Source organism: Phragmites australis, chromosome 17, assembly GCF_958298935.1.
Source record: "Phragmites australis chromosome 17, lpPhrAust1.1, whole genome shotgun sequence".
Classification (NCBI taxonomy): domain Eukaryota; kingdom Viridiplantae; phylum Streptophyta; class Magnoliopsida; order Poales; family Poaceae; genus Phragmites; species Phragmites australis.
This window is the reverse complement of record NC_084937.1, coordinates 17376603-17448466: the sequence shown is the minus strand read 5'-3', so window position 1 is coordinate 17448466 and position 71864 is coordinate 17376603. Positions and strand designations below refer to the sequence as shown.

Sequence of the window (71864 nt, the reverse complement as noted above, 5' to 3'; positions counted from 1 at the left end):
TTACTGCACGCAGGGTTAGCACGTTAACAAGAGTGCAAATTGCCACATGCAAACGATTGGTGATGCTTCCTGGCTAATTAGCAACTAAGCATCCGCATGCACAGAAAAACAGTGCCGCTAATCATACAGACAAAGGGCTCCTTTCCGGAAGCCCATGTTGCACATCAAGCCTGCACGGGACATGCACATGCATGCATCTGGATGACGCTCGGTGAAGTTCACAGCAGCTTCTGAGTTCACAGCAGCTTCGGAGCTCACCCTGCTGCTTGGACCGTGCTTCGCGACAACGGCAGCACCCGTGCTTGGACGGAAGGCGCATCCGCGCGCCCGAGCTTGGTCCGCGCGTTCGACTGGCCGAAGGCCTCCGCACGACGGAAGGTTCGTCCGTTCGAAGGCCCACGCTCGTGAGGGCGAAAATCGAGCCCACACGTCCGAAGGCCCGTGTGACCGCGCGCGGCGCGGGCGCTTGGATCGTAGTCATCCTGGAGTTATCCGAAGGCCTATGCGCGGGGACAAACCCCACGTGTCTGCATCTGATGGCTACTGCAAATTTCTTCATACTGCAGATTGCCTCTGGGACGAAGGGTGCCCTGTATGAAAGGTAATTTGTACTAAGGGTGTTCTAGTACGAAGACCATGCTGGTATAAAAGCCTGTTTATATGAAGGTCCTGCCTGTATAAAGGTCTTGTCCATACAAAGTTCCTATTTAGTATATGAAGGATGCATCTTGTACTAAGGCATCCTCCGTACAAGGTCAGCCTCCTTATACGAAGACTCCCAGCGGGACCTGTCTGATTTTAAGACCTCCTCACTTTTTAGAATTAGATCTCTATGGATAACGCCAACTGTTAGAACTATTTCCCGCTATAATACCGAAGGAGTTCTATCGAGGTAAAGAGAGGAGTGGAGATGAGAGGAATCCGTCCCCCTCTTGACCTCCTAGCATTACTACATAAATAGATTTATATGTCGGCATATCACTACCGATTTCTTACGAGCTGACGGTAATGAAATATCACTGCCGATTCGTATCATGGACTGGTACTAAAAGACCATTCGAAAAGAACCAACAGTGAAAATTAACTATCACTACCAGCTCTAGCTACGAGCTGGCAGTGAAACCTTGACTATCATTGTCGGTTCATGTTATGAGCCGGCAGTGATAGTCAAGGTTCACTGCTGGCTCGTGGGTAGAGCCCGTAGTAATAGTGGATGATAGTTTATTTTAAAAAATTCATAATTTTTTCATACGAAGTCGGACGGGGATAAACTTTATATCAAAACTATAGCCCTCGACGAGATCTACAACTTTGTAGTTAAATTTTTTTTCATTTGATATCATTTAGATATCCAAGTAATGATTTGAAGTTTCAGATAGAAGATATCAAAAGGATTGCATATGCTAATTGTATCACTATTAGTTCGGTAGTGGGATGGTAATAACGTATCACGCGAGCTGAGAGATTCCGAGTTCGAGTACCATGAACCGCACGTGCGCGTATTTCGTTCAAAAAATCGCGTGACTTGTGACTTGCGCGGGCGTGCGGTTCCTCCGGTAAAAAAAATTATTTTTTTAATTTTTTCAACCCTAAAAAGATCGATTCGACGTCCGACTATCATTGTCTGCTGAAGCCTTTAACCGACAGTGATAGTCGACTATCACTACCGGCTGAAACCTTTAGCCGGTAATGATAAACCTTCACTACCGGTCCTCGGACCAACAGTGATAGTCGGGAACTATCACTGTTCGTTACCCACTACCGGTTCTAAAACCGGCAGTAAAACCCTTTTATGGACCGGCAGTGAAGGATTTTTTTTATAGTGTGGGTCATTTATATAGGTAACAGAGAGAGGTGAAACTTTCTCTCCAACTTTTGTTGAGACACAAATATTACATGAAAGCCTTTGAGCCTTTACATGGGTTCCTTTATGTGTCTGGACCATTCCCCAATAGTAGGAATTTTATAGAAATCGTATAGAAAATTTATAAGAATCAATTCAATTTTGTGAAAAAAACATAGGATTTCCAAAAAACTCTCACGTTCAAAGAAGACCTAAGTGTTGGAGAATCTCCAGGGATGAATCAAGCTCGGAAGCCCTGCGTTCCTCCCGGGCAAAGCAAATCAAAACTGGCCGTTGAGAATGGCGGAGATGGCAAGGATGCTTCGTCCACCCGACATTTGATTGTTTATTTTACTCTCGGTCTCGGAGTACAGATTAAGAACTGGTCGTATATGCACGCAAGCTCCCCTCGTGATTGCTGGAAATTTTAGCTAGGGATCGGATACAGTCATGCGAATAAAAAAATTACTCTAGGCTATGCGAATATATGATTTATTTATATTAAAATTCGTATTGAACGAGTATAAGTGAAAAAGATATACGATCGAGATAGATCGTATGTGTATAAGTATTGTATTTCTAACCGTTGTACGCATGAGTTTGCACGGCAAGATGAAACAAAACTCGCAGACGATTTGACCAGCAAAAATGCTCAAAATGTAAACAAAATCAAGCAATTCTTTTCTTCTTTTTTTATGATGATGAGGGGGCCAGCACCTCTCTCCCTATGCCCCTGACGTTCGATGAACCATTCAGCCTTTTGAGGATCTGCTCTCTTTGATACTTTATCAACATGATTAATGGATAGTAAAAATACATATATATTTCATTTCATGCCTTTTGTAACTATGATTAGAAAAACGAAATTGCAAAATTTGGGAAATAACGAGAATTTGTGACATTCTTATCCTCGACAGGCGAGTCTAGTTTCGAGTTCCGGGTTGCTCTAGTTCATCGAATCACTAGGGCGCAAGAAAGCCAGCTAGCCTCACCGACTCACGGGGTGGAGGTGAAGCATGGTTTGTTGGAGGCGGCATGGGGTTTAGTACAAGGAGATGGGGAATGATCTGGGCAGTTCATGTCCAATCTAAAGGTCAAATAATAAACCAATGTTTTAGGGATAAAGCATATTCAAACGTTGCCTAATCATTCCCTTGTTTTCCTTCTATTATTATGCGTGCATAAAGATCTTTTTCTCGGCGCATTGCCCAAAAAAAAAACAAGTGTGTATTAGGCTGTAGACAGCATGAAAAGCTATAACAAAACATGCAAATTGTTCGGAGACTTTCCTATGTGTTATGTGGATTGTGTGGAAAGCTGGAGCTTTGATTAATTCAGCTATTGCCAATTCAGAGCTGAAAGCACCAATCCGCGTTACGAAAAGGCAATCAGAAAACAAAAAGTTGAATAATATAGGGAAACGGACATATCGGTTGCCAAATGACTCGAGGAAGCGAATAATTAAACACCTAGACCGTATCGATATCCAAAATTTCGTACATTCCTTCTTACTAACTACTAGTAAATTAACTTGCAAGTTCCGCGTAGTGTTGGAGAGAGTTCGGCACGAGTGGTAGTATGTTACACATCTTCAAACTAACAAAGCGGCCATGCAGATGGTCAAGTCTATACACGTGCAAGAGGTCAAGAGTATATTTAGAATTCGTTTGTTAGGTTTCAGATTATTTTAGCAATATTTTGGTTACACTTTATCTTTAAAAATATTTCTCTAGTTAATCAAAATTATTTTATGTAATTATTTGACTAGCTGGATAGATTCCGATTCTCGAGAAAGTATAACAATTGTAAATAAAAATGAAGTAATTCAGAAACAGAAGAAGCCATATTTTACATGTTTCTCCCTCACAATGTAAAAAACGAAACCGTTTCTCCCATTTTCGATTTTAATCATTTGACAAAAGCACCGTTTAGCAGAGCTTTTATTGATTCTGATTAGAATTCAAAAGTTTCTTACTGCCAAACGCATCCAATAGTTACAGGTTAGCTATCGCACGATTGGATAGGTGAAATTTATGTCGCTAACAACTTCTTTTTTTATGATGATGAGGGGGGGCAGAACCCCTCTCCATATGCCCCTGACGTTCCAGGATGAACCATTCAGCCTTTTGAGGATCTGCTCTCTTTGATACTTCATCAACATGATTAATGGATAGTAAAAATACATATATATTTCGTTTCATGCCTTTTGTAACTATGGTTAGAAAAACGAAATTGCAAAATTTGGGAAATAACGAGAATTTGTGACATTCTTATCCTCGACAGGCGAGTCTAGTTTCGAGTTCCGGGTTGCTCTAGTTCATCGAATCACCAGGGCGCAAGAAAGCCAGCTAGCCTCGCCGACTCACGGGGTGGAGATGAAGCTTGGTTTGTTGGAGGCGGCATGGGGGTAGTACAAAGAGATGGGGAATGATCTGGGCAGTTCATGTCCAATCTAAAGGTCAAATAATAAACCAATGTTTTAGGGATAAAGCATATTCAAACGTTGCCTAATCATTCCATTGTTTTCCTTCTATTATTATGCGTGCATAAAGATCTTTTTCTCGGCGCATTGCCAAAAAAAAAGAAGTGTGTATTAGGCTGTAGACAGCATGAAAAGCTATAACAAAACATGCAAATTGTTCGGAGACTTTCCTATGTGTTGGATTGTGTGGAAAGCTGGAGCTTTGATTAATTCAGCTATTGCCAATTCAGAGCTGAAAGCACCAATCCGCGTTACGAAAAGGCAATCAGAAAACAAAAGGTTGAATAATGTAGGGAAACGGACATATCGGTTGCCAAATGACTCGAGGTCGCGAGTAATTAAACACCTAGACCGTATCGATATCCAAAATTTCGTACATTCCTTCTTACTAACTACTAGTAAATTAACTTGCAAGTTCCGCGTAATGTTGGAGAGAGTTCGGCACGAGTGGTAGTATGTTACACATCTTCAAACTAACAAAGCGGCCATGCAGATGGTCAAGTCTATATACGTACAAGAGGTCAAGAGTATATATATTTAGAATTCGTTTGTTAGGTTTCAGATTATTTTAGAAATATTTTGGTTACACTTTATCTTTAAAAATATTTCTCTAGTTAATCAGAATTATTTTATGTAATTATTTGACTAGTTGGATAGATTCTGATTCTCGAGAGGGTATAACAATTGTAAATAAAAATGAAGTAATTCAGAAACAGAAGAAGCCATATTTTACATGTTTCTCACCTCGCAATGTAAAAAAGGAAAACGTTTCTCCCATTTTCGATTTTAATTATTTGACAAAAGCACCGTTTAGCAGAGCTTTCATTGATTCTGATTAGAATTCAAAAGTTTCTTACTGCCAAACGCATCCAATAGTTACAGGTTAGCTATCGCACGATTGAATAGGTGAAATTTATGTCGCTAACAACTTCCAGGTTTGAGCCAGTACTACGTTCAACTTAATCTGAATTTACGTCTTAGCCCTGAACTTAACCTACGTACCAACATCCCTCAGAGATGAAGCATATATTCAGCTCGCTTTGCATGCACGAAGAATTAACTGACGATCTGACGCTAAAAAACTATACTGATGAGAAGTGCTGCAACGGACACGGTTGAGAGGCGAAAGTGGATCACAGAAACATGTACGGTGGTCAGCATGAATTGGCATTCTCACGCTAGGTGAGTAGACATGGTGAATCGAGTTTTAGTTTCTCATTTGGCAAAAAATTTCGATGTCTGGTGCATTTTGTAACCAACCGTGATACATACATACAGTAAGCTGAGAAATATATTCATATGTGACTAAATAGTATCCGAATCCCCAATGTAACATCGAAATAGCTTCACTTACTTGAATGCCATTGCTTTCCACAACTTTACCTATATTTGCCACATTGAAGATTTGGCCACAATACGACATTTATTACATGTGCACATATAGCTTTCATTTAAACCACATATTTTAAAAGATATAGATAGACAAATTTTCATAAGATGGATCGAAACTTTGTCCAAAACATCAAAGTATTTGTGACATGCATGCATTTACTGCAAATGGTCAAGTTTTCTAAAAGTTGAATGCAAACATTTTAGGTGGTATGAGTACTTGTTTCAAATGATGTGAAGCTTCAACACCCACCAGAGCAGTAGAATAGTATGGAACATACCGTTAATTAGTTACCATATATGGTCCCTCTTTTTTTTCATGTTTAATTGCTTTTAATCTGTACGTGTTAGCTGCTGAACTGCCGTAATACTACCGTTGCATGCAAGCAAAAACCGGTACTACACAGTGCAAGAAGAAATTCGAACAATTTACGCAAATGTAGGGTTAATTCACTAGCCCAAACGTGCGGCAACATCTTAATCGTACGTGAGCTCAATCCTGCAACACGCCAGGGAAGAAGACAAAAGTCCATTGCTTTTGCTTCCATTATTATCCATGTATAAATTAAGCTGTTATTCTCATCGGGGCATTGTGAAAAAAAAGATTGAATACGCGGTGCAGACACACAGCACCGAAGCTTAAGGCCTCATTTGGTAGAGTTCTGGTGGAATCAACTCCCAGCGCTGCTAAACGGGTTGATCGAGGAGTGATTCCGCGCGAAAATTATTTCCCGTTTTGTATAGCGAGATAGGAGCTAAGAAAATTAGTTTCCACTGATTTCCGACTGATTCTCCTCGATTTCAACACAATATTCTCTCAGGAATCACTTCCACCATTAACATACCAAATGATTTTACAAATAGAATCACTTCCACCACAGAATCATTTTCACTCTACTTTCAACACAAAATCACTCTCACCACAGAATCAGAGCTCTACCAAACAGCCCCTAAAGAATAAATACATGGGAATCAATTAAAAACAAGTCCGATTATCTGGAAAGGGTGTACTTTGATCAATTCAGCAACTTATAAAGTCGAAAGCGCGTCGAGAAAAGGCAACGCGGAAATGAAATTTGTGCTAGTGGCAGAAGGAAGCATCGAGGCAGGAATAAGCTTCCGAATCCTTATTTCCTCACCTCTTTGTTTAATAAATTCCAAGAGTGAGGACAAGATGGTTGAAGGAGCGGTTGGGTCTCTTTTGCAGTTTGCACGTGTGTGCATGTAGCTAGACTGACCTATTAATCCGACAGTCAAACAACGCGAGATCGCAATTAAGCCCTGATCTGCAGGATGGTAATATAGAGCACACGCGTTCTGAAGGGAATTAACGTTCCGTTTGGAGCAAGCACGGTTGCATAGATTTTTTTTTTTCACAGCTGCAACAGGCGGATATTGGCGGAGCTAGAGGTGTTCCGGGCATGCCGGACACCTTTAAAAATTCTATATGCCACCAGTAAGTACTTTAATATTAAATAAAAATTGATATAGTATTAGTCTAATTATATATTATCAGCTATGCTGCATATTATTAGTCAAACTGCATGTACGGTCAAAGTCTATATGCATGCATACACTTTAGCAGCTGCAGACTTGCGAGAGTAATGAAGTAGGTGTGGGTTGATTTATTCTGTTCCCATCAACTTTCAGCTAGGAGGTCACATTGTGTTACCTAATCTGAACCTCTGAAACTGACGTGTCAGCAACCCTTAACGCGTACTCCCAGCTTAGCTAGACGCACGACCCTCTTTAATTTCCTACCAATAACCGGCTCAGGGAGAGACATAGCACTAATTTGAGCTCATTGACTAGTTTTTAGGGTGTGCAATGACCCTTTCAATCCTACAATAGATGATGATTTCCTGGCAATGAGAGATGAAGCACTTGAGCGGCAGCAAGAACTTAGCCATCTCTGACGCCGCAAAAGGCAAGAAAGGAAGCCAGAACTCCGCATGCTGACTAAAGCCAGCCGGTGGCCGTCAACATGCATATTTGCCACTTTTCACGGTGACAGAAGGTTTAGTCGCTCGTTTCCCGGTGAGACAGGGCACAAGTGCAACGTAATTGCACAAGTGCGAGACCGGGAAATTAGTTTGTATTTTCGAAATACATACTTCCAATTTAATTTATAATTAATCTTAATATAACTAAAATTTACGCGTTAGAGGGAGAATATATATATCCGAAGTACAGAATGTTTTCTATATATGTAACTCCTATTTAACACCCAACTCGTTAAATAGGGATTTTTCCGTTCGTCGGTTTTTCAGTTTCAAAATGAGTGTTTTCTTGTTTTGTAATAAAGATATTGTGGTCGTCAGTTTTCCTATTTTATAATATTTGATTTCTTATTTTATATTAAGGATTTTTCTATTTTTAGTTTTAATATTTTATAATGTGTGATTTCTGGTTTTGTAAAACTATTTAACATGCTGCACGTTAAATATTATTCCATGCGCCACGCTCGGACTAATTAGAACCCACGAGAGCGATCAAACGTGCCCGCATGCAAAAAAAAAACAGGAAATAGTCTATTAAGAAACTGAAAAACATCTATTAAAAAACCAAAAGACCGAAAAACACACGTTATAAAATAGAAAAACACAAATTTTAAACAGCAAAACACATATTAAGAAACTGAAAAGCCAGAAACACATGTTATAAACAGGAAAACACGCATTATAAAACAGGAATGCTAAAAAACACATGTTATAAAGCAGAAAAACACATTATAAAACAGAAAAACACATATTATAAAATAAGAAAATACATGTTATAAAACAAAAAAACTTATATCAGAGTGACCAAACAAGTCCGTGGGTGGGAAACGCACGAAATTTTCATATCATAATCAGAAAATCCTTATTATAAAACTGAAAAACAAATATTATAAAATAGAAAAAATAGAAATTAAATATTATAAAATAGAAAAACACCTATTAAGAAATCAGAAAATACATATTCCTCAATCAAAAAATATCTATTGGCTTGAATAGAAAACATGGATTTGTGTGACCAGAAAACATATGTCGGCATAACCAGAAAATATATGTTGGCATGACCAGAAATATATGTTACAAAGAATGAAACCAAAATTTGCACATGTTGATTTATTTAACAATATTGCACCATACATGGAGTATATAGACAATAACAGCCTATGAAATTTTCTCTCTAAACAAGGAAGTTAATCACATATTTAGGAAAGCAATCATCTATAGATCCAGCCAGGAGTATGTACTCTCAGCTTGATTCATAGTTGATCCTGTTATAACTAAAGTATAAACTAATATCTAAGATGTACATACTACTTTCTGATATGTATGTACTATTTTCTGAGATGTATATTGTAACATCCCGAGTTTTAGCATTTAGATTATAGCAAAATTCACTCCTTTTAAAAAATCTAATTATTTAAAACAACTTAAAAGCAAGGAAATATATATTTGAATATATATATATATATATATATATATACTTGTATGTATATATTCAAATATATTATTTTGGCTAATTATTCAAAGAGTACCAAATTAATTTCTAAATTAACCTCTGCAATAATTTGAAGCATATGCATTTTGGTTTAATTGTTTTTATGGTTCTTTGAGTGGAAATTTGAATTTAAATGTCTCTCAAATTCAAATATATTCTTAGATTCAATTTAGCTGAATTCCAAATTAATTCAAATCTTTTGAATTCAAATCCTCCCCTAAGTTCCAGAGATTTAAATCCAAACCCTAATTCAAATACTTCTGTTTGAATTAATGCCAAATCCAAATTCAAGTCTAAACTCAAAAACTTCCATTTGAATTTACCCAAATCAACTCCAAAACCTTTTATTCTTCTCAGGCTGCCTCACTCTCTCCTTTTCTCCCTACGCAGCCCACTTGCGTGACCTAGCCAGCCCGGCGTCACCTCTCTGCTCCCTGCGCACGTGGGCTGCCAACACGCACCTCCGGCCCAGCTCCCGCACTCGCTCGGCCCAGCACACACGTGCGCATGTCAACTCACCACAGCGCACACATCCACTCGCGCTTGCCCTCACTATCGTGTGGACCCCACCGCCTGGCATCTTCTCCCTCCTCCAGCTCGCCTCGCCGCTCACTGCTGCTAGTCACACCACCACTTTCCTCGCATTCAAAGCTGATGACATTCGCGCCCCCCTCTCTCTTGCTCTCCCTGCTCTCAGCGCGCGTGTGCCAAAACCTGACGTGCCGCGACTTTGGCGTCCACCGTACACAATGGCCGGTGTCCGTGCTGACACCACTGCACATTTTTCAGTGGGCGCCACCCCACCACTGCACTGTTCAACCAGGGGCGCGAGTCGCACCATCTCATCGCCCGTCTCTCTCCCGTCTACTTCTCCTTCTCCTTTCCCCATCTGTCAAGGCTAGAAATATTTGCGGATATGCAACAACTGAACTTGCACATAGCGTAAGGACAAGTTCATACTCTAGTGGCAAATCCAACACTAAAGGATAAAATCCGCAAAGCCTAGTTAGAGGACCAGGAAATTCAAAAAATCAAGAAGAATTTCATATTAGATAACGCACCACGGTTCAAAACGGATCCACAAGAAATTATGTGGTAAAAGGATCGATTATGTGTACCGAATCAGGAGAATCTTAGGTAATTAATCATGGATGAAGCACACAACTCACTCTATTCTATTCATCCCGGATGTACCAAGATGTTCACAGATCTAATAACCAAATATTAGTGGTCAGGAATGAAGGTTGACATAGCAGGATTTGTCGCTCGATGTGACACTTGTCAAAGAGTCAAGGAAGAGCACCTGTCGGAGAGTGAACTCCTGTCGCAGGGATCCCGAGAGACCCCTTTTTAGAGATTCGGCCGGGGGGATGATCCTAGAAAAGCTTGCACGGGAAATGAGCGGAAAAGGAAATAAAATGCGATGGCTTGCGGGGACACCGGGTTTTTGGACAGGTTCGGGCCGCGCGGAGGCGTAACACCCTACTCCTGTATGAGTGTTATATCTATCCTTGAAGGAGATCCTTCAAGGGTATATCTGGTTCTCGAGGGAGAGCTGTTTACAAAGAGCAGGAGGCTCTTATGTTCTAGCTAGCTGGTTTCTTGATTGTCTTGTGATCGGGGGTGGTGATTTCTTGTTCTTCGACTGACCTCTTGTTTTTCTCTTGTCCTCCTCTTTTTCGTTGTTCGTCTCTCCGTCCTCTCTAGCGTCCTCCTTCCTTTCCTTTTATAGATGCGCCGACCTCGACATATCCTGAATGGGAAAGAGGGGATGCCAATGCCCAGGTGCCACGGAGAAAGGCCTAATCATCTCATTTTGGCGAAGTGACAGGGGCGGTGGAGGAAGGCGGCGCGCATTCGACCACTAGCCGCTGCGGAAGCTTCGGGGTGCCACAAAAAAAAAGGCCCACCGGACAGCCTCAGAGGTGCCCGGTGCGCCCACTCTGTCTTGTTCTCCTGCCAGGGCAGGGTGGCAGGCCGAGTGCTTCGATTCTGGTAACGTTATCCCGAGGTGCGCAAGTGGAAACGGGACGGGACCCGTGCATTTAATGAACCCACGCCCCCCAGCCAGGGCATGGCCGGGTCTGACACTGGGGCGTGGGCAGCCGAGAATGTCAGGATGTCAGAATGCCAGGCCACGCGCGCCTATTAAATGCGGCATCGGGCCCTTGACTGGATGATACTCTGGCGACGGGGCCCTTTGAGTCTTTGAACGATCTTGCGCGAACCTTCTGGGGACCGAGTCCCCGGGGGCTGCCACGTGCAGCCCCGAGCACTATTTCCCGAGCATCTTGGGGGGACCTTCGGGGCACCGAGTCCTCGGGGGCTGCCACGTGCAGCCCCGAGCACCCTCTCCCGAGTACTTCAGTGAGACCTTCGGGGCACCGAGTCCTCGCGGGCTGCCACGTGCAGCCCCGAGCACCCTCTCCCGAGTACTTGAGTGAGACCTTCGGGGCACCGAGTCCTCGCGGGCTGCCACGTGCAGCCCCGAGCACCCTCTCCCGAGCACTTTAGAGGGACCTTCGGGGCACCGAGTCCTCGGGGGCTGCCACGCGTAGCCCCGAGCACCCTCTCCCGAGTACTTGAGTGAGACCTTCGGGGCACCGAGTCCTCGCGGGCTGCCACGTGCAGCCCCGAGCACCCTCTCCCGAGTACTTGAGTGAGACCTTCGGGGCACCGAGTCCTCGCGGGCTGCCACGTGCAGCCCCGAGCACCCTCTCCCGAGCACTTTAGAGGGACCTTCGGGGCACCGAGTCCTCGGGGGCTGCCACGCGCAGCCCCGAGCACCCTCTCCCGAGTCTCTGCTTTTACCTTGCAGGGTGGTGATATGTGGTGGGCGGCCGGTTTGGCCTCGGGACTTAGGGACCCCTGGTTCTAAATACACCGACAGTAGCCCCCGGGCCCGTTTGGCAGCCGATGGGACAGAGACTGCGAATGGGCCCTTCGTCGCGACCGAGGTCAAGGCGGGCCGAATGCCACGCGGCAAGCTTTCCGGAGGTGGCCCCTGCGGTTTCTAGACATCAAGCAGACCCCAACGGGCAAATGAGTGGACGCGTGTCCATACAACTTCCGAGGGGTGTGATAATCATACGGGCGGCCCGTGCGGTTGCCGCGCAGATCGAGGAAAATACGCCTGGCAAAATGCTGACATCGCGCGATACGAAGGGCGACGGCCCCGCGCGGCAAGTGCTGGAGCTGCAGCAAGTCTGCGAGCGCCTTGAGACCCTGCCTTGGGCAGTCCAGGAGCTCGCCGCCCGGGAGGGGCGCGGCCTGGCTCATGCCGTGGCCGAGCATGTCTTGGCCTGCTATCGAAGCAGGGACCCGAACTTCCCGCTGGAGCCGGCGCGGGAGGGAGTGGTCGAGGCTGAGGAGGAGGCCGCCCGGGCAGCGGTTAGCAGTACCGCCTCTGTGGTGGCGGCCGGCTTCAGGCGGGAGGTGCCGCCACCGCCAGCCCCCGGGGACGACTCAGAGGACTCAGCCGACGCATCTGCCGCAGACTAGGCCGTCGGCACCCTTATCTCTTTTGTTGTAGATGTAGGAGTGAACATGAGGAGTGAACTTTTTAGAAAAAGCTTTGTCTAGGTCTTGTGAATATGACGGCAGCTTTTCCTTGGGCTCGCAACTCCAATTTCTTTGTATGCTTGATGCTTCCTCCGGCGCTCTGCCTGGAAGTCCCGAGGAGTACTCAGTCGGGCCGCTCCCGACCTTCCCATCCCCGAGAAACGAAATAGTCGTGGTCGCTGGTGTTGGCGCAGCCAGCCTTCAAGCTCTCGCGAGTCCGTACTGCCTAGCTTAAGAAACAAAGACACAGACTCCCTGCTCGGGAGATAGAACGGCCCTGCCCGGAACACGCCGTGCCCAGCGAACACCTTTTCACTTTGCGACCACTCAGCTGGTAGAAGGGAGACGCGTGCGGGCGAGAATGTGACCAAAAGTCCTCGCGGTCCGGTGGTGCCCGGGCTCAAAATGGGCCGGACCGAGCACTGACAGCCCGCCCTCAAGGCCTGAGCTCCGGACTACTCGAGCAGCTCGAGTGATAGGATTACCCAGGGCACCTGAGGACTCGGTAGTGCTCGGGGTCCTTAAAAGCGGACCGAACACCACGACCACCACGAAGGGCTTCGGTCAGACGTTACCGTACGCACGGTACTCCTTTCTACGAACCGCTCTGCCGTTCTGGAAAAAGCCGACACGTGGCAGGGTTTTTGCGTGCCAAGAGACCACCTCGCCGAGCAGATTAAAGCGCAAGAGCCCCCGAGAATGACTCGGGAACATAAATTTACTTAAAGCAGACTTGTCTGAACATAACCACTCACCGGACGGCCGTCGGCCTTCCGGCCAGCCGACCCAGAAGGGGTTGATTCCGAGCTCGGGGGCCCGGGGACTTGATCCTTTCAACGGGGCGCCCGAGCGCCCAGAGTCATACGAGGCTCCTAGGGTCGGGTGATCTCGACCACCCAAGCCTAGGCGGTAGGACCACCCGAAGACCCTTGGGGCCGACCAGAGGCCGGGGCATTGAAGCCCTCGCGGCCGAACTGCTTGTGATTGCCGACCTGTGACTTAAGAGAGATAATATAGAATTTCTTTGTCTGGTGCGCTCTGTTAGTGCGGTACTTGCCATAGACTGCTCTCGTTTTTTCGACCTGAGACCTCTCGAATACCCGAACCGGCAGACAAAGGCGGACAGAGGCGTAACCTAGAGGTCCTATGGTTCGGTGGCGCCCGGGTATGACAGGCCAGACCGAGCACCGACAGCCCGCTCCGAGGGCCTGAGCTCCGGCCTACTCGAGCAGCTCGAGTGATGGGATTACTCAGAGCGCCCCGAAACTCGGTTAGTGCCCGGGAGCCCGTCACGACACCGAACACCACAGCCTACCACGTCGGACGTAAGTCAGCGGCGACTGCTCGCATGTATACCGATTGGGATTCTTTTGTCAACGGAAAAAAAAAATGAGAGAGCGAACTTTTTCTCGCACAACCGAGCACCTCACCAGACAGATTAAACATAGGGAATCCAGAGATATAATTTGACATAGTGATTGCTTTATTAAAATACTGAATGTACGATATTTACAAGGTTGGGTGACAGTAATTTACCACACTGGGCGAAGCCTCCAAACTGCTCGGGCGGGGAGAAGCCCCCGGCCTTATCAACCTGAACCGCGAGCTTGACCGTCTACGGGTAGAAGCGTCGAGAGTGACCCGGGCATCCTCGTGGCCCCTGCGCTCGTCGAGGCGCAAACGGAGGTCCCGGGCCTCCGACACGTCCGGGGGGATGACGCTCCGCCTGGAGACCTCCCGGCCCGTGCGGGTGTTGCCTGCTGAGGAGCCGACTCTGGCGGCACCGCGCTGAAAAGTGGCGCGAGGACTCTCGACCTGTACCTGGCGGCGAGCGGTGCCGACCAAAGCGGCGATGTCTTGCATCCACCGGCCTTCCGGAGTGTTTGGCGTGGCCTGAATGGGAGGGTGCCTGAGGAGGGCTTGCGCTGCAAGCAAGGCGCTCCCTGGGCTGGCCTCACTAAAAGCGAGCCTGCGCCGGGGCGGCGCCCGACGTGATCCAGAGGCAGGCCTAGCGGCCGGGGCCCTGACCATCTGCTGGGGGTCAGAGAGCACGCCGGCAGCGGCGGCGCTGATGGGCCCAGCGCCCTGATCCCCTTGGGCGGGAAAAACCTCTTGGCCGTGGGGCGGCGTTCCGTTACTGGAAGTGGAGCCGGAACACTGGAGACGATGCCCACCGGCCATCTTTTCCTGTGGAGAAAAAAGGGAAACAAACAATCTAGGGATATTCCCCCCTACCTGGCGCGCCAGCTGTCGGAGAGTGAACTCCTGTCGCAGGGATCCCGAGAGACCCCTTTTTAGAGATTCGGCCGGGGGGATGATCCTAGAAAAGCTTGCACGGGAAATGAGCGGAAAAGGAAATAAAATGCGATGGCTTGCGGGGACACCGGGTTTTTGGACAGGTTCGGGCCGCGCGGAGGCGTAACACCCTACTCCTGTATGAGTGTTATATCTATCCTTGAAGGAGATCCTTCAAGGGTATATCTGGTTCTCGAGGGAGAGCTGTTTACAAAGAGCAGGAGGCTCTTATGTTCTAGCTAGCTGGTTTCTTGATTGTCTTGTGATCGGGGGTGGTGATTTCTTGTTCTTCGACTGACCTCTTGTTTTTCTCTTGTCCTCCTCTTTTTCGTTGTTCGTCTCTCCGTCCTCTCTAGCGTCCTCCTTCCTTTCCTTTTATAGATGCGCCGACCTCGACATATCCTGAATGGGAAAGAGGGGATGCCAATGCCCAGGTGCCACGGAGAAAGGCCTAATCATCTCATTTTGGCGAAGTGACAGGGGCGGTGGAGGAAGGCGGCGCGCATTCGACCACTAGCCGCTGCGGAAGCTTCGGGGTGCCACAAAAAAAAGGCCCACCGGACAGCCTCAGAGGTGCCCGGTGCGCCCACTCTGTCTTGTTCTCCTGCCAGGGCAGGGTGGCAGGCCGAGTGCTTCGATTCTGGTAACGTTATCCCGAGGTGCGCAAGTGGAAACGGGACGGGACCCGTGCATTTAATGAACCCACGCCCCCCAGCCAGGGCATGGCCGGGTCTGACACTGGGGCGTGGGCAGCCGAGAATGTCAGGATGTCAGAATGCCAGGCCACGCGCGCCTATTAAATGCGGCATCGGGCCCTTGACTGGATGATACTCTGGCGACGGGGCCCTTTGAGTCTTTGAACGATCTTGCGCGAACCTTCTGGGGACCGAGTCCCCGGGGGCTGCCACGTGCAGCCCCGAGCACTATTTCCCGAGCATCTTGGGGGGACCTTCGGGGCACCGAGTCCTCGGGGGCTGCCACGTGCAGCCCCGAGCACCCTCTCCCGAGTACTTCAGTGAGACCTTCGGGGCACCGAGTCCTCGCGGGCTGCCACGTGCAGCCCCGAGCACCCTCTCCCGAGTACTTGAGTGAGACCTTCGGGGCACCGAGTCCTCGCGGGCTGCCACGTGCAGCCCCGAGCACCCTCTCCCGAGCACTTTAGAGGGACCTTCGGGGCACCGAGTCCTCGGGGGCTGCCACGCGCAGCCCCGAGCACCCTCTCCCGAGTACTTGAGTGAGACCTTCGGGGCACCGAGTCCTCGCGGGCTGCCACGTGCAGCCCCGAGCACCCTCTCCCGAGTACTTGAGTGAGACCTTCGGGGCACCGAGTCCTCGCGGGCTGCCACGTGCAGCCCCGAGCACCCTCTCCCGAGCACTTTAGAGGGACCTTCGGGGCACCGAGTCCTCGGGGGCTGCCACGCGCAGCCCCGAGCACCCTCTCCCGAGTCTCTGCTTTTACCTTGCAGGGTGGTGATATGTGGTGGGCGGCCGGTTTGGCCTCGGGACTTAGGGACCCCTGGTTCTAAATACACCGACAGCACCAAAGACCTGCAGGATTACTGCAACCATTACAGATCCCAACATGGAAGTGGGATGAAATTGGTATGAATTTCATAGTTGGACTACCCAGAACTCAGAAAGGTAACAACTTCATTTAGGTCATAGTGGACCGCCTGACTAAAGTAGACCACTTCATATCTGTTAAAACAAACTACAGTGGAGACAAATTGATAGACCTATATATTGACAATATTTTGAGACTACACAAATTCCCTAGTAGGATCATCTCCGATCCAGGACCCCAATTCATAGCAAGGTTTTGGAAAATCCTACACACTGCCTTGGGAACTAAACTAGAATTTAGTTCTGCGTACCACCCACAGACTGATGGTCAGACTAAAAGAGTAAACCAAATTCTAGAGACGCAGAAGAACAAGTTGCCAAGATCAGAGAATCTGAGAGCAGCTCAGAGTAGGCATAAAGGTCATGCCGATACCCGAAGGAGGAACTGGACCTTCGAAATTGAGACTACATCTACCTTAAGGTGTCCCCAATAAGAGGCACCCGGTGATTTCAAGTTCATGGGAAATTGGCACCCAGATATGTGGGACCTTACAAGATACTCAACAAAATTGGAGCAGTGGCATAAAAGTTAGTACTACCAGAAGAAATATCCAATATGCACAATGTCTTCCATGTATCACAATTAAAGAAATGTTTGAGAGTACCAAAGGAATAGGTTCCCCTAGAAATCATGGATTTGCAGCAAGATCTTCAGTATCAGGAGAGACCTATCAAAATCTTAGATGTGGCAACTTGTCAGACCATAAGGACAGCAGTCAAGTTCTGTCGAGTACAATGGAGGAATAATACAGAGGCAGAAGCTATGTGGGAACACAAAGAGGATCTGATGAAGGTTTTCCCCACCTCTTCGAAGAGCCTTCTGAATCTCGAAGTCGGTATTCCGTTTAAATAGGGTAGGTTTGTAACATCCCGAGTTTTAGTATTTAGATTATAGAAAATTAACTCTTTTTAAAAATTATAATTATTTAAAACAACTTAAAAAGCTAGGAAATATATATTTGAATATATATATACTTGTATATGTGTATTCAAATATATTATTTTCGCTAAGTATTCCAAAGAGCACCAAATTAATTTCTAAATTAACCCCTGCAATAATTTTAAGCATATAAATTTTGGTTTAAATTTTTTATGGTTCTCTGAGTGGATATTTGAATTTGAATGTCTATCAAATTCAAATATATTCTTAGAATCCATTCATTTGAATTCAAATTAATTCAAATTTTTTGAATTCAAATCCCCTAAGTTCCAATGATTCAAATCAAAACCCTAATTCAAATACTTTTTTGAATTAATGCCAAATCCAAATTCAACTCTAAATTCAAATACTTCCATTTGAATTTACTCAAATCAACTCCACAACCTTTTATTCTTCTCGGACCACCTCTCTCTGTCCTTTTCTTTATGCGCAACCCGCTTGCTCGACCCAGCCAACCCGACGTCACCTCTCCGCTCCCCGTGCGCACAGGCTGCCACGATACACCTTCAACCCAGCCCCCGCACTCGCACAGCCCAGCACACATGCGTGCATGTCAGCCCTCTACAACACACACGCCCACTCGCGCTCGCCCTCACTGCTGCATGGACCCCACCTCCCAGCGTTTTCTCCCTCCTTCAGCTCACCTCAACGTTGAATACTACTAGTCGCGTCGCCTCTTTCCCCGCATTCAAAGACGATGACTTCCGCACCCCCTCTATCTCTCGCTCTCCCTACTCTCAGTGCGCGCACCAAGTCCTGTCACGCCGTGACTTTGGCATCCACCGTACGCAATGGCCGGTGCCCATGCTGACACCCCACCACCGCACATTTTCCGGTGGGTGCCACCCCACCACCTCTCTATTCAATCAGGAGGATGAGCCGTGCCATCTCATCGCCCCTCTTTCTCCCCTCTGCTATAAAAGGAGCTCCCGACCCTCTCCTTCCCCCTTTCCCCATCTCACAAAGCCACCCATTTCGCTGCCACCACTACCACATTGTCGCCGCCTCCTCCCTACGACAGTCGAGAAGTAGGTGGAGCTCGTTGTCCACCTGTGTGCTGCCCGTATTCGTCCAGACATCGGGAAGAAGCACGGGGACGTAGAGCCAACCCACTGCTGCCGCTACTGACGTGCATCCCTCCATCACTACCCGCCTTTTTCCCTCCCCGAAGTCGTCGGTGAGTTTCCTATCCCCTCCTACTCCCCCTAGATAGCTTGTCTTGGGCCCGTGTGACCTGCCTTCGCGTGGTAGAGGTTGGCCATGGGATTTTCCTTACCACGCGATGTGGTCGCCGTCAGTGACCCTCGTCCCTTCTATTGAGCTAGCCTTCATGTCGTGGAGATGCCGGAGGTCGTTGCTATAGGATTGCAAGCGCCCAAACCTATAGCACTTAGGGAAGGTGCTGCCTATTTCCATTCCGCCACCATCCCCATCTCTGGCCGCCACCTAGGAGCGCTCCAACTGCCTCTTGCCAATGGTGAATAGCAAAACGGGTTCACGGCATTTTGTAGATGCTCGGCCCATAACCCTCGTCGTGAATCTTCGATGGGAACGCGCTCCAACGAGTTTTTCGGGCAAGGTCCGCCGTGATTTCTCGTTGTCGGCCTCTGTTCTGCTTCGTCGCTATGCCCTGCCGGCGAGCTATGCATGCACATGCGGCTGTGCTCTGGCCCTGCTGGCGCGACCCAGCCAAGCAGGCCATGGGTCAGTCGCTAGTGGGCTGGCCTGCTAGCGCAACCTAATGGCCAAGGCCACATCCATACGTCAGCCAGGTCTCTGGCCTTAGCCCATTAGCCATTCGGGCCGACTCTGATGGGGCCGACCACTGTGCAACCCAGCCTAGGCCCATATCCAGCCCAACACGAGTACTGTGCAGTGGGCCCTAGTACTGTTCAGTGGGTCCCACCTACGCCCCAAGTAATGAATAGTGCCTTTTAGTATTTTCTTGATTTAATTTTAGATTAAATCTATTAGGGCTCATTTGGTTTTCTATTTGGTGTTATTTGATTCTTCTCTAATATCGGTCGTTCTTAATCGTAATTGTATTTGTAAAACTGGAGGAATTCGTTGAGGAATCGAAGAACCCCGACTTCGACCAAGGTTTAGAAGAAGACTTTAGAGAAGGCAAGTCATATCTCCTTGATCGTTTTGAACCCATATTTTCAATAATCTACATGATCAAATTAAAACTGGACTTATTATCGCGTGTGCTATGTACTGTGCTATTTCAATTGTTTGCAGTAGTTAAATCCTATCAAGCAATTATCATACCTTAAATGTCTTATCCAGAATACATATCACCCTAGGATTTAACTATCGTTATCTATATTAACGTCAGACGACGCCTTGATATCTAGCATGCTTAGGATGGAATATATCTATTCAGAGATGTTACTTCTATGTTTAATCAATTTAACTCATATGCCATGAATCTTTGTTGATTGTGGAATCATTGATGACGTGTGGGATATGGTGGGTGATGTGTAAAATGGGTGAAAACTATTTTGGCAGGGGCAAGTAGAGTAGTCCTCCGCTGAGGATGCTCTTAGGGGATTGAGTTACCTCTGTGGTATTTATTGCTAGCTGAAGATGCCTACCCCGGCCATATAAGTAGCAAATCATTGCGTCGTCATGCTTAGCCACTATAGTGCAACCATGCATCTTATATGGGTAAGACTTGACTTTTCCTTCTAGTGACCGAGCTGGGCATCCTACTAGGAGAGTAAGGGGAGCAACGAGGATCCAAATGGCTATCTGGCCTGTTACTTGGGTGTTGCAGACCAGGCACATTACAAAAGCTTTCGAGTCCGGCATCGGGTACGAGGTCTCTGATACCTGGTATGTCTCGTAGTATAGTCCAGCAAGGGAAGGTGATTGAAGCATCTCAGTATAATTCGCTCCTACATTTGCAATGGTTGGAGCTTAGCATATCGCGTGGGTACAGTGTACAACCTTTGCAGAGTGTAAATCTATTCAAATAGCTGTGGTCACGGTCATAGACATGCAAAGCAATGACCTTACTTGGTTAGACTCAAGGCATGTGTATTTTGATGAGTGAATGTGTGGACTAGATGTCCATATGATGAGGTTACTAGCTTGATCTGCTAGAAGTTGTGTAGGACTAGAGGTACACTAGACATAATAATAGAAACTGCGGAGTGAGATGTGGCTCCTCCCAGTACCGGAAGCCCCCTAGATATACCTTATTACCTTATTTACTTCGTTTTAAAGTTAACAATATAGTATATAACTGGGTACCTACATAAACTGCTTTATACTTAAAACTAAACTGTAAAGTCTTATCCTTAATCATCTTTTATATAACTATCAACCCCTTGTAATAGTATAGGACTTGCTGAGTACCTTCCATACTCATTCTTGCTATCATTCAGATGAGGAAGTGAATGCTGATTTCGCTAGAGACGAAGGCACAAATGAGGAGTATATTAATGGCCGCGTTTGCACCCTAGTTACATGTGGCTTTGGGTTATTATTCCGCTGTGCTTTTGTTAGCTTATTGGCCAGTCTTGTAATATACTATATAGTTTAATACCTTTGGTATTGTTGTAAACTTAATATTTTTATATATGATGTATGACTGTGACACTATAATTATTATACTATACATGTTAGCTATTTAATCCAGAAACTGATACAGAAGGCATAGAAGATCTTAGAAAAGAGATGTTACATGTATACTACTTTTTAATGTATATATATATAGGAAAAGTACAACCCCCCCCCCAACCCAAAAAAAATCACTTGGATTTTGATTTCCCCTCAAAAGTTGTTTTGTTGCAACTCCCCCCCCCCCTCCCAAAGGTTTGGTTTTGTTGAAGAAACACCCCCAAAAATTCAAAACAAATCACAAAAAATTCTAAAAAAAACTATAGACAATTCTAAGACCTTTTGTGAATATGTTTTTCAAAAATAATATCCTTTGCATCATATTTCATAGAGAGGAAGTTTGAAAAGAAAAAGAAAAAACGTGGAGCTCATTTATTAATTCAATTTAAATGCATAGTTAATTATTTACTAATCTAAAAATCATGAAACCAATTTTTTTAGTCTTCTTACATGATCCTATATCTTCTAAAAATACATGAAATCTTGAAATAGTTATTGTAACGTGCAGTATTGAGTAAATATGTTGCAGATAGATTAATTCATAACTAATTCATAACACCCCCAAATTAGTGAAACTACTTTTATTAGTTTACTTAAACAATTATGTGTGTAGGAAAAATAATGGTAGACATGACAAAGTTAAAATAACATGAGTTAATAAATGAGTTGCACATTTTTTTTCCAAACTTCATCTCCATGAAATATGATGCAAAGGATATTAGAATTGTCTCTAGTTTTTTTTAGAATTTTTTGATATTTTTATTTTTTAAATTTTTGGAGGTTTTTTGCAACAAAGTTAAACTTTTGTGGGGTTTTTTTTAACAAAACAACTTCTGAGGGGAAGTCAAAATTCAAGTGATTTTTGGGGGTGAGGGGTTTGCATTTTTCCCTATATATATACTGTATGTATATTATATAGCTGTGCTCACTGTAGTTCATGTCTGCGCAGACCTCACAAGGTGTAACTCACAATGTTTCGGGTTGTAACTGAGGGATGTGCGCAGTGCGAATAACAAGTTGTAACTCACAGTGCTAGCTTATCGTATTGCAATTATGCATTTATGGACATGAAGTTGTAACTGGTCTATCTAACAAATTGTAACTCACAGTGTTTTGAGTTGTAACTAGGGGATGTGCGTAGTGCGAATAACAAGTTGTAACTCACAGTGTTAGCTTCTCATGTTACAAATATTTCTGGACGTGAAGTTGTAACTGGTCTACCTAACAAGTTGTAACTTATAGTGTTTCGGTTTGTAACTGGAGGATATGCGCAGTGCGAATAACAAATTATAATTCACAGTGTTAGCTTCTCGTGTTGCAATTATACATTTCTGGACGTGAAGTTATAACTGATCTATCTAACAAGTTATAACTTACAGTGTTTCGAGTTGTAACTGGTGGATGTGCGTAGTACGAATAGTAACTGCGCATAGACGCAAAATAGCATCACCGTGTGTGTGTGTATATATATATATATATATATATATATATATATATATATATATATATATATACACGTGTATATATATACGTATATATGCGCATCCGGAGTTCACAGGCAAAAACCAAGCATGGATGGACCCGGTCACACGCAGGCACGCGTGCAAGACAGTCAATATATATGAATTGGCGCTAGCTTGCTTTCATGGTAGGTTAAAGTTTCTCAAACCATGGTATTCAGGGATCCAAGCAGGCCCTTGCTATCTCATTTCTGCGTTCAGGGGGTCCCTCCCACACGCGCACTGAAATTTCCCAACCAAGCTATGAGCACAGAAAAATAATTTTCTAATATATCCTGGAAAATACTGGAAAACTACAGCGGTGTTGTTCGCTCTTTTTTTTAACCGCTGTTGCGGCAGCGTGCAGAGTTTAGCATCGTTAGTCGTGAACTCCATCACCTTCATGCATCACAGATACGCTTATAAAAACAATTTACTTTCTGCGTACGCGCATTACGTCACGGGGAGAAACAGTTGTGTGCAGTGAATTGGTGAGAAGATTCGCAACAGCTGTGTTCAAAGCGCTCCATTCTGGAAAGGAGAATTTCTTTAAGCTGATAAAGGCGACTGTTCTATGCCGAATTTTCGAAAAAGATCCGCGTCTACCGAAAAAAATAACTGTTGAACAGGGAACGTGTGATGGAGAAAAAAATCAAAATAAATTTGATCCACAAAGGGTCTTACGAGAGCTGGCTTTCTTTTCTAGAAATCGAGAGGATATTTTTGAGCTGGATTACCCAGTTAAATTCTATATTAGGAGCTGTATGATCAGGCCATGACACAGCATCTCTACTCTGTGTACTAGCATGTGCTACTTAACGCATATCACATGATTCTAAAAAAAAAGATAGGGTCTTAGTTTTTTTTTTTTTGAAACAGAATTGGAGATACGCTATATGCATTCGCGTCTGAATGTGAACACATGTCAGATAGTCCGAACGCAAAGTCAGGAGAATATAATCGAAGTAGTCGTATCCATGTGCACCCAACGTTCAAGCTGTCGAGCTGTATGTCAGTGCTGGGAATTCAGACTTGCTATACAAATTATACGGCCTATTAACTCAGGACATGTAGCAATGATACAATTATCATTGCCAGTTTCCGTCACAGTTTACTATTCGTTCGCTTGTTTTCGCACACTTTGCTTGGCATTTCAGCCTAGACATAAGTCCATGCTCCTTTCTAAACGAAAAGGTAGAGCACCTGCCAAATTTTCCATAAAAAAAGTGCACAAGTTGTCTACATGATTTGTGAATAATTTAGGTAATTTTTTGTCTGCTTATTCCAATGGACTGAGTCTTGTTGTAATAATCACATTATGGTGGTGTAGTCCGGCACCACACAACTTTATTGATCATTATGTGTACAATTTGAAAACCTCTTAGAGGTGAAAAGACTCTATATACATGACTGAGTAATATAGGACTAAACTTTCTCCGATTTAGGTTAAGTATAGCCCATTAGATATGCATATATTATAATTGAGTCTAAGTCCAATCAAACATATATCCTCCTATTTGTATCCCTTAAAATATGATCCACCTTGTTGTCTGACTGGATAAAATATGCAATTGAAAATCAGCCTCCATCACTCTATAAGTCTATATATACAGGATGGAGCAAGAACACACACCACACCAGCCTCAACCCTCAGCAACGCACACCAAACCGGGAGGTGCCATCCTACCAGCGGCGCCGCACGCAGTTCTGATCCCGACGGTGGCAGGAGGAGCTAAACGCGCGCGCCTCGTCTGCTGACGATGGAGTGGCCGCAGCGCCTCCTCTGCTGCCTCTTCCTGTCCCTCTCGCTGTCCGCGCTCGTGGCGCATGCCGCGACGCACCGCCACAAATGGGAGATTAGCTACCAGTTCAAGCACTCCGACTGCGTGCGCAAGCTCGCCGTAACCATCAACGGCCAGACGCCCGGCCCCACCATCCGCGCCACGCAGGGCGACACCGTCGTGGTCACCGTCAAGAACTCTCTCCTCACCGAGAACGTCGCAATCCACTGGCACGGTATCCGGCAGCACGGCACCCCCTGGGCGGACGGGACCGAGGGCGTCACGCAGTGCCCGATCCTCCCCGGGGATACCTTCACCTACGCCTTCGTCGTGGACCGCCCCGGGACGTACATGTACCACGCGCACTACGGGATGCAGCGGTCGGCAGGGCTCAACGGCATGATCGTCGTGGCGGCGGCGGCGGGGGGCAAGGACGCGGAGCCGTTCAAGTACGACGGCGAGCACGACGTGCTGCTCAACGACTGGTGGCACAAGAGCACATACGAGCAGGCCGCGGGGCTCGCCGCCGTGCCCATAGGATGGGTCGGGGAGCCAGACTCGCTGCTGATCAACGGCCACGGGAGGTTCGTCAACTGCTCGACGGCGGTGACCTGCAACGCCACCCACCCGGAGTGCGCCACGCCGGTGTTCGCCGTCGTGCCGGGCAAGACGTACCGGTTCCGCATCGCCAGCGTCACATCCTTGTCGGCGCTCAACTTTGAGATCGAGGTACGCACGTTTTCTCTCAGCAACGCCTTCGTTTCATCATTTATTGGTTTAACCCAACAGAGGCAAAGAACCTTGGTACATAATAACTGATTTATTATCATTATCACCCAATGTTTCATATTTTAATTTTCGCGGCATTGTCCACCAAAAGCTATAGCAACTAACGTGCCAAAGCTACCTTGTACAACGATTTTTTCCCGACAAGTCATACTTAGGTCACTAGTGTAGAAATTATCTCTCAAATGTAAAGTTTCTTTCACATCTTAAAATATGTGTCGATATTTAATTCTCCATCGATACTTATTTATTTTCCTATTTCATACAACACATCAACACAGGCATTGAACACCCAATGCATTTCTTAACTTGTTTATTCTGTTGGATATTGTCCCTAGCTTATGTTTTGAGGAAGACACTAGCTTTATCAATCTATTCTTTAATTCATTGTCACTCATAAAACATCCTATGTAATATGGTCATTTAATATCTAAGAAATAAATTAAAGTGGAGCATTGGTGTCCTCTAGTTATAACCAAAAAAACCCACCAAGACATTAATGTGATAACTCTAATCTTAGAAATTGAAGAAAGTAATATGACAATTTGGTAAAAAAAATCATATACCAAGCACAGCTAAGGCGCTGCGTCAATATGAAATCATCTATTTGTTGCAATAAATATATATATCATTGGACGAAACATAATTTAAATTCATAAGACACGTAGTAGCCGTTACTTGTTCACAAATGAAAACTAGCCATTACTGATTGCTACTGTTTAACCAATCTCAATTTAAGAGAAACAAAATCAAGGGAACTCTTGGCAGGTGCTACTTTGACACACGGACATAGGTATCATATGTATCAGTAATTTTTTTTCAGACACTCTGGGTGTCTGAGTAACATAGTTTCTTTTCGCAATGGCGCAAGCAGTGTACATAACAACATATATATCGTCCTTACTCCATAATTATTAGCACTACATTTTATTGGGAATTACTCGGTAATACCGAGGCAAAGCTAGCTAGTGCGGTGAACTAGGAAATTACCAAGCCAACACGTGCTGGACGGCAGTGAAGGATGTGTCATCGCAAGGTAATTAACCGCGGCGAGGACGGCAGACCGGCCGAGCCCCATGTGCCCGTTTGTCGCGCGCCGAAGGACCCGCCAAACCTGCACGAGTTTTCTGATGCGGCTTGCAGCGTGCGCGCATGTGGCGCGGCATGGAAACCGCCGCCGGCGGCCGGCCGGCCGAGATTGGATTGGATCTGCACTAGCCGAGCAAATCTGCCGCGATCTCGTGCCCCACGGTCCCGTGCTTTCAGGCGTGGTGTTTGGGGGAGAGCCGTTTTATATGCGCATGTTTGACGCCGCAGATCAGATTTGGAGGCGAGAAAAGGCTAGCTGTACACCTTGATCGTTTTTTTTTAAGGAAGCTTTATTTACATTGTTATAATCGTATAAGAGTTTATCTTTGATTTTTTTTATAATATAGATACATACAACTACAATCTAAATAACAACACGATACACGCAAATCAAATTAAGAAAAAATGTAACAAGCTGTAATCGCATTCTCTCGGCTGAGGTTATTATAATTGAGTTTAGATGCAGAATCTAAACTACTATCTAAATCGAATAAAGAGTTCTATAGTCATCTGCTTCAATCACATACATACGGTAGTAACCAGCTCACAATATTTTTACCAATGTAGCACAGAATACGAACAAAGTCAGGAGTAACGGAGCCATCGCGCTTTCTAGGATTTGCAACGTGATCGTTAATGAGCTGCACATTAGGCGTTAACCAATACAGTACTAAAATAACTAGTGGTTGTAGAAGCATAGATCGACGATGTTGGATCCATCTTGGTTAGCGTGACTCCACGATAGCCGGGAATCAGGGTCAAGAAAAGCATGCATTTCTAGGTCTTGCCGTGTAGAGGGTACTCTACTTCAATTCTTACATAGATACGACGACAAACTAGCTGCAGTACGTGTGCAAACGTGTCTAACTAAAAAATAATCATTTGGCCTATCGGATAGACGTAGACCTAGCTAGTGACCGTGCCTCATTGGATAGCAGCTACTTGTCCATGTCGTTAATTAATTTAATTAGTTAGTGTAACTAACGTATAATGTCTTTTAATCTGATCTTGCTTGCTTAGCGTTTACTAACCTTTTGGTAGCTTTTGGAAGTATACTGTTACTTGCTTCCACGCATGAACCACGAAAGAATAAAGAATGAGCTGGAATATATTAAAAATATGGGACGTGCTATTCACCAGGCGACCATAAACAAGCAAGTTTATAGCTGGTCCACTATGCAGGACCGTTGGATGGTGATCCAACAGTCAACAAGTCGTCTTCCTTCTTGCGACAGCAGCACAACCTGTTCTTCTTCGTCTTTGGCAACTCAGTTGTGCTTTCTTGCCCCCATCCTCCTCCTCCTGTCTCTAACAGCCTCTGCTGCTGCCTGATCCGCTGTCACTACCTTTCACTGCGTTAACATGATGTTATCGGACTATTTATTTACCTCCCTCTCACTGTTGGCATCACCCACTGATGATCCTCCATCATCCTGATCAATGACGTCCCTGCCACCTTGTCGCCCCGCTCGCCTCCTCTGCTCAATCGACTTGGTCGACCTGCCTCTCAAGGCGTCCCTTCCTTTAAGCCCAGCTACAGTGAAAGCCCACAATATCTAACCCTAACCTAACCGGCAAGTGAAGTGCAGCATTGACCGTAAAAATATTCGGTAAATGTTTGGTTTCCCCAAGGCTTTGAACGTTCTTTCTTAATGTTAATTGTGTCATTTGCAATTTTGTATGGAAATTACTGAATGACATGCATGTTTACCAAGTAACCAATCACCTACATACAGCACGTAACAGTAATGATTCTAGTCGATCACTGCTTCTACGCTCTTTCGAAAAGTGAAAGGTGTAAACTTTGAAGTAGCTTAGACGATTTGATTTGCGGACTACTTTTAATCCACACGATCAACAACACCACCACTTAAGTTCCTCGAAACAAATGTTAATGTCCGAGCATGCGCATATATTAGACCGTGTCAATATCTAAATAGTTGTTATGCACTCCATTCATCCGTCGGTCCATATAGGTAAGATGTATTTTTATTTAAAAAATCAAATTTTATAAAGTTAGATTAATAATTAGTTAAATTATATGTATATTTAGTTTACAAAAGTTATATCAATAGATTTATATTTTAAAATATTTTTAATATAATGTTAATTTTGTAGCCCTAAAAAATTGAAGATCAGAATCTAATTTTTAAGACTTTTTTATTTTAAAATACGCCTATATAAAACGGGATAGTTAAGTGCTAAAAATATATTATGTATGATCAACTAATTGATTATATGCATGTATGCAGGGCCATCCTATGACGGTGGTGGAGGCCGACGGCCACTACGTGAAGCCGTTCGTGGTGAAGAACCTCAACATCTACTCCGGCGAGACCTACTCCGTGCTTATCAAGGCCGACCAGGACCCCAACCGCAACTACTGGCTCGCCTCCAACGTCGTCAGCCGCAAGCCCGGCACGCCCACAGGCACCGCCATCCTCAGCTACTACGGCGGCCGCACCAGCCCCCGGCGCCCGCCGCCGACCACCCCTCCCACGGGCCCGGCCTGGAACGACACCATGTACCGGTTCCAGCAGAGCGTGGCGACCGTGGCGCACCCGGGGCACGCCGAGCCCCCGCCGCCGAGCGCCGACCGCACCATCCTCCTGCTCAACACGCAGAACAAGATCGACGGCCGCATCAAGTGGGCGCTCAACAACGTCTCCTTCACGCTGCCGCACACGCCGTACCTGGTGGCCATGAAGCGCGGGCTCCTGGGCGCCTTCGACCAGCGTCCGCCGCCGGAGACGTACGCGCACCAGGGGTACGACATCTACGCCGTGCAGAAGAACCCGAACGCGACGACCAGCGACGGTCTCTACCGGCTGCAGTTCGGATCCGTCGTCGACGTCGTGCTGCAGAACACCAACATGCTGGCGCCCAACAACAGCGAGACGCACCCGTGGCACCTGCACGGGCACGATTTCTGGGTGCTCGGCTATGGCATCGGCCGCTTCGACCCGGCAGTGCACCCGGCGACGTACAACCTCAAGGACCCCATACTCAAGAACACGGTGGCCGTGCACCCCTACGGCTGGACGGCACTGCGGTTCAGGGCGGACAACCCCGGCGTGTGGGCGTTCCACTGCCACATCGAGGCCCATTTCTTCATGGGAATGGGCATCGTCTTTGAGGAGGGCGTCGAGCGTGTCGGCCAGCTCCCGCCGGAGATCATGGGGTGCGGCAAAACCAAGGGCCACTGAGCCACTGACTAATTGTTATCACGCAGGCCTGCTGTTATCCAGGAACTGTACTCGAATTTTTTTTCTTCAATTGATTTTGTGTCATTTCTTTATTCTTTCGTTTCTTGATCGATCTGTTGGCAGATTATTCGGCCATGCAAGAAGAAGAAATGTTGCAACATTATTCTTGTTCCACCATGAGGAAAAAAAAAATCCAGATTATAAGATTAGTTTGAATAATTAGGTTCCTAACGTTGCATTATTTACAGTTCCTCTCCCAAAAAATTTGTACTTATAATGTACTGAGAAATTATATTTTTATGCCATGTTGTACTGTAAATTAACAATGTGGCGATCGAATAAAAACATTGTTCTGATTTGCTCCCATGACAAAATTGTCGAAGTATGTTGATTACGTGTTTGAGAACCAAAACTGTCACATCATGTTTGTACATTCCGTACCAATCCCGGCATCATGGATTCATGGAGTTGACATGTTTTGCATGCATGGTGCAGATGGTCAGAAATAAAAATCAATCCATACCTATCTAGTTGAAGTAGTCAAGCTGATCTTTCGTGTCTGCGTAGTTCACACTTGTGGCCTCATATATGAGCTTTCAAGATATATACTAATGATCTCGTTAGCAATTACTTGGAAGAAACAGATCCGCGTCAGGAGACTTGTCAGCAATCCTATATCAATAGCATGACCTTTTATCTGATGAATCGACTGCAATGAGATCAGCACAAAAAATGAGAGAAAAGTCAAAGAACTCAATGCCCATGACTAAAGTTGTTAGGAATCCCAATCACGCTGAGGCTCGAGGGTGGCAAGGGCAACACTTTCTTCTCCTTCAGAGATTGTCACACTTGCCTTCTTCCCGTCTCCGATGGCTCATCTCCAGTAGATTTCCTCTACACAAACCCTACAATGGCCACTCGTGACTCCTCCTGCCGCCGTCCCCGCCCATTGCCCATCACCAAGCCCATGGTTGGTGGCGGTGAGACTGCCTCAGCAAACCTAATTCAATGGTTGGGCTTAGTGAACAAGGAGGTAGTGTTAGCAAATGTGTTCATGCGCTTGTACGCCGCATGCATATATACAGCACTACATGATCCATACAATTGAGTGTTGCATCAATTCTTGCTCTAGGAAGGAGAACAGATCTTCAAGCATGATTCTAAGATAAGAAATTCAACTATTTGAAATCACGAAAACTTTTAGTCGGTAGATGTATGGCAAACAGAAAAAGAAGGGCCATTTCAAATAGATGCAACTTGTTCTGGTAAAAAGAAAGAAAGTTCAACTCGTGCAACAACTTCACTCTATTAAGATAGCAGAACCGAACACACTTCAAATCTCAGCAGGTTTCAACACCGTTATATACTGAAAACCTTGACATTTAATCTGGCCCATTTGAAAGTAAATCTTTATGGGCCTGAATCTGGGCTTCTCTTTCTAGATAACCCCATGTGGGTTTCTATAAGATAGGCTTAAATGCCTAGTTGGTTTCCATATTCTCTTTTCAATTTTTCCCTTATAAAAAGGTGCGCAGCAGGTTAATTTTCATGAACGGAAATTATTGGTATTTAAATTGGCCACACATGGTGTAACATGTTAGTCACCTCTAATAAAATGTGCCTGTGGCGCTTTAGTTATTCCATGGAAGTTTCTGAAATGACTTTTGCTTTGTGGAACAGACCCACACAGGGGCGGACCTTGGAGAGATTCAACCAGAGCACATGTTTCCGTTCAAATTCTTGTTTTTAAGTGGATTTCAGTGAACTTAGATATTTTTGTATGAAGTTGCGAAGATTCGGTCACGCCTTTGCTCAAATTTTAAGCTGGGTGCGCCCCTGGAGCCATAGAGGCTAGTGTGGAGTGTGGACACCAAAATTCTCCAAAAAAAAAGAAGGGGGCAAGAAAGGAAGAAGAGTTGGAGTCAACATTCTGCGACGTAGACGCACATGTTGCATGCATTGACACACTAAAGCATGAACAGGCCAACTAAGTTAAAATCTAATGAAGTTTATGTGCTATTAACGTATAAGTTGATAGTGGCTTGAAGTAGATCTAGACCTCAAATGCATGTGAATAGGTCTCGTAGGATTATTTCCTGTATTGAACTATATTTATTTGGATCTAATAATTCATATTATCAGTAAAAGATTTGTTCAAAACTAAACCTTTTTCAGAAAAAAAGAATTTAGCCCTTTTTGGCCCAGGCTTGCACAAAGGGAAAGCATTTTAGGCAGTTGGGACTTTACACTACTACAGAATACCCATTCAGTACCGGTTCAAAAGGAGCCTTCACTACCGATCTTGCATCCGGCAGAGAATGGTCAGCCCTGAAAGGTCCAGACCAACCACTACAGGCACTGAAAGTAGTTCCCAGAGCAAAAAAAGAAAAAGAAAAAGAAATGAGCCTCACTATTCACGTCGCCGCTCGACGCGGTGCTCTCGCCGCCGCTGTCCTGACAGTTTTGCCGACTCTGTCCTCACCCCGGCATCATGGACGAGCTCGCGATTCCCACTGTTATCATGGACGAGCTCCCAGATCTAGACACTATCGTGAACGATGACCTTGCCCCTAAGCCACCGTGGAAGATGATGACCTCGCCCCCCAATCCGATCATGCAGGGAGAACCAGGAGGCCATAGCGGCGTTCTTCTTGGCCTGTTTCTTGGTTTTGGTTGGGTCGCTCGCGAAACTCAACCCGGCAAGCTTATGGTGAAGGCGAACACTGGCGAGTGGCCTGGGCCCAACCACACCTAGGTGTCAAGAGAGGTGGATGGCCCGCAGAGGGAGAGGCAGGCGAGGGAAACCTCGACGGTGGCATGCTCGGCCTGGTAACGATTTGGGCAGAGCTTCTTGGGGGTGGCAGAGATGGGGCTTGATGTGGGACTACGGTGGGAAGAGAGGAGAGTTCGAGAGAGGGAGGAGACAAAGGGGATCGAAGTGAGAGATAGGATGAGGAGAGAGAGGGGTAGAGAGTTGCGACGTGAGGCTTACGAGCCAAAAGCTTGATGAAGTGAAAATTTGGGTCCGGACCCCATATCGTTGTTGGTTGTTGTCTAAAACTAGCAGTGATACTGATTTTTTACGAACCAGCACTGATGAAGTTTTTTTACGAACTGGCACTGATACTTCATCAGTGCCGGTTCTGGTCTAGTCGGCATTGATGAAGTATCAGCGCTGGTTCTAGTATAGCCGCCACTGATGACCTAGCGCGGATGATCAATTGTTGTAGTGTTAAGAGCATGTTGGAACTTGAAGTAAGAGGATTCCACATTACAAATCACACATTTACGAATCTAACTCACTTCAATGCGAGCATTCTTCTGTCTTATTGTATGTGGTGCTATAATCCATAAACTCATTAGTTCCCATGTAAATCAAGTACTCCATCAGTTCAGAAATAGTAGGCGTATTTTTTTTAAAAAAAATTAAACTTTGTGTGCTTTGACTAATATTTAGTCAAATAATAAGAATGTTTAGTGTCTAAAAATTATACAACTAGGTTCACGATTCAAAATAATTTCACACTATATAAATTTTGTAGCTATAAATGATATATTTTATAACAAAATCTTAATCAAAATCTAACTTCCAAGACCATGCTAAAAAGAAATATACCTACTAAAGGAGTATCAATTATTCTTAACTGAAAGTGCATCTAGCCTTTATATGTGATTTTGGTAATTAATACCAATAACTATATACTAACAATGGTGTTGAGTTTGTTAGTAGGTTGTTCCATAGGTAATGCATTGAGAGATATGCATGAGCTCTAGGTGAATGGGGAGATTGAAAATGCATCAAGATGAATGAGCTCTAAGTGATGCTCGGGTAAGTGATGATAATACTTATGGACTAACAATTCTGTTAAGAATTATTATTAGGTTATTTCATAGAAGATGCATAAATGATGAATCATGGATTTCCTGATAAATGCTATGAAAACAAAAGAAATGCATTATTATCATTGAGCTCTTATGATGCTCATAAGGAGAAGGAAAAGTTCAATAAGATTAGCAATAAACTTGAAAACTAAGTTACTTGCGGAGATCAAGTAACTAAAGGTATGACATTGTCAATAGAGTTTTATTAACTAACCCATGTGCTATGTGCTTGAGAATGAGTTAGGGTGAGGATCCATAAGAAGACATATGTTGAATTGAAATCATATATGCCAAGAGTGAAGAACAAAAGTGGACTCCATATTTGATAAAGTGAATTCTTGAAGATGTCGAATACAAAGTAGTTTTCTATGGCAATACGGTGAAGGACAAGCAAGACTCAACTACGATGGACCATCCGGTGGTGAAGGGCAAGCAAAATTGCTTGGCGTCGAATGATCAAGGCGGTGGTGAAGAGCGAAAGAATGCTTTGCACCAATGGACCGTGTGAGGCTATAGGAAACTATGAGTGATTTGCATCAATCATATAAAGAATCAAGAAGAGATGAAATGAAGAATATATAAAATTTAGCAACCCTCAAGGTTTGAATGAAAGAAGTGGTACTTGAAAGTTATTCAAAGGCTCAAAGTGGTTCAAACGAGTTTTAATTTTGAATTTAAGTATAGGTATACCGCACTATTAAGAGGGATGCAATGTAGAACTAATTGTCGTGTCTCAGTGCTCAAGAGTTTCTAACTAAACCCAAGTGAGAGTTCTTTTTAGAAATCCTGGTGCAAAAAGTGTCGAAGTGTTCGAATTGGCTTTCGAAGTGTTCTTAATTTGATCCAATATGTTTGAGGTCATGAATTCAGTTAGGATGTGTAGCTCTCTGAATAAGCTTTCTATAGAGTCCAAAATTATCGAAATCGGACTTCGAGATCAAAAGTTATCGCCGTTTTAGAGGGCCAGCTGTGTTGAACCTGGATACTCCGGGTTGACCCGGATTCTCCGGGCTGTCCGGAGTCTCCGGGTGAGGTTCCTAGGGGAAGTCTTGGTTTGGGGCTGTTTAGTTCACCGGAGTCTCAGGGTGGATCCGGATACTTCGGGTTCCAGAGTCTCCGGGTTGAGTTCCAGCCAGAGTTCTCGGCTAAGCTTTCCTGTGCCAACCCGAAGGAGAAGCCTGGAGACTCTAGGTCAGTACAAAAAGTACAGTAATGGCTAGTTTTTAGAGGTCATATATTTATACCCCCTCACCCTCATCCTTTGGAGTTACTGCAAGGGCACGAAAGAAAAACCTTTTAGAGCCAAAAGAACTCCTTCCTAATCCATTTTAGTGAGAGATTTGAGAAGAAAAATGAGTTAGATTGAGAGATTAGAAGATTAAGTGCAAGTGAGCTAAATCCAATCTTGAGCACTTGAGTTCATCGGTAAGAAGTTCGTGAAGCATTTGTTACTCTTGGAGGTGAAGCCTCCTAGCCGGCTAGGTGTTGCTCCGCGAGCTCCTGTGCGTGTGGTGAGCTGCGGGAAAATTTGTGAAGGTCGATCTTGCCTCCGCAAGGGAAGAGATAAAGCTAGTGGATTGAGAAAAGCGGTTGAAAGAGACTCGGCTCGTTGGAGCTTTCTCAATGGAGATGTAGGATTCACGGTGGTGAATCCGAACTTTGAAAAACAAATCTTGTGTCTCCTCTCTTGTTTTCTTGATATTTATGCATATTGCTCGATCTACTTGCTCATGTGAATTTGATTGTAGGTTCTCCATGGATCTATTGGAATCATCACTTGGAACATACGACTTCATTGGTTTGCGTTAGAATTCTTTACCCGTTGTTTAATTTTAGTTCTGAGCTCGTTTTTTATAGATCCCAGAGGTTCCAAAACTGTACAACCTGGATCCGGATACTCTGGTGAACAGTGTTTTTAGGATTTTAGCATATTTGGGTTTTTCACTTGTAAAAAATCCATTAGTTTATATTCCACTGCAAGTTTAGGCCAACGGTAAAAGAGGAGGAATTTTAAAAAAAATACATATTCACCCCCTCTAGACGACATCATTGTTCTTTCATTAACAACCATTGGTGTTTAAGTTTCTGCAGATCTCTAACTTGGCAAAAAAAAAAATTAAACTGCCAACTTCCAAGGACTTGTTAGCATGGGGCGCACATTGGAGATGTCATAAGATCAGGGGGCCGGCCTACTAAGGACATGAGTGTATAATGTACATCTAAAATTTTATGTAATTTTTTTCTTTCTATATGTCATGTTCTATAGATTTGTCTGGTGACCGTAGTCCACAATGGTCCAAGCCTATCTAGTTATGACCTAACTGGTGTTGACGCGGCCACAGCTCACGACCCATGGCACACGTGGCCACGCATAACGGCTTAAGCACCCTCGAGGCACGAGTGATGACCGTATATGTGAGTGCATCGGTTCTTAAGAGACCGAGATTGTGTGCGTGACTACAGAACGATCGTGTGCGTGATGACTCATGATCTAATGACCTAACTCAGTACTACACTCGAGATATTGATCATGAGATGGAGGATGACAGTAGCATGGGCATGACGCGGGAGCGGCGAAGGCTGTGGCGCGAGCCAAGAGGGTGACGATGGCTATGGTGCAGGCGTGGACTCGAGCGAGGTGGGGTGCAGAGCATGAGCGAGTCAGGGCATGACGACGACGGCGTTGACACGAGCACCATAAGTGTACACAAGTTGAAAATCCTGAGACCATCACCGCTAAGATCGTCGCCGTCAAGAAGACAAGAACACATCCGAGTTCCGAGGTCCTTCAACGTGCACAAAAGCATCTATAAATAAATCAAACAGAGCAATCCAGCTGCACCAGCAAGTACAGGCACGTCATATGTTAATACTATGTGACACGCCAACCGATTCATGTATGCAACACACAACTCTGTACACGAAATCTAACAATCTAAAGGTAGGCTAAGATTCGACGACAGCACATGCAAGAGACGAACCTTTTTGAAAAAAACCTTCTCCCACGCTCCCTTTTCAAACTTGTATCAATTTATACAAACATATATAATTGCATACATGTGTCACCACCAAGAACATCCAACCGATCGAGTATGATCATCTATGGCTTCACATTTTCCTCAACTTTCTGTCACAAGCTGCACGCACGCACGCACGATCGAGCTAGCTAATCACATTATGGAGCAGGCGTTGGGGTTGTCGTCGCTGAACATGGTGACGAGCCGCTCCTCCTGCGGCGCGGCGCCGTGGCTGGACACCGGCATGACGGCGTCCACCCTGCGCACGTACCCCGGCGGCGCCTTCTTGTCGTAGGCGGGGGCGGCGTAGGGGTGCGCGACGAAGCTGTAGGGCACGTAGGGCCAGATCTCGGCCTTCTTCCCCGTGGCCTGCACCCGCTTCACCACCTTGTGCGGCTCCACGAACCCCTGCACCGTCACCTTGTACTGCTTCCGGTTGATCTCCACCGACTGCACCCCTGAAGAAATCAAGAGCCAAAAACAAATGTCAGCAATTAATCAAGATGCTTAACAAGAGCCCATTTTAATTAGCCATCACTAACTATTTCTTAGAGTAAAATCTGATCGATGACAAGTACCTTTCATGCTGGAGAGGGCGTTTCTGACTTTCATCTCGCAGCCGTCGCAGTCCATGCGCACCTTGAGCTCCACCGTCTGGAACTGCTTCCTCTTCTTGTACCGGCGCCGGCTGCTGCCACCCCCCAGCAGCTCAGACAAGTACTCCAGCGTGCCTCCCATGGTCTCAAGTCGATCTCAACCAACCAGTGATAACTGTCTGAATTTCTTGCACTTTCAATACAGTCTCTCCGAGGAAGAAGCAATGGAATTAATAGAAAACTTGTCCTGTCCTTGAAATGTCGGCTCACACTCACAGCATGCACTACAGAGACGGTTGGAATGAGCAGAGCTAGAAGAGGAGTGCATGTATATATAGGACTCCTGCAGTTGTTGCAAAACAGCAGCTGAGCTGAGCTGCTTCCTTGCAGGCAGTGAGGGCTGTTTGTGTACAGTTAGCCAAGCCGTGTCACATATTTCCAAAAAATAAAGCCAATCCGTGTCAGTGTGGTTGATGCCCAGGAGAAGTTTCCCAAGATGCCTTGCCCCTGCACCATCATGCAGTGGTCCTTTCTCCCTGTCCTCCTGCCGAATTCTGCTCAACCGACTCCGTATAAAGCCACAGAAAAAGCCAGCTTTGGGCACCCGTTCATGGCAAGGTAGTTTATTCCCTGTGCTATGCAAGACGGAACAGGGCAGACGTGCTTGTGTTCCTTGTGTTGTTCACTTGGGCTCCTCTCACCTCGCAATCATTTTCCCCTCATTTCTGGGAAATAGAAGAAGAAATTAGTTTTGCAAATTAAGAAATTAAGTGTCACGAGAAAGAAAAAATAAGATTGGTGCTTTATCGCGCCGAATAATGTAAACACACAGTGCTTGATATGCTATGTTCTTAACTTTTAGGTGTGTTTGGCTAGACGGTGAGGTTGGATGAGATAGGACTATTCATGTTTTTCTGGATGAGATGATTCAATTTTTTTGTTTGATTGGTATAGATGTGATGAGTCAGTTTTCTGTTTAGTTGGTGGGATGAGTTAGTTTTCTGTTTGGTTGATGAAATTAGAGTGGATAGGGTGATTATTTATATTTATAGTACATCGTATAAGAAAAATATTAGTGAATTTTTTCAAATTTTTTAGAATTTATTTGATACATTAAAAATTGCTAGAAATTACAAAGGTAATTTTTTTAATAATTTTAATTAAATATTGGCTCGTATTTTTTTAAATCAAACCAATTAAAATAGGTTGCTAGTGAGCTCTACTTTAGTAATAAAAATATTTAGAATTTTTAGATTATTTTTATACTTCTAAATAAAATGGTAAGTTAAATAAAAAATCATAACACACATGAGGCGCAAACGAGTACGAAGTTGGATCGCTCCATCCAGCCGTTTTCACCGGATGTCTTCATCCAGCATATGGGCCAATATTCGCTTCGCCTGGTTGTCCCATCCGACGTATCCTCCCATGCAAACACGAAGAAAAGCGGATGGCTATCTCCCGGCTCGCTCCGTCCATCAAACCGAACAGACGCTTAGTGTGATTCTACCAAAAATCTAAACTGCGAACCCAAAGATGATATAATAGTTCAGTTATCAGAGAACGCTAGGATATCGACTAATACGTGAAACATACTTATAAATCTTTCCGGTTGAAAAGAACACGCCATAATGTGTTCTTCATGATTGATTGCATTGCCCCTCTAACTTGTTTCAGTTTTCTGAAGGTGATGAACCTGCATAACTGAAAACCTGCCCATGCATTTGCCGTGGGCTGTTCGTGAATGATGGAGCGAAACTGCCCTTCAGGAGCAAGCAAGCAAGCTTAGGGATGTCAATGGGGATCTAATCCCCGATTCCCCGTGAGGAATTCCTCTATTAGTGGACGGGATGAGAAGATTTCGTCCCCCGTGAACTCATATAAGGACGAAGACGGGAAGTCATTTCCCGTCCCCGTTCCCCACTATATTCCTGATATCACATATATATACACATTTTTTTAGTATATAAATGTACAAACATTACATTACATAGAGTAAAAAATAAATTACTCTTATTCTTTTTTGTCTAACCTCCGATATTTAATCAATCTTGTATTAATTACCCTCGTATACATCAATAAATTACTTATTTATACAACATACACATTGTTAATATATAAAATAATCAAATATCATTTAATTTTATATCCCTATTAGAGACCCGATCCTCGTAAATTCCCTGCGAGGATAGAGATAGGAGAAATCTTCCATCGATAACTAAATGAAGACGGAAATAGAGAAACATTTTCCGACAGGAATCGACCCGTTGTCATCCCTAACCAAGCTGCCGGCAGGAAGGTAGGAGTGGAGTCCCAGCAAGGGGCAGGTGGTCAAGCAGAAGGCCAATCAGGGGCCGCCAACTGCCACACGGATACGGCTGAGCTGTGCTGTTGATCCCTTATTGGGTAGCTGGGCGCGTGGGCCCCACTTTGCGAGTTATCTTAGATATTTGTGAGATTAGGCCGTGATTGGAGGGCAACGGGGTCCTTCAGTGTCCCACAAAACACTGATGAAAAGTTTCAAAAAGAAATCATTGTTGGTCTGCACATGTTGCATGGAAGGCAACCTTGAAACATGGAAAATAGAACTATCATATATAGTGACATGGCGAATGTGACATGCTAAAATAATGCTTATGTTGGAGTATATCATTAGTGGAATGGACCGAAAGTTAAAACAGAATTCGTCTTTTGAAAGTAGTCAAGTCTACTCTCTTTTACCTTGCGTTGAAAAGTAAACTTATTGATGGAAACCTAATTTTGAAAAGCGAACTGGAAATGTGAAAAGGGGCTAGCTACTCATGTGTGAAGCATGGTATTTCTTCACTTTGAAGGTGCTGCCTAACCTCTTTAAACTCCAGCCGTCTGGTCCTCTTTTACTCGATATTGTTACCATTTCTTTGGAGAAACATTAAGCCTGATGCTTTTTCTATATATCAGTACCAACCCATCACAATTTGATAAAGAAACACTAAATTTATCTAATTATTGAAGGTACATGCCTCAATCAATTATGTGCAATTACATACAACAACCTATGATCTTCAGTAGGCAACTATTTGACATTGTCAATCTCTAAGCTCCGCATCTTTGATTTTCAGTAGGCGTTGTGTGAATGCAGACGTGTGGTAGTGTGAGTGTGTACGTACGCCTGCAGGTTGTACTAGTGTTTCTCAAAAAATTAAAATAAAGCAACTTATGATCTATGCGATGTGAACTTAGTTATGATATCTATTTCATAATAGTTGTGCTAAGCTAGAACTTGAGTAATGAAAAACACAATCACACAAATCATCTGTTGTGCACTTTTACACTATTACACTACAATTAGTCTTTTCGCATCTTGCAAATAGATTGTATTTGTTCTTGAAGTTTTGCATGGATGTATAACATACTCGTCATACTTACATGAGATTTATGTTGAGAATTTTTTAAACTTTTACATATAATTTTAAAGAATTCGCACTATTTCCAATAGGTACCTTGTTTTCACTTGATATGTCTATATTAGAAACTTGATTTTCCTTGAAGGCCAGATAAGATCCCTGATGGTAGTGTATCCTCTATCTATGGAACAAGAATTTTTTTAGCCCAGAAAACATTTGGTTTCTATAGCCAATGCAACTGGGAATGCATTTAACATACAAATTGTCAAGTACTTAATTTTTCATCGTATATGTGAAAACAAAGAAGATATTATTGAATAGTGATCGTAATTTTTGCCTTTGTCTCGAGAAAATGTTGTGCATAGCCCACAAAAAACTTCAATATAAATGAAAAGGAGGCCATGTCAATTGATTGAGGGAATCTTGCCCACTAGTAACTCACTATTTCGTGTTCCATCTACATTAGTCTTTAAACCCTATTAGCTTTGTCAGGCATCTGTGGATTCAGCAGGGGGGGGGGGCTCACTCAAGCCACCCCTACAGTGCTCTATGAGAGGAAGGAGGAAAAAGAAGAGGAAGATGAGAGAGGTCTTAGGGAGGAAGGAGGAGATGAGGCTCCTAGCACTCCATCCTGCGTCTGTCACGGTTGCCAAGAGAACATAATATGTCACTATTTCGTATTATATTCTAAAATTTCGCATCTAAATATTAGCTTTGTCAAGAGAATCGATCCTTTGGATCAAACAAAATGAATAAATCCTTTGATAATGAAAGTCCATATTGTTGAGTGACAAAAGATAAGCAACCGATCTGTGGCTAATCTCTGGCATGGCCGACATATAAGCAGACAAACATATGCATGTTTACCAACTAGATGATACGAGTTTTGCACCAACGACCTCAAACTTAATTAAGGCACAACTAAATTATCAAACTTTGCCTATTGAGGACAAAAAGTTATTGAATTTTCGTTGATGATGAGAAAATAAATACAAATTTCCGTACGAAACCTATCGAATTTGCATAGACTACATTTATTCGCTGGAACATATATAATGTACGTAGGAGATAAAACAAGTAGAACACTATCAGAGATACAAATTAAGGGGGTGTTTGGTGAAGTGAGCGTTGCTTTCTCCATTGACAGGAAAGCATGATGTGCTACCACTCAACCTCACGAGATTCTCAGGAAAAGCTGCACCGCCCGGCAGGGCAGATCAACGTGACCGCGGATTCACTACACATTGGCTGAAGAATATATATATATATATAATCATGTCCCCCAACGACGTAGCCTTTTATTATTATTATTATTTCACTCCCCTTGGATTTCTCTAATAAAGCTGAGCGAAAAGGATTTTTCACGTAGTTGATCAAGCCTTTATGCATTTGACCTTACTTAGTTGGCCTTTCATTTTTGCTCAAGCTACTAGCTTGGTTCTTCCTTCCTTCTTCACGGTGCATGCCGTGAAGACTTGGTCTCTAAGAAATAGAACATGTATAATGGGCTGGCCTCATCTATCATGACTCTCGTGTGTGCCTCATCTCTACTACTTAAAAAAGACGTGGAGCATCGTTGTTCCGCTCCAGTGAATCTCGTTGACCGCTGAGTCCCGCGCTCGCCCAGACACGTGGGCCCTCCCGGCTCACTCGGTTGCAAGCCAGCCTCTTGCCTAGCCGTGGTGCCTCCTGGCCCAAGCGCGCACCACAGGCTGCGCACCTGCGCTCTGCTTCCGCATAGGCTGAGCTGAGCTTGCTGTGTTGGAGCTGGGCTACACCAGCCTGTGCATGGGCCATGCCCCTCCTGGCCACCAAGCACCTTTGAGCATTTTCGGCTTCCATCGCAACTGTGAGCACTTAACTAGTGTAATTAAAAAACCATGGGTGCCTAATTCTCCTTATGCACGAGAAAAAAAAAGATACTAAGTATTTGGGGTTTATCTCAGAATACATTTTGGGGACCGTTTGATCTGGACCAGCATCGATCCTAGATTCCTCTACCCCTCAAAAAAAAAAAAAAGAACAAACAAAATGGTGGGTTTACTCTCGTCAAAGATGGTACAAGGGGCAGACACGAAATAATCTAGGAGAACATCCAAAAATGCGCAATTCGATTGAAGTCTACAGATTTTCAGTTGAGTGTTTGTCCATCAACTTCACCGTGCACGGAGCTGGATCAGTAGAGGACCCAAGATTTTTAGGTTGGACATTCAAACTTCGATGATAGCATAAAATATTCAATGAAAAAGAAAAGATTCACAATATTAAACTCCATAATATAATATAAATTATTTATATTAGAGACAACTCAAATAGTTATACAAATTGCACAATAACTAGTATGATTTAACAATGCGCTTCTTCATGGATTGAATGCATAATATCAGGACCTCGTCTATAACTTGTCTGAAAAATTGGTGCTCAATAAATGTAACCAGAATTAGTCCCCTATTCTATTTTTTAGCTTATTCTTTGCATAATTTATTGTTGAATGTACTCTCTCAATACTACCAGTTGCTACGAGAAAACTGACACCAACTTGAGAAGCTTCTGACACCAACTTAAGAAACTTGTCAACAATAGGATCCATAAGACTTTCATCTTTTTTATCAAGTATGACTAGAAGCTCTTAATATTTTATATTTCTAAACTTTTTATCTGTACAGATATCTTTAATAAAAAATCTGAGCATATAATTACGAGACATAAAATACTTGTTTGAAAAGTCCATAGGATAAAACCGAGCAAGCTTAAACAAGTGATCCGAGTCATACGTAACAAATTAATTATATACCTATATATATATATGCCAAATACATATACATATGATTAATTATTAGATAAAAATTTTGGGCATTCAGCCGAATGCCCTTGAAACAAGCAAGTTCGCTCCTGAGTTGAATCTCTCTTTTTACCTGTAAAAATATGTAGGGCCAGGTAGAGGAGAGCAGCAAACGACAAAATTACAATGATGCGATGCAACATGAAGCACCAAAGACCGACACAAAGTCACAAAGTACAAGACATGCATGCATGCATGTCTCATTGTATGTGAAATATGTGATTGACACATACGTAGCAACCAATCATTATTGGAGAAGCAACCAATCGTACGTAGTAGTGGGTATAGTTTATTTAACATCACGACTTTGGAACCTGGCGAGGACAAAAATGTTTTCAACGGCGGATTTAGATCCAATTAAATTCGTATCAAAACCTAAGATTTCACAGAACAATTTTTCTAATAATCCACCTACACATACTCCCTAATTAAGCACGTAAGGTTCACAGGGATTGGTTTGATTTCTACAGAATTCTCGCGTTTCAAACAGAACTTAAACCAGTCCCTTTTTTTACTCAAACATGCATGAGTAATACATTTTGTTTGTAATAATGAATCAGGCCGAAAACCTTATTTCCATTATTAAAAAAAGAACTTAAACTGAGACAAAAGTCGATGCACTTACTTTTTTTTAAACGAACGGACAAGAGGACTGCCTATTATATTAAATAAGAAGAAGTTAGGTCCAGACTGAGCAAGACATCAATAGAGATCATAACAATACAACGACAGCAACACAACAGCAGACAACAACACAACAACAACAACTGCAACAACAGAAGAGCAAAAACAGACAACCCATAAAACAAGACGCATCTGCAAGGAGAATGACCTAATGAAAAGGTAGCGACCTCCCCGTCACAAGATCCCAGAAGGCACAACCCTTCAGGCATAGAAAAGCATCAAGAAGGTCCGATGGAACCAGCTCTGTGAGGGATTCGGTGAAGCTTTGTAAGGAGTTGTCATCAAGATTCCCATTGGCTCTCACGATTCCTAAGCCTCTTAAAACATTGCGCTCGGCAAGGTGTGCGCTTCGGCGAAACAACTAGCCATAGGACCTTCACTTCCGCCTTGCCGGCACTGCTAAAGGAGGAGGTTGTAGTAGAGTGCAAGGGGGTACTCAACCCCGGCAGAGAGAGAACACTCAGGCATAACTGGCATTTGAGGTTGTAGCATAGTGAAGGGGGTCTCTCGGAAGAGGAGTCCAGTGTAGAGTGAGGCGGATCTTCAGCCTTCGCGTAGGGTGGGTGCTCAGGTACAATGAAGGGATCTAAATAGCAGTCCAGAAGCTCTGCAAGGTACGTAAGGAAAACTTCAGGCAATTGCACATAGTCCTCGATGATTGGCTGGGTAGCACCATCTGCAAAGCAGAGCCCTTCGGTAGGGGAGATGACTTGGAGCACCATCTGCTCCATGGGTGTCTCCTGGTGCACCTGTGAACCAGAGGTCAAAGAGGGCATCGCCTCCGCCCTGATGATGAGAGGGACATCACAGGCGTCTGGAATTTCAACAACCGTAGACTCAGACATGCACAGTGATGGGCCCCCATAAGCCGTGGGGCTAACTGCATGGTCGACGGAGGATGCATCGGGTTCCTTCTCTTGCTTATGTGCGATGGTGGTCCTTGTAGTCTCTCGAAGCACAAGATCCATCAAAGGCGTGCAAGCTGCCGCGAGTGATTCGAAGAGAGACAGGGCCAGGGAGCGGTGAACCGGTGAGCAGGGACCAAAGAGGCCGACAATATTAGGACCCACGCTAGATGGCTCCATGCGCTCAAGATGGTTGGCAACATGCGCCAACCACAACTTAGTGGAAAAAGCCTCATCTCGAAGTGGCTGCATCACTTCCTCGAATTGGTTCAAGAGTAGCTGATGGAGCTCCAATCTCAGTGATTCCACCATTGGCTCAAGTAAGGACTTGAGGTCCTAGTGGGGCATCACAGGAGAGGCACAACAGTGGTAGATGCATGCGACTCGCTCCATGTTGTGGCAGTTGGGAATGATCAGGCTAGGCAAAGATGACGACGAAGAGCGATGTTCACTCGGCAGAGAAGTGGCCACAACATCAGCCCAAGTTCGAGCTTGTTAAGGACGACATGGATGGGCAAGGCAGGAGAGGGGAACCAAAGGCGGCAATGCCGCTCCTGATGCCCAGGATGACAACAACAGATGCAGAAAAAGGAGTCCCTACAGGCGCTGACTTGGTGGTCAAGTGTGAGGCAGCGAAAGCATCTGCCCGAGCCCACCTCTTGAAGGTGAGGCTCTGCTCCATCTGTGACGAACACGGAAACGACGAAGATAGTTTGACGTGGCGCGGAGATGGGTCACAAGGGGGGCGACCCTTCTTGCCCATGGGCACCCACGTCATCTCCATGGAAGGAGACATAGAACCTGCCTGACCCCCCTCAAGAGCACCGTCTGACGGTGGAGGAGGCGTCATCTTGCCTCATAGGCCAATCAACATGGTGGGTGGAGGGAGGTGTTGGCAAAGAATTGTGTCTGAGGATGGCACGGAGTGAAGGTCATCCTCGAAAGATCCCGTGCAGGGACAGTGGCAGCTTTCATAGATTTGGAGCAGGGTTGATGACCTTGGTGTTGTCTTCTTCACGTTGAGGCGCAGAGGGATATCAGGACACAGATGGCGACGGGGAAGGTTACCCTCGACAAACTTAGTGTGGATCCGATGAATTAGTCGGCAGCCACCAGATCCAGCAACTCGCGACCATGAGGACCCCGTGACCACCAGCATAGGCAAAGTCTGGATCTCCTTCCCTCCCAGCTGAGGAAGAACTGGACAGGGCAGTCTGGGGGGAACGATAGCGAGGGAAGGAAGTAGGCTCCGGAGCGGCAGATTTGGGCTCCGAAGCTCACCTGGCGTCCCATGCGACGGAGTCCCTTGGGAGGTGGAAGGGAGGGACCATGGAGTGAGGAAGCCAGCGGGGAAGGGATCTACGGTGGTGGTCGGTGGCAGCGCTGGGGAGCCTAGTTGGCTAGTCGCCCCCGTGTCACCCTATCGCCCCGATCAGGCATCTGTTGATCTCGCGAATAGCCGAAGTCGATGCACTTTTGAATTATATGTGACAATTTGTGTTCTCCAACAATATGTGCGTGCACAGCAACACAATCCAACGAACAACATCGCATGCAGGCATCAAGCTGACATTGGACGACCGATCAAGATGACATGGATCCAAAGAGACTGACGGAAAATGGGGCATTATTTTGCGAAGAACGCGGCTGAGCACTTCATCAGGCTGGACCAGTACATTAAGATATATACAACAGTTGCATGCTTGTCGCGCACTTGACAAATAGGCTGTTTGGTTTTAGGAGGAGAACAAAGGAACCATCCAATTCTAACTCTAAACCCAACATAGTTGTTTGGTTCAGAGAAATATGGTGGATTAATCTATTATTTTTTGTAAGAATATGTCAAGTTTAAATAAGAAGAGTGATGCCATTCCACTAAAATCACAAGATAATCACATCATGAGATAATCACATCATGTAACATCTCATATCATGGAACCAAACAACCCAAAAGTCAATGCCTTAGCATGATCAAGTAAATGAAATTATTATCTCACAAAAAAGTAAATAAAATACTCAAGTAACCTTTTTCCACCCTACAAAAAGGAAAGACCTCAAGCACAGTCTGGGAGCATGCACATTTGAATTTAAAATTTTCACATCCTTAAGAATGGTGCGTGCCTAAATGCCATCCACTTGGTCGACATCTATCTTTTGCCACATGAGAGAGATGCATGAATTCTTTCTAATTCATTTACCACTTTCACCGCTTAACGAGGGGCAACAAGGTCATTTCCTTTCCCCGTGTGAAAAAAACACACTTGTTTCCCCGAATCACTATGGATGCATAGTTCTTACTTTTGAGTGCTGCAATCAAGCTACTCGTCTATAATCAAGCCGACAATTACAAGACTCTGAGTAGTTCAGATTTAGTGGAGGCGAATCTCTGAGTTTAATGATCTAAGGGAGACAAGAGAACAATTCTAGAAACCTCTGGTTTAATTTACTGGCTAGTGCAGTCCAGCAGACACTCAGTCTATAATTGGGCTGACAATTACAAGACTCATACTACTCATAGACACCTTACAAATCCCTCTAAATAAACAATCTTAACAACTTTGTTGCTGATATTTGATTTGCCTCAGCTGTAATCTAGTCCCAAAATTTTAAATTTCTGAAACATTGGGGGTTTTATATCAGTCAAATTTTTGATATATCTCACAAGTATTCAACACTTATGCGAACATATTTAGTGAGAGTATATCCTATAGATTGTGATTTTGAGACTAATAAATGATCTAAGTGACATCTTTTATAGTCTCATGGAGCCATCAACGTGTCCCAGGAGATATACAATACTTAAATACTTTAATTGGTATTATTATCAAATCTTTTATTTATTTAAACTACATCCATGCATAATATAACTCAAACTTTCTATCTTGATATATTGTATAGTTGTGCATATATTTTTTCTCATCATATATATGCACACATATAGGGAGAGTTTAAACTATATTATATGATTTTCATAAATTATGGTTCATATACTTTCATAATCTACAATTGATATCATTCTTTTATAGTGATATCCATATAATTGATATTATTTTATTGGATCATAATTTATGAAACTCTTTCTCATGTCCTCTAATATTTTCCCTTGAATTAACATGTGTTTATAGCTTTTTTTGGGAGATTATTGACAAAGAGGGAGAAGTTTGACGACCAAAGCAAGATGAACAATGCGAGAAGATTGTAGCAACAAGTAAGACATCTTGGAATACCGAACTTTACAAAGGGGGAGAAGAAAATATGCTAGACGCCTAGATTGATAAAAGATAAGCTCTTGCATAGGTCGTTCAAGGGAGATAGTGGTAATGGAGAAAGGGAGAGCAACAACATAGGGGGGCTAAGTGGTAAGAACATGCATCTAAGAAATATGGTAAGACTTTGTGCTCGCTTATGATATTTAAATTTAGTATCATTTATTATTTGCCACTTGCTTTGGTTGTAGTGTCATCAATCACCAAAATGGGAGAGATTGTAACGAAAATAACCCTATTAGGCCATGGTTATGATTTTGGTGATTAATAATAATATAGTCAATGAACCTGACATGTTTATCAAGAATATATATTATTAGGTCTTATAAATGCAATACATAAAGAAGCCACCGTAGCTAGGACAAAGTTGAACTGAATTGGAGAAATCTCAGGAAGATCTGCCTCACCGGATGGTCCGGTGCTCTGGGTATTGAACTCACAGGAGCATATTTGACAAAGGGGAGAGAGGCCGGAAGACCTCACCGGATGGTCCGGTGATCAATGTGTTACACACATTGGATAATGAATAGTGCAAAGAGGCAGAACGAAGATCAACGCATCGGATGGTCCGGTGATGAATGATGTGCACACCGGAGCATTATTTCCAAAGAGGTTTGCATTGACTCGGTTGGCTGATGTCAACTCAACAAATAGTCCAGTGATGAAGTGATGTGCACCGGATGTCTACACCGGAGCAATTTACATAGAGAAGAAGGAAATACTTGAATGACTCAGGATAACTCACCGGATAGTCCGGTGATAAAGATGAAGTATACGCTGAAGTCTCAGATGTTCACAGAGGCTTGAGTGGGGTTCCAACGATTAGTTGTGAATGTACTCACCAGATGATCTAATGTTAGTGCTATTGTTCTCACCGGATCATCTGCTATTAACAACGTTTCTGAGTCGTTGGGTTAACGGCTAGTGCGCGGGTTTGAGGCTATAAATACCCCTCCACTCAGTCATTTGAAGCTGTGGTATGCTGCTAGAGTCAAGATAAATTCATATACACCTGAGAAGACACCAAGCCACCAAAGTGCTTATTATCCAAATCGATTAAGCATAAGAGTAATGAGTGATTAATGCTTATAAGCCTAGAGAGAGTGTTGCTATATGATTGTTGCCTAGAGAGTGGATTAAGAAGTGATCGAACATTATACCAAATGGTACGCCAGCGTCTTAGAGTCTTGATGACTCACTGGCAAGCTTGTTGATCCTCTGACTTGGTGTGGAGCGACGGCAAAGCATTTGTGCGGGGATGTGGAGACCCTTGCCTTGGTGGCTCAAACTCTGAAGTGATCATAGCGGCAAGGAATCGGAAGATAGACTAGTGGTGAGATCTTGCCTTGATGACTTATACAGGTGGAGGCCTGATCTTTGTGACTTGGTGGCTCCAGAGCTGTGACCGTGTGCCGACCGCCGACCGAGAGCATATCCTTTGTGGAGCTTCAACATGGACTAGGGGTGGTATTCATGCTATCGATACTATAGAAAAAAAATCCTTGTGCCGAGTTCACTCTCTCTACCTTATTTTCGTTTCCGCATTTATATTTTTATAATTTACCTTTTGAAATAAATTATAAATGTTTTGATCGATATAGTAGACACACTAGATAAATCTAAAATATATTTAAATAAAATTTAATATATATTTATCTTATATTATTTTTAACCAAAATAGTTCTAAATATCCTAATCTACCCTTCTTAAAATGTCAGCGGTACCTTCGTAAGCCCCTCTCAAATCAAAGATAATGGCAGGAGTGCATAGCCGTTAACAACTGACCTTAACCATTGGCGTGTTCCTTAAATTAATCCAAAAGTTTGTACTTTATGTCAAAGGTGGCATCTCAAGACTTCGAATTTCTAAACAAATCTTGCAGATACGATCCTCTTTGTTTGCCCTCTCTTTCGTATGCGATATATGGATTTATTTGGATTGTGAGAAACCAAACCAACTGAAAGAACTATATTATATGTTACAATAAACAATCAGGAGAAGTCTTAGTCTGCATGAATTCTGCAGTGCTATTGTTGCAAACAGGAAAGCAAGCATAGCTAGCTTCAGAGATCCCTATGCCAATGTTGTGCAGATGCGTATGATTGGAGTAGCTGCTCATTTTGTCGGGGGTTTCAGAATGCAGTACACATATGCGTCTTCTGCACAAGGAAATCTTGGAAAAAAGATACAAAGGCTCAACTCACTAAAACCACAAATAAAACCATAGAATTTTTCTTGGAAAAAAGAAACAAAGAAACAAAGAAGACAAGCATGATCCAACAACTTATCTCAGAATCCAACTGAATTTAGAAAGAAGCTCCATTGCAAGACAAGCTGGGTTGAAAGATGCCCACTTATAGTCTCAAGTCAACCTTTAACAGAGAGCAATATGAGCTCCAACTCCGTGGATCCTATCTCGAAGTTCAGCTTCAACTTTATTACAAGCAAGTTATAAACTATGACGCCTAAAACTTTATGGAAAGATTCAAATGCAAACCTGACTATGACAAGACCTGCCCTATCATGTTGTAATGCTACAAGTTTTCAGATGTGGATTGCTGACTGACTGATTGGCTCTCCAAATTGCTCTTACCAGCAGAGGAAACTAGGAAAGGTTCAATATTCAGGCAGTTGCTTATAGTCCAGAACAAGACTATACAACACCATCCTCCCCCCTGAAAATATTTCTGCAAACAGCAGGCCTTAATAAAGAAGTACATTTCATCCTCTGCTTTTGTATGTTTCTGATTTCAGATAACAGCTTAAAGAGCAAAATGCCAACATGTTAGCCTAGCGCATGATCACAAAAGCAAAACTGCTGTGATTGATAATATGAAAAAACTCAAGCATCTGTAGCTGCAGCAGGTTCTGGCGGTTCTGGCGATGTGGAGGGAGAAGAATTTGCTCTGCTCTCCTTCTTCTTGTTTGTCCTCTTGGTGCTCTTCAGCTTATTGGTCATGCTATCTGCCTGAGAGACAATCTTTGAAACTATGAAACCGGCTTCCTCAAAAATTGTTGCCCTCTCATGAATGAGGGAGCTCCTGGAGACGACATCAACACCATCATATGTCCATAGTCCTAACACCGCTTCTCCTTTCAGCCCAACTCCAAACCAGCCAAGACCGGCAATGGCTATATCCATAGAGTTTGCCTCCCAACTATTTCCAGAAACTTTGAACTGTTTCCTCACCCATTTACCAAGCTCATTTACCCGCTCCTGGCCTATGGGAGGCTGCATTTACCAGACCAATAGCACAGTTTATTATGCCTAGTAATAGAACATAAATTAGGAAATAAAATCAGTGTTGCGGTAAGAATGGTGCCTGTAGTTGTAAGCCAAAGTGTTCTTTTATCATTGTGGCTGCATTTTCCGCCTTCCCCATGTGAAGTGGGACTAGTGCTGAGGCCCATACTGTAACATAGATTGATCCTACAGTCAACTCTTGAATGTCCAAGCGCACCAGTCCTCCGATATGGATAGACTGCCCTGTCTGTAAAGTTTGCGAAACAGAGTACACTTAAGCATGTATCTTTTTGAAAGTGTAATGTCAATACAGGCCAGTGAATAATATTGTGGTACAAATGTTGTAAGTTGTATAACTACATATACACCTAAGAAACTCAAGATTAAATCAACAACAGCAAACAACTAATGAATATAAAGACTGAAACTTCATAAATATGACTATGTTTCCATCTCCCAGTCCAACTCAATATGTAGCAATCACTAAGTTCAGTTTCAGCACATTTGGATAGCTACCTTTGAGTTGGAAAAATCAACATCTTACTTAAATGAAACAGTTTAAGTTTAGTGGAAGAGAGCTAACAAAACGCTAGAGCTGATCAGTGAACTAAAAAAACATTAGTTCACGAAAATCTTGTGTGGAACTTGAAAATGAGCGGCACCTAAGCCCATATTGACTTATTGAGATGCATCAAGCAGGTAAAGTGAAAAAATATATGACCTTTATTCTGTAGGTCCTGGGCCGCATCTCCTTGCTCACTTGAACCAGCTTCAGCTCCTCGCGCGTCAGTCTGGACGTGAGCCGATGCCCATGGAGTAGGCCTGGAGTGTCGAACAGCTTCGCTTGAGCTCCAAGAACGCCGTCCACTTTGATTACCCCAAGGGTTGTTCCCGGAACTGGTGCCTCCGTCAAGGTAGGTCTGCCGGCTATGCCAGAGCACCGAGCAATGGCATTGAGCAACGTCGACTTGCCGACGTTCCGCGCACCAACAGCCCAGACATTGCCGCGCGCCCCAGCGAGTTCGCGCACGTGGTCGAGCAGGTCGCGGACGCCCCACCCGCGCGCAGCGCTCACGAGGTGCACCCCGGCGAGCCGCAGGTCGGCGCCAGCACCGGCGCGCGCACGGGTGTGCGCCCACGCATGCACGTCGTCTGGGGACAGCGACGGCGTGGGGAGCAGGTCGAGCTTGGTGACAACGAGCAGAGACCGCGGGAGGTTGGCCGGCGCCCCGCGCTTCCAGTCCGCGTGGTGGGCCTCGTCGGCGGCAGCGACCAGGCGCGCCACGGCGCGCGGGAAGGAGCCGTCGAAATCTGAGGCGTCCGCGAGGAGCAGCACGAGCGACCTGGCCCCCGACGGCGACGCGAGGCGCGGGCCGACGGCGGCGACGAAGTCGAAGTCCGGGAGGAGGCGCTCGGCGTCAGGGTGCTTGACGCGGCCATAGTGCCGCAGCGAGTGGCACCTAGCGCACACCACCACCTTGCTTTCTCCATTGGCCTCCGCCGCCTCAGCAGCCGCCGCGCTCAGCTCGTCCCCCCGAGAGGCCTCTAGGCCCTCCCGAAGGTGGCCGGACTTTAGGGAGGCCGAGATGCGGGTGTCATCGGCGGTGACGGGCGCGAGGCGCGCACGGTAGTCTGGGGGTTTCGGGGAGGGAAGCGTGAAGAACCCCGGGAGGGCGGGGTCGAAGGACTGCATGGCGATGCCGCAGCCCGGGCAGACGCCATTGGCGTTGATGGCTGGGAGGTCAGAGGAGACAACCGCCGGAGGTGGCGATGGCGGTGGCGTTGGGGGTGGTGGGGAGCAGAGGTGGCGGCGGAAGAGGATCGGGAAGGGTTTAGGGGTTTGGGCGGAGGCGGGGTGGTGAGGTGGGAGCGGAGGAGGGGAGGGTGCAGGGGTGGTTGGGAGGAGGCCCCGGAGCGCGGGGTGGAGGCGCCGGGCGCGGTATAGCATCTTGCCGCGCCGCAGTCGCCGCCGCCGCCGCTGCTGTGTGATCGGCGGTGGGTGTCAGGTGTCTGACATGAGTTCGTGCTGCCAACAAGGTGTTCGACGTAAGTCCGAACCGTAGCGGGGGACTGATCGCAGAGCAACCTTTCTGGGCTTTAGGCCTGGTGAAATACATATGGGCCGTCTACTCTCAGCTTTCGAGAATTTTGTTTCTATATTTTCTAAAAAAGAAATTTAGAAAACTATACGGCTGTTTTGAAATTTGATACAAATAGACTCCTTCAATCTGTTTACTAGGTTGAAGGTAAAAATCATCTACTAAACAGAGAGAATGAAGTGAATGGTAACGTGAATAAGGACACTTTCCGTCTGTTAATTGAACAAGTACCTCACCTAGCCAATAGGTGTGAAGTGCCTCTCACCTTGCTCTCTCCCCCTTCCATTTTCTCACTCGAGTACAAAGCACAACAACAAAAGGTGGATCTACGGCGCATGGATCTCTCTCTAGGCCATGGCACAGTACATGCTGCTCCATTTTCTCACGAATCTCTCTCTCCCCTCCCACCCGTGGCGCAGTACAAGACCGCCAATGGCACAACATGGCCTCATCGGCAACGAACGGTAGCATAGCTCAGCCACGAAGGGTGGCGGCAGCACCAACACATCATGGCAGTTCCGTTTAAGGCATAGCTTGTTGACTACGATGGCCGGAACATAGCCGACAATGAGGAACAGTGATGACCAGAACTTGAGCCACATGCGGATCCGCCTCCTGGATCTCGATCCACTCCTCCCACTTCCTCCCTTCCCAGACCCTGATCCGCTGCCTCCTTAAGCTAGATCCAACCATCGCCTCCACAGCCCAACGTGCGGCATAGATTCGTGAGAAAATGGAGCAGCAGAAAGGCAAGAGCAAGACTAGCATGGTCTTGCACCGTCCACTCTTGTATTGTGCCATGTCCAGATAGGAGTAGGCAGATTTGTGGCCTTTGTGCATGTATGCGACATACACTTTCTGCCCTTCCAACGGGCGGCAGGCCTCTTGCCCCTCTAATTAGGTGGAAAGATAACTTGCCAATCAAAGAGTGATTTTTAAGCTCACACCTATTTAGTGGACGAATTTTACTTCCATCCAACTGAACGAGCTGGAGGAGTATATTTTTATCAAATTCCAAAATGACTACATAGTTTTATAAATTATTTTTAAAAAATACTCCTGAGCTTTCATTAGTACTGTCAAGGGATTGCACGTCGGACCCATTGGTAGGATAAGTATGACATGGGATGGCTCGCTACCTGACAAGGGATACCACTTTCTTTTTAAAAAAAAAAGAATATCATTTTCTTCTTTCTCTAAAAAGAATAATATTATTTTCTTCATAAAAATAAAAATAATATCCTTTTCTTTTGTGCATTACAAAAAATAAGCTCAAGCATTTTCAGTAGTATTTCATCGCTTAGTCTTTGTTAGTTACGAAGGAATTTCAAAAGAGTGTTGCATAACATACAATATTACTTGTACAGAGTCATTATGAGTCTTGCATGTAACCATAAAGGGAAAAGTCCCAATTTGGAACATGTACGCTATAGTTGGTCCAACTTCCCCCTGTAATTTGAAACGGGGCAAATTACCGCATCTACTTACAATACCAGTTCGCATACCTCTAAGATGTGCCCGTTGTGCTTTATGTCTACGTGGCCACCAACTCATACAGATTTTCTACAGTGATTCATCACATGAGAATGAGATAGAATAAACTGCACGCCCAGCATAAAAAGGAAAAAGAAAGAAACGCCCTGCTCCTCCAACACCCAGGGGCGGACCCACAGGGTAGTCCTGATAGGCTTAGGACTACCCTGTCCAACCCGGTTGACAGTTGTTCCAAATGTTAGCGGAGCAGACTCCATGCACTCTTCACTACGGAAGGAAGGCCCCTGGAGCTAGCATGCACGCTACGGAAGGAAGGCGCTCCTTGAGAAAATCATGCACTGAAAGTTTAGCTTCTATAGATAGGAAACTATCTGGCGGACGAAAAAGCCCATTGGTGCTAGGCTAGCGTCGTGGGTTGTCGCTCATCCTATGCTCGCAGTCACGCGCACGGCCGCACTCGACTCGACTCCTCGCCTCCTCGGTTCCTCACGTCTCGCGCTCTCCGTACTGGCCGCCGCCCGCCTCCCGCCGACGTGGCCGCAAGCTGCCCCATATATCGACCTCGTCCTCTAGTCCGCCAGCACATGGCAAGCAGGCAAAGCCGCCAACGACGATCACGCGATCAGCTGAACCGACGATGTGAACATCACTACATCAGGTATATATGCTGCATATTGCAAGGTCATGTTCGCTACTTGGCTTGATTTTTTTTATTAAAAAATTTATACTTCTAGTCTTCTAATTAAACCTTATAGTATTGTAATGATGTAATCTTTCACTTATGTAAGATCTTATGTTATATTTAGACTATTTATATTATGGTTTTACAAATTTGGGATTTATTGTTAAACTTATAATATTATACCGAATTACTGAATTTGTATTGCCTTTTGTCAAATTTTATACTCTTTTTACCGAATTTGTAATCTTAAAATTTTGAATACCTACTAAAAAAAATCCTAGGTTCGTCACTGCCGACACCTCTCTCTCTCATCAGCCTCCGCTTCCATGCGCCACCGGCTGCTCTCCATGCACCCCTTCCCAGATTTGCCCCTGCTGCTCCCTGGAGCTGCAGTTGCTCCCCCCGCGCGGTTGCCGCTACCCTGAACTGACTCTACCTTTTGCGTCGCGGAAGAAGCGTTTGTCTTGCCGAATGGGGCCTTAGGTGGCGGTGTGAAAATGGAAAGATTGTGAGGGCGCGGAGTTTCGATCCCGGGGTGAATTGGCACCGGGGCATGGGAGGCGGCATGAATGCCGATGGTGGTGTGCTCCTGTCCGCAGGGTAGAAGGCAGGATGAGGAAGAAAGATGAAGGGGATGATGGGTGGGACCCGCTTGGAGGTGAGAGAAGGAAATAGAGCGCTATCAGCGAATCAATGCCACGTCGGGAGTCCATGCCACATCCTGAATACCGCTAGCAAAGTGGTTTGGACCTAATTTGAACCGGTGTTGCAAGTAAAGGTTTTTCTTTTACCTGGTTTCAATGTACATATGAGAAGTTAGACAACTGCAAAGTACAGGCACCAAATTTGAACTTTTCCCAACCATGAAACAGGCAGTCGAGTCCTTTCCATTGCTGCATATTTCCCTTTCAAGACGCACATAATTCACCAATTTGTGTATATATATAAATGATTACTGACCTCTTTCAAAGAACAAATGAAATGTGACTACAGCAAAACTGTAGTATGTGTGCAAATGCCCAAAACAAACCAAACCTAAAAATAATCTGGACCCACGCCTGCAGATCTTATCTTATATACAAACCAACAACTCAAAGTCGTCGAATTGGTCTCCCTCAAAATGCTGACCAACATCTGAACGAATTGATCACGTGAGTCAAAGCTGATCTGGCCGCGCAGCCGGCCGCCGGCCGCCGGTGCCGAGCGCGCGCTACTTGAGCATCTGGGTGTAGTTAAAGATGGAGTTCAGCCGCTGCTGCCGCAGGTCCTCCCTAAACTCCCGGATGAACTCCGCCTTGGCGTCCACCTCTGACCTCCTCGCCTCCTACACCAGCTCCGGTCGCTGCCGCGTCACCGGGATTAGCTTACAGGCATTGTTAGAATATATGATTTTGATCTATTATATTTGTATAATTCTAAATAAATCTAAAAGTCATAACTATATAGAGTTGTGTGCTTCCTCTAGTCTCATTTTGCTAGTAGAGGTGAAGGGAGATTAATTTAAAAGTATTTCTCTCCTCCACTTATTTAGCATGTGTGGATGAAAGGACTAAAAGAGCACACGTGTGCGCTCGTCTTGCCTTGCCATGACCAGAGGCACGGGCGTGTGCACGCGGCACCTGCGTGAATGGTTCACTGAAATCGAGTCCAGTTGTTTGCGCAGGTACGACCTCCTTCTGCGGTTTTATTCTTTTTGCTACGTTGTTAAACAGATAAGTATATAGAAATTGTGTCGGTTAAGATCCGATCATGGTGTTTAACAGAGTCTAACTGTGGCGTGTCTCAATCGCGCGACTCTCCCTCTCTACATATATGCCAGTCGCCGCCACAAAAAAGAGACGCGAAGACGCAATACACATGATTAGGGTTTCACAAATTTCTATCTGTTATGTTGCAACACGTAGTCTACTCCATCCTGCTGCGCCGACGTGCACCGACGAAGTGGAGAGCAGGTCTTTGAAACCCGTCGCTCTTGGGATCCTGCACCAGGAGAGTGCGAATAAAATTTTTGGGAAGCGCTCGTCATGAATGCTCATGATTTACTTCCTCTACATCATCGTGTGCTACTTTGTCTACATCATCGCCGTCGTCACCGTCTACTACACAGAGATCAACTTCGACTACTTCATCTTCGTCATCGCCTACTGCATCTCATGTCGCCATCGGGTATGTACATCGAAATCCTACTCGAGTAGCTAGTCGAGGCTGATTAGAGCTGGTTAAAATCCTGCTCGAGTATCTAGTCGAGGCTGATTGGGGCTAGTCAAATCTAGTCGATATTGATTATCGTTTCTGTTCTTGTTCGTGTTATATCAAGAATTGAATTAAATTAAATCTGAAAGTGATGTTATTTCCAACAGGCAACCTCCATGCTCATTTTTCGCTAATTAATTCTGGTTATGTAAGCTTTAAAGCTGTTTTCCACGGTGTCCAGGTTATATATCGCCATCGATCATACTAATGACTTCATGAGCCTAGCTATTAGCCGTGGTCATTATCATGACCGCATGAGGTCACGACTAAACGCTTTTTCTTTGCTTCTCTTTGTGCTTACCAGGTTTAGTCAATATATACAACTAATTGGAAGGCACTGCACGTTGCCCGTAGACTTGGACGTCAAGTAGCCGTACTGTGCGTCTGTAATACAAGCACGAACCTTCCCTGTTAAATGAGTTCCAAAGAGAAGTATTAGTGATAATCTAGTCTGCTTCCCTCTTAATTCCGCGTGTGGCTGCACATCTAGCTCGAGTTCCGGAGGCACACACGTCGCCGTCGATCTGTACATATATCCATGACATTGTCCGGTGTCATACGTTTCGGACGATCGAGGTCCAACCAAAATTCGTCTCGAATTTATGCTGAAGGCTCGGGTAGCAAACATGCCTCCACCGGCGACGGTGTGCCTGTCCCTGTGATGGTGTAGCGCGCTGGTGGTCGGCCTGGACTGTTGCGGTGGTCGTCTCGATCGTCTCTCGTCTGTGCTGCGCTACGGGACAACGTCGTGCGGGTCCGTGTGGAATAAACAAAACGCGTTGGCTAGAAACATCCTCGTACGAACGAACCAACCGTCAGTGATTGCTGGGAGCTGCAGGCGCCAGGCGATCCATCGAGCTGGCTCTCGTTTTCTCCCTCGTCGTCGTCGTCGTCGGTTCCGAGAACATCACTTAATTTAGTGCTCTTGTTTGTAAAAAAATAATTGTTCGCTATTTTTTAAGAAATTAATACGGTTGATTGTTTGCTATATTGGAGAAAAAAAGAATCGGATCGGAAGACCGATGTTTATGAATAAAAAGAAATTGTATCAACACATATCAAGCCGTTACCTCCAGGCTCGACCGGCACTACTCGTTTGCACCATTGGCTCTCAACGATGCCTATTGCATGCTCGCATCACTATGCGCGGCAGGTTTACACGGTGCCTTTAGGGCTTGGGCTCTAACACTACACATCTGGCTGAACTCCATGGCAATATGCATTGCACATTCGTCACCATACTCACCTTGCCCCGTTGTTTTTATGTGCGACACTCACCATAGAGTTAAGCCCGTTAGCCCCATACAGGATGGAGATGGTCTCACTTGGTGCTGACAAAAGAGGATGGGGACTAACCATGTTAGGGTTTCTTGTAGCCCTGTTTCATAAAGGGATAAGGGGTCGGTCGGGGAAAATATCTAGTGCTCCAATGCTTCCAAACTTTAAACAACATGCAAACAGTCATGAAAATTTTGGTGATACATATAGACCATCTAAAGAAGTTTCAACTCAAACGACGACTTGTACAAGGAAAAACAAAAAAAGAAACAAATTTGAACATCTGTTATTGTCTATTGTAATTCCTTGAAACTTGCCTTTTCTATTTCTCTTTATAAAAGTCATTGCGTGAGTTGAAATTTTGTGAGATGTTTGAAGGTAGCATACTCTACATCACCAATTAATTGTTCTAGGAACTTTTTCATGACTATTCATTTACATAATGTTTCAAGTCTTCGAGCACAGGAGCACTAGATAAGCACAAGATACGTTCTTGATTGTGATAGAGTTAAGATTTGTTACGATTTGTTTTCATGGTTAGGGAGGTGGTTCTGTTGTTTTCCTTTGCTTGAAGATTGGCATGAGGTAAAACGTGAAAGATAAGGTGGTAGCATAGGGGAGACCACATCAATTTGTCGTTCACCACCTAAAAGTCTGTATATTAGCAAAGAGATTTCGCAAATGAGCTTAGTAACATTAGTTTCAAGTTGCACTAATCTGGGTACTTTATTAATATATGACAAAATTACATCACAGTTCTACTACTCTTATTTTATTTAGAATCTATAGTTAAGAGCTGTCTTGTCTGTTGAGTTCTAGCTAGGACACAGAGATGTTAACTCAGTAAAATAAGTTATAATTATTTTCTTTTTAAAAAATCACAATATATCTACTACTTAAAAAATACATAATAGTTCCTGTATCTAAATGTGTCCTGCCTCCATGTCCTACCCCTACCCACGCTCTTGAGCCACGCTTGCAGTCAGGGCCACCGCCTCCTTTCCTCAGCCCAGCAACACCAAACCCTAGCCCCCACCACACCACAGCTCTCCTCACCCTAACGTCCTCGATGCGCACGCCCGCGACACGCCACGCCTCGTCCAGAGCTCGTCCCTGCAGGTCCCTGACGTCGCCACGGCGCGCGCACCCGTCCCCGTGTTTGAACCCATCGACCCTGGCAACGACCTTGAGTCCGACGGCTTTGCGATGCGGGGTTCCTTCCCAAATCAGGTCGCGCTCGATGACTGGCCGCCTGTACCCGACCGCCGCCGGCGACCTTACCGCTGCCTTCTCCGATCTAGCTCCCCTCGGAGGCTGCGCTGTGCTGGCCCTGAACCACCTCACATCCGAGACCCAAGGTTCGGCCCCCTTCAAACTCCTGCTCCTTCAGTCCTCCCTCTCTCCAGATATGGCCACGTGATGTCAGAATCGAACTAATATATGTTCAGATTTGTATTGCTGTTCGATTTTGATAGAGGAATTAGACTCTGAGTTGGTGCCCTCGGACAGAGATTAAACCTGCAAAGCTATGATACGGCTATACCTGCTAAATTATGCCGCATTTTGTCTGTGGATTTCTGTCTTTTTGCGAAACACAGTACAGACGCAGACGCTCACACACACACTCACCCCTATGAATGTACGCACGCACAACAAGACAGAGTTAGTTGAATATTTGGAAATCTTCTCCAATGATCCGTTAAATATATAAATTTTCAGTTGACAATGTAATAGATGGTACTGTAAAATCAGTTCAAATCTTTATGTGTTGCAGACAACTTTGCTGGCTAATTACCTCGCTCCTTTCATTTCCCTTTTTTTCATAATTCTGTAAAGTAAAGACTAACGAAATTTGATCAACGTCCACTACGCTCAAGAGGTGACCCAAATTTTCTTTCTCCTTATTTCTTTTACCCTTGCTTCTTGATTGTTTTTTCAACATGTAGATGATTGATCGTTTCCGGGAAACAAGATGGTGTACCATAGTTTTGATTGCGCTGAAGATGACCCCCACAAATACTATCCTCTAGAATTCCTTAACTCTCTTATCCCAAACGGGCTACCTCCGCATGTGCTAAAGCTCAAGGTTAACTATCTTGTCATACTTCTCAGAAATATTGATCATGCCAATAGACTTTGCAATGGGACAAGACTTGTGATGGGGGTTTCTAAAGAAATACTATTGATGCAGAGATCGTGCTCGGGCAGCATGTTGGGAAGAGAATTTTTCTGCCTCGTATCCCCCTATGTCTCTCTGATGACGAGATATTCCCTTCTCAGCTTTACCATGACAAACAACAAGGCACATGGTCAGACTATCCCGAACGCCAGCATGTACCTCCCCCATCCAGTGTTCTCTCATTGCCAGCTATACATCGCGCTATCTAGAGCCACTGCCAGAAGGAACATCAAGATCCTCGCCCCGGATGACGATAAGAAAAAGGAGAAGCACTCAAAGCAGAGTGGGACACTATAGTCGAGGAATTTTATTGTTTATTTATCAATTTGTGGTTGCTGGCTATATTTTACTTATCTTTGATGTGATGTATCTAATAATTTGTTTTCGTTTGCTCATGCTCACTGGTTGGAGGTACCCAATTGATATGTTGAAGAGAGTAAGGATAAGGGCAAGAGTAACAACTCATGAAGTTAATGCGCATGCTTTCTATTCTTCTACTAAGCATGAGTTAATGTATTTTTCCACATACGTACCACAACTCAACAACGGATGATGATGCAAAGTATGTAAACTTGGATGGATGTATTTTTTGCATTGTATTTTGGAACCGTTGCAATGCACGGATACTTAACTAGTCTAACCTAAGTTTACACCTATTAATTATGTACTATCCGGACAATGTGCTCGAAATGCTCTCCCCAAAAGTGAAAATAAAGGCAATTTTGCATGGAAGCAACTATATAGTTTACATAGAAAAACAATATATCCAAGTATCCGTGCTCTTTTCACTACACCAGAACACCTCATTAGTGCCGGTTACAAAACTTCATCAGTGCCGGTTTTAGAATTGGCACTCCATAAGTGGCATTGATAGTCGGAGACTATTAGTGTTGGTTGCCCACCGGGCACTATTACTATTTCCAGAGAATAAAAAAAAGAGAATTAGCAGCAGCGGGAGCGGCATCTGAGCCGGCTCGGATGCCGCTCCCGTCGTTGCTCCCATCGCAGCTCCCATCATCGTCGCCGCTGCTTGATTCATCGAGTCGGCTCAGATGTCGCTCCCGTTGTTGCTCAGATGTTGCTCCCGTTGTTGCTCACAAAAAATGATTCAACATCCCACAACTTATTCAACATCAGCCCAATGAATTGATTCAATCACACAACTCCGCCCTGGATGCCTCGCCATCCTTGTTGACGTAGTTCAACATGAGCACTGCCAGCGACGCGAAGATCCCTGCAAAACCCCACACCCAACGAAATCACACCCATCAACTCCGAAGAGAGAGGCGCTCAGGAACACAAGTTGAGCATGGAGGAGAGCCGGAACTTGAGCAAATCAAGATGATCAACTAACCTGGGCAACAATCCGGTCCATTGTGTCGGTGAGGGGCCGGATCGAGAGCATCTACGCTCGAGGCCGCCTGACAAGGTGTGCTACAAGGGGACGAAGCCGATGGGTGGGATGCTGATGATGGTGACGCGACGTGCGCCGACACAGATGAGGTCCTGGATCTGGATCCCGTCAGACGCGGCACCAGGAGGAGGGTGTAGGAGGCGTGGTCTGAGGATAGGATCTTTGAGGGCTTGGCGTCCCTGGCTCTGGATCCCGCCGGACGTGGGGAGATTTGGATTGGGAGGGTGGTCGGAGAGAAGAGGGAGAGATGGGGGAGAGACTGAGAGCATGAGGGGAGAGATTGAGCGCGTGCGCATGAGGATAAGGTCGAGACCGAGCCGAGCGGACGCAAGAGGGGTGAGCCAAAATCGTATTGCATTGAAATTTCAGGTCCAGGCTAGGCATCGATGCTGGTTTGTAATAAAAACCAACATATTAGTGTTGGTTTTTAATACAAACCGTCACTGATAGTCTGTATCAGTGTCGATTGTTAGCAATTTTACCATGATTCAAGCACCAGAGGTTAAGAACCGGCAGTGATACTCTTTCACTATCGGTTCTTGTATAATCGGCAGTGATGAGGCTCTACTTATGGTTGATTCTGTACTAGTGTTTCTTTGCGCGATTGCATGAACACAAAAACAATAGTGTGGTAGTCATTTGAGATAAAGAGACTCCAATGAAGAACCTAAATGTCATGTAGAAAGTCTTATTTTTTATGGCATTTTATTCCAACAAGTCTCAAAATTTATATCCGCAACGGCAGTGTACAAATCCTTTTCTTCACAACAGATTGATTGCGAGTGAAAAAATCAATGATAAAATCTAAACATGTTTAATCATCTAATAATTATTAGCTAGCAAATGAACTTGCTCTAGAAACAAAATTGAGAAATGCAGAAATATTTCTTATCCTAATGAAATAAATCAAGAAATGAATGATGTCACCGCTCCAACCTCAATTTGCATGGTTGGACGAATCTACCATACATTAATTAGAAGGAGGAGAAGCCTAACTCCAAGTGGCATTGCGCCGCTGAGGTCGCTGGCTGATCTGCGTGGTACTTCAACACGGCGGTCACATTCTCTTCCGGCTGCTCGACGCCGGCATGGCCGTGATGCTCCATCGATAAGGGTAGGTGCTGGGGCTTCACGTCGAACGCGTCCACAAACGGCGCCGCCTCGATCTGGCAGTGCTGTTCCAGCTGCTCGCTGAGCTCCACCGGCGACCCGGCCTTGACGCCGGCGTTGGCATAACCGTATTGCTGCACGCTCGCGTCGTGGCTGGTCGCCTCGTCGCAGGCGGTCCCATCGTAACAGAAGTAGTCGTAAAGCTGATGCGGCGGAGGATGGTCCTGGTCCTCGACCTTGAGGACATGGTACTCTTGCTGGTCATGGAAGACAACGCCGGCGCCGGCCGGGACGGGTTCCTGACCGGCGTAGATCGCATCCATGGCGACGACGTTGTCCTGGCCAGACACGGCTGCGGTAGCAGCCGGAGGTAGGAGCATGGTCGGGTCGGCGAGCGGGTCCACGGCGGCCGCCTGGCGGTAGATCGCGATCTGGTGGTAAACGTTGGCGAGCTCTACCCTAGTCATGTTGAGCTGTCGCTCGAGTTCTTTGATGATGCGGACGCAGCCGTGGATGGGGTCGGCAGCGCGGGCCTCGGACTGGTAGATGAGCGTGTGCATGGCTTCGGGGCCGAGCTCCGGGTCGATCCGGCGCAGCGTCTTCTGGATGTTGCTGACGCCGAAGAGGCGGTGCGCGTTGAGGAAGCGGCGCTGCTGGTCGGCGGGGAAGTAGCGGGCCAGCGGGCAGTCTGGGTTGCACTTGCGCCGCTGGTACTTGCACGCCGCGCACGCCTGATTCTGCCCGGTTCCGCCACCGCTGCCGCCGGCGGAGGGGCACGGGGTGCGGGAGGAGTGGGCGGATGACGCGGAGGGGGAGGAAACGGCCGAGCTGTTGGCGGTGGCGGTGGTGTCGACGTGGAGGAGGAGGTGTGGTGGTGGCTTTGAGGAGGAGGGGGAGGAGGTCATGGTACGCGCGCCCGTGCGCGGCCAGCGAGGTCGGGGGCCTCAGCCTCGGCGTCGCCCTCGGGCTCGGCGTCGGCGTCGTCGTAGGGATAGGAGAGGGGAGGGGAGGGGAGGAGAGCGCTTGGCTGCCTCTCTCTCTTTTCTTGCCTTCTCCTTTCTTCTCTCGCCGCGAGAATAGTGGCCATAAAAAGCAAGCTCGCCGAACGAACAAACTCGATCCATGCACGCATGCATGCATGGCATTCGAACAATCCCGAACGGAAGGAGAAGAAGAAGAGAATTCAGAAGGGATTAGTGAACCGCCGTTTGAACGATCTGGGAACTGGTCGTTTGGATGGGGACTGCGAGTAAGAGAAATCCGCGGCTAGCTCTCTGCGTGCATCTAATCTAACATTATAACTGTAACGCACGATCGAGAGTACAAACTGCAAGCTCGATTTCTTCCGTTCGAGGGTTTGTTTTAGTTGTTCACCGCCACTTGGATCCATCGTTTCAAACTCGATCGGGAGACGTGGCAGCAGCTGGATGTGCAACAGCTACAACGTTCCGATGAACGTACAGCGATCGAGATGACCATCGGAAGATACCGTTGAATTATTTGACCAATTCTGGGATGATTGGCATGGGAACCACGTATGATCCGATTTTTTACTATTTGAGCATATACAGCCCGGTATTTTCAAATCTGAGCACACCAAACCAGTAATTTCATATTTGAGCATAAGCAGTGGTTGATCCAGACAAGCAAAATAGGTAGGACGAACTTTAAGATGAGATTAAAAAAATACCTTAATTAAGATAATAGTTAAGCAAAGCGAAAAGGTCCCCAACATAAATCGATCAAACCATGTGAACCTGCAAAATAGAAAAGAACCGAAGGTAAACATATATGCAATTATGCAAATATGCTAAATATAACCAAAGACAATAGAAATAATTAAGTATAGAATCTTACGGAACCCCAACCACTAATTATGTCTAGAACTAGAAGGCTTAAGCAAATTCATCTTCCTTGTTTTCATGTCTTGAAACCGGTTCTTAATAGCATTAGAATATAGTTTTCTGAATAAATCCCGCTCAATATAACACAATATCAAGTCATTGAGCCAATCATCGCATATCCTGTTGCGCAAATCAGTCTTGATGATGTTCATGGCCGAGAAGACTCTATCAACAGATGATGTTGCAACTAGTAGTACCAATGCTAACTCAATAAGGTGGTACACCAATGAAAACACAATATATCTTTGGGTTTCTACCATCTTCATTGCTAGACTTGCAAGATCGTGATAACCAATAAAATCTTCAACTCTCCGAACATGAAGAATGAATGTTTCAAGTTGATCTTTTATAACGGCACGATCGCTGATGGAGAAATCTATATCATATATCTCCGTAAGTCTAGCAATCTTGTGTACATCAAACTTAGAGAAACTATCTCTTGGATCAAGACAAGAGAAACATATAAGCAACTCTGAAGATAGCTCACTGAAACGATGAGTCATCTCTGTGTTTATAGCATCAAGAGCTGCATAAAAGGTGTCAATACGATAATGATGGTCTTGAGTGACACTGATCTTACTTCACTTTGATTGGCCCCATCTTGATACTACTTCATCCATATTTGGAATGATGAGTCACTTCCTCGTTCCTCTTTTTTTTTACCAATCAATCATCTCTAGAAAATTGCCCTTGTTCGACGAAGAAGAAGATTCATCGTGTCCACGGAATGCATGACCTTGCATTAGGAGATAGCTTGCACAATTTAAAGATGCAGTCAAACGGATTTCATATTTGGCTTCTGATTCCTTGCTATGAGTCATCACCTTATATGACATACTAGCCTTTTGATTTTTGAAATCTTCGCATGCTGTTCTTGCTTTATTGTGGGCACTATTAGGCCCACCAACATGTTCAGGTAATGATTTATATGCATTCTTCCAATTTCTAAATCCTACTTTTGAAAATACATCATACCCAAAATGAGACTCTAAGGGATCATATCTAAAAAGATAGCAATAAAAACAATAAGTTGCATCCTTCTCCACACTATATTCTAGCCAATCATATTTAGTAAACCATGCTGCACAAAAAATCCTTAAATCTTTACCAAACTATTTTTTGAGAAAAGTATGTTCAATTGGTTTAGTCGGACCCTTCAATACATAAGCTCTTCTAACTTCATCTCTAATATCATGATCAAATTCATCTATTGGAATACGAAGTCCTAGATCGGCAATAATAAACTCTTGACTAAATTCTTTAATACCTTTGTATTCTATCCGAGTAGTTGCATAAGCAGGAGTGACAACTACTATTTCATTTTCTGCATCACAGCCTTCACCAACTCTACTCTCCCTCGTACTTTGGGTATTCAAACATGTTGGTTTGAAAAATATCTTCATTATTAATATCTTGATGATCCAATAATTGATATTCTGCGAAAGAAATGCCTATGTTATGGGACAAAATAAAATTCACCTCCATGGCTCAAATCAATTAACCTCAATGGCTCAATCTCAAAATCTCAATTCACCTCAATAGCTTTGTGCTGCCGCTGCCGCCTGACGGCCTAGTTCTGACACCTGCCGCTGGCTGCTGCCTTGCGGCCCCTACACGACGCCCTGCCCCCGTGCCCCGCACGACCGCATGCCCGTAGCCTCGCACGACGCCCTGCCCGAGTGCCCGGTGTGCCCGCAGTCCTACGTGCCTGCATCGTCGCACGCCCGCACGGCGCCCTGCCCACACCGCCTCACGCCCGCACGACGCCCTGCCTGGCTGCCCGCACCGCCGCACGCCCGCACAGCCGCACGACGCCCTGCCCGCACCGCCGCTTCCCGCCTAGGCACCTGGCGGCTGGCGCCTGGCGCCGCCGCTGGCCCACCGCAACACGCCCGCCCGCACGCCGTAGCCGTCAAGGGAGAACTGAGATTAGGGTTACATTTGCTTGAAGATTTATTTGCGGGCTGCGAATCGTGTGGACCTAGGCCACTGGCCCAGTGGACCTCACAGGCCTGGACGACGCCACGCCGAGAAGCTCGGGCGGCCGCCCAGGCTCGCCCTAGCGGTGGATCCGCCCCTGACTTCATCCACAGCTGCACGCTCCGCCTGGACCCCGACGCTGGCGACGTCCTCCGCCCCGGCCGCCTCCGCAAGGTCAGCACAATCTCCGGCCTCCCCGCTAGCACTAGCACTGAGCGCCTCGACCTGCTCGACGACGCGGGCTAGGTCTTTGGCTTCTCCATCACCGGCGACGAGCACTGCCTCCGCAGCTAGCGTTCCATCACCACTATCTTTGAGCTCGCCGGCCCCGGGATATTCACCATCGTGCTCGAGTCCTATGTCGTCGATGTCCCCGATGGCATCACCGAGGATGACACATGCCTCTTCGCCGACACCATCGTCAGGCTCAACCTCTAGAAGCTCAAGTCCGTCGCTGAGGCCAACGCCGCCACGCCAACTCCAACTCCATCCTGCAGCCACCTCCATCGGTGCCGGCTGAGTAGCCCCGAATGGGCATGTTGAAGAAAGCAGCAGCAAGTTTTGGGTGTTTTCGTAATTTCGCTTCTTGGCGTGCTCAAATATGGAATTACTTGTTTGGCGTGCTCAGATTTGAAAATACCAGGCTGCATGTGCTCAAATAGAAAAAAAAAAATCGGACGTATGATTGAAAGTGCAGCTACAATTAGTATAAAATTCTAGTGTCTACAATTACGTTAGCACAAAGAGTAGAGTCTAATTAATCTAATCTGTTTTAATATGGAACATGTCACATTTTTTCCAAATCATGAGAGAATTTTTAGAATTTCTATTCTTCATAGATCGACTTCCTTGATTTTAGGATTCATGTGGCGTCTATATCCCACCAATAGACATTATCAAATTTTCAAGATTCGTGAGAAATTAAACTGCTCACTGTGAAACTCCGATGTTGTAAACAAAATCTTAATACACGACATACTGGAGACCCAAACATATTTCATAATAATTCTTCATAAATAAAATATCCTTACCACCGAGGTTGACATCTACTCATTAGGCCAAGCAATCACACTAATTTAGCTAGCAAATGCATATATACAAAGCCCCCGAAGTGGCCATCACATGAGTCCGATGGATAACTTTACATGCTTTCTCGTCGCTTCAGATGTTGTCCTCTCTCTCCGGTGTACGGGAGACATGGAGAGCCGGAGGAGCTATCGTTAATGTGTACAGTTAAATTTTAGAAATTTTGATAGTTAATATACATAAAATTATTAAAATTTAATATAAAAAATAATAATAGTGAATTTATTATGAAAAATATTTTAACATCATTTAATTTCTATCAATTTATATCAAAAGATAGTTGTCAAAAATAATGGTTAAATGTGCTTGTTAAGGATCGTGTCGATGTTCTAAATGACAAGTAAAAGAGAATGAATGTAGTAGGACTACAGTGACCTTGTCGCTTGTCTACGGACCATTAGATCATGGTCAGAACTATGTTAGCTTCTTTTCATCATCTTGGGAAGCTGAGCGGTGACCAGCTACACGCCTACACCGAAAATACCCTTGAATTTTTCTTAGGGAAAGAATGTCAAATGTTTATTTGAGAGGATTTGATAATTAATAATTAAAGAATTTACTAGAAATATGATATAACTGTCATAAGGTACATAAGGTATGTTTATTTGATGAGGATTTGATAATTAATAATTAAAGAATTTGCTAGAAATATGATATAACCGTCATAAGGTAAATAAGGTATGTACGTGTCGATATATCAGGTAGTTTATTGTGTTCTACACGAAACAATCCTTGATTAGGAAGAAGTTCTCAAGATATTTGAAAGTAATATAATCCGAAAATGTTACACTCAGAGATTTTAAATACGGTACGTCTCCCTGACCCAATTATATAAGGAGGGGAGAGGATACATCCAGGTGATATAGGTATATTTACCGGTGAGGCATTCACTGAGGCAAAAACCGGTGGAACCAGCTACTCCACCGGCTGAAAGATATTTCAACTGGTAGAAGTAGTGGAAGAGACACACGATCAGCTACACCCCTACGAAAGCCTCACACAGGTGAACAAAGATGCTTAACATCGTGTTGGAGTTGGGATTGAGATTGACGATCTCAATGCCATAGAACGTGAGGATTTCCTTGAAGAAATCCGAGGTGGGAATGCGGAAGCCGCAATGAAAGAAGGCATCGAACACCACAATTTCACTAGTGTTTGGGCTCAGAATTTATTCTCCCTCCGCTGCCTTCCAGGGAATCAAACAATCCACTCTTCCTTCTTTAGCTTTTGAATGTGAGCATTCGACATCTCCAAGGTCACCCACAAGCTGCTAGAGGAAGCCATTGGAGACTTGAGGGCTGGAGGTTGAAGGAAGGGGAAAAGTTTTTCACTTGAAGGCAAAGAGTTTGAGAATGTGATAGCAGGATGAAGATAATGTCTAGATCTTTTCCTATTTACAAGGGAAGGTGGTTTGGCAACTATTCTGTGATTGACGTCGACGTTATCGCTCCACGTTAACAGTGTCCCCAACGCTTCAAATTTTGAAGGACCTTTCCAGACACCATGATTGTTTTAACTCCTCTTAGAAATCGCATGCATTCAATGCAATATTTCCTAAGGACACAGAAAAAGAGAAGGTGACCTGTGGGCATCTGCTGTCAGAGATAATTCCTGACTAGCTAAGTATTTACGAGTAGAACTCTATTCTGTTAGAAGAATTCCCTAACTATGAAAGACTATTCGACTAGAGATAATTCTCGACTACGAAGAGCATTTCTTGTTAAGAACTATTCTCAACTAGTTGAGTTCTAGTACGATCAAATTCTCGACTACATACAGGCCAGTTGCCCTCTTCTGAGCAGAGTTGGGGGCTAGCTAACAAAAAATAAATAATTAATAATTATATATATATTTAAGAGAAATATGATATATCCTTAGAATGTGTATCCATCATACATGTGTCTTTAACCCGATACGGTAGGATAAATAATCGCTATGAGGTAAATAAGGCATGTGCTGATATTTTAAGCAACCAATCGTGTTCTACACGGAAACTATCCCCGGATTAGGAAGGAGTCTTCCAGATATTCGGAATTTATACAATCCGGAAAGGTTACACTCAAGATCCCCGAGTATGGTACATTTCCTTGACCTGACTACGTAAGGAGGGGAAAGATACAATGGAATTGGAAAAAAAGGGCTTGGACAGGTTATACAGAGTAAACCTAGTCGGATAGGAGCAGAAACAACATATTGAGATGCACAACAGAGTCATACCACGACGAGATTCATCCAATAAGGGTTTCAGGACTTAGAACACGAGAGAACTCGCTGAGTTCCTTAGGGTTCGATCCAGACACATTCCTATTGTAATTGTCTTTTATAGAGATTAATCAAAATGAAACATGACGTATGGCTATTGTCCTAAGGGATATCTGAACCTATATAAAATCTCATATCCTCTTCTTATTCACACAATTGATGATCAAATATCCCTATTTTAAATAAGTATTTGCATAATCGACTTTACCCATTGTCGACATTACCTTGATTCTATAAACTCGACTGATCATGGCTACTCGAATATACAAAGCGTGATTGACAGGTAAAATCTTTTTGAGACTACCATGTGTTGCATTTTCATCTTTTACTATGCCTTTGACTATCTTTTTGCAATCAGGACGCTCGATGCGTACCTTAACAAAATGGGAGAACAAATGAAAGTTAACAAGACACTATAATATGATTTCAAATTTGAATTATCCCAAGCACACAACTGTTAACTATTTAACTCTATTTTTCAAATGTATAAAAAAAACACTACTAACTATATAACTCTATTTTCCGTGCCACCAACAAAGAGTTGGTCTTCATTGTGGTTTCTAGGTTTTCTACCATATGAACCCAGTGGCGGAGCTTGACGACAGAGGGGCCAAACATGCATATATTGATCGCGCGGCCGACCGGCAAGCACCGCACCTGGGCAGGATGGCCGGAGGGCAGAGGGGGC

The 71864-nt window shown here is 44.9% G+C and overlaps 4 protein-coding genes, 1 long non-coding RNA gene and 1 pseudogene across 5 annotated transcripts; 3 read left to right on the top strand and 3 right to left on the bottom strand.

Annotated features, from left to right (window-relative positions):
• Positions 1 to 24370: 24370 nt before the first annotated feature.
• LOC133897928 (L-ascorbate oxidase-like) lies at positions 24371 to 29703 on the top strand. Its single transcript, XM_062338758.1, has 2 exons — positions 24371 to 25261; positions 28660 to 29703. Exons 1-2 carry the CDS (start codon positions 24512 to 24514, stop codon positions 29611 to 29613), a joined length of 1704 nt encoding a protein of 567 aa, XP_062194742.1. The 5' UTR covers positions 24371 to 24511; the 3' UTR covers positions 29614 to 29703.
• A 6796-nt stretch (positions 29704 to 36499) lies between these two features.
• On the bottom strand, positions 36500 to 37434 carry LOC133897366 (heavy metal-associated isoprenylated plant protein 23-like). Its single transcript, XM_062338080.1, has 2 exons — positions 37091 to 37434; positions 36500 to 36970 (listed from the first exon to the last, which is right to left on the bottom strand). The coding sequence occupies exons 1-2, from the start codon at positions 37248 to 37250 to the stop codon at positions 36666 to 36668; spliced, it is 465 nt and encodes a 154-aa protein (XP_062194064.1). The 5' UTR covers positions 37251 to 37434; the 3' UTR covers positions 36500 to 36665.
• A 13169-nt stretch (positions 37435 to 50603) lies between these two features.
• On the bottom strand, positions 50604 to 53462 carry LOC133896593 (GTP-binding protein BRASSINAZOLE INSENSITIVE PALE GREEN 2, chloroplastic-like). The gene is made up of 3 exons (XM_062337192.1): positions 52157 to 53462; positions 51515 to 51682; positions 50604 to 51423 (listed from the first exon to the last, which is right to left on the bottom strand). Exons 1-3 carry the CDS (start codon positions 53381 to 53383, stop codon positions 51034 to 51036), a joined length of 1785 nt encoding a protein of 594 aa, XP_062193176.1. The 5' UTR covers positions 53384 to 53462; the 3' UTR covers positions 50604 to 51033.
• Positions 53463 to 60235: 6773 nt separating this feature from the next.
• Positions 60236 to 62111, top strand: LOC133897534 (uncharacterized). The gene is made up of 3 exons (XR_009905923.1): positions 60236 to 60599; positions 61188 to 61327; positions 61433 to 62111. It is a non-coding gene; the product is annotated as an uncharacterized LOC133897534 (long non-coding RNA).
• Positions 62112 to 63723: 1612 nt separating this feature from the next.
• On the bottom strand, positions 63724 to 65053 carry LOC133897828 (LOB domain-containing protein 6-like). Its single transcript, XM_062338656.1, has one exon. It carries the CDS (start codon positions 64847 to 64849, stop codon positions 63809 to 63811), a length of 1041 nt encoding a protein of 346 aa, XP_062194640.1. The 5' UTR covers positions 64850 to 65053; the 3' UTR covers positions 63724 to 63808.
• Positions 65054 to 67495: 2442 nt separating this feature from the next.
• LOC133896926 (uncharacterized) lies at positions 67496 to 68352 on the top strand (annotated as a pseudogene).
• Positions 68353 to 71864: the final 3512 nt, after the last annotated feature.

Bases quoted from the DNA above. Each gene is read 5' to 3' on its own strand.
- LOC133896593 (XM_062337192.1), bottom strand. From the start codon at position 53,383: ATGCTATACCGCGCCCGGCGCCTCCACCCCGCGCTCCGGGGCCTCCTC. The intron at 51,683-52,156 runs GTCATATATTTT...CAAACTTTACAG, and splicing joins CCAGGACCTACAGAATAAAG to ACAGGGCAGTCTATCCATAT. The intron at 51,424-51,514 runs GCACCATTCTTA...TGGTAAATGCAG, and splicing joins ACTTTGGCTTACAACTACAG to CCTCCCATAGGCCAGGAGCG.
- LOC133897366 (XM_062338080.1), bottom strand. From the start codon at position 37,250: ATGGGAGGCACGCTGGAGTACTTGTCTGAGCTGCTGGGGGGTGGCAGC. The intron at 36,971-37,090 runs GTACTTGTCATC...TGATTTCTTCAG, and splicing joins CGCCCTCTCCAGCATGAAAG to GGGTGCAGTCGGTGGAGATC.
- LOC133897828 (XM_062338656.1), bottom strand. From the start codon at position 64,849: ATGACCTCCTCCCCCTCCTCCTCAAAGCCACCACCACACCTCCTCCTC.
- LOC133897928 (XM_062338758.1), top strand. From the start codon at position 24,512: ATGGAGTGGCCGCAGCGCCTCCTCTGCTGCCTCTTCCTGTCCCTCTCG. The intron at 25,262-28,659 runs GTACGCACGTTT...GCATGTATGCAG, and splicing joins CGCTCAACTTTGAGATCGAG to GGCCATCCTATGACGGTGGT.